We start from the raw sequence: 72089 nt of genomic DNA, 5'->3' as shown, positions 1-72089 counted from the left end.
GGGAGAACTTGCATACAAGCTAGAATTGCCAGAAGGATTGTCAGGAGTTCATGATGTGTTTCATGTTTCCCAATTGAAGAAGTACCACACCGAGATGGCCGATATTACTCTAAGAGACACAGTGCCACTAGAAGCAATTCGGTTAGATAGTGATTTGACCTAAGAAGAGAAGCCAATCAAGATTATCAAGTTTTTCAATCGAGTTACTCGCAGCAAGATTATCAAGTTTTGCAAAGTTCAATAGAGCCACCATACCGAGGAGGAAGCCACCTGGGAGCGAGAGGAAGATCTTTGCAAGGACCACCCACACCTTTTTGCTAACCAACCCAAATCTCGAGGGCGAGATTCATCTTAAGGGGGGTAGGTTTGTAACATCCCAATTTTCAATTTGGATGTTATACATAGATCATCATATGCATATCATATTTATTCTTGCATTTCGTTGTGATCCTAGAAATCTTAAGCAACTAAAGGACCCAAGGAGAGAGTTAGAGGTTTCACAAAAAATCATATTTGAATTTTTTTCATTGAAAGAGAATCAATTTGATTTTATTATTTTCTCCCCAATTATTTCCAATATTAAAAATAAATGAGAGAAGATATATGACTTCTTCAACCTAAGTGAAATATTGGAGAAAGAATTCTAAAATCAAATTATTATTTTATTGGTATTTTATTTGAATTACAAAAATATTGCATTTTTGAAAATTGCATCTTAGTCTAGAAAAATGTTCATCTTGTCCTAAATATTAGGTTTGGACGGTGAAAATTGTTTCTGGAATTTTTAGAATTTTTTTATATTTATTTAGGATTTTTTTCCTTCGCGGCGAATTTTTTTTTAAAAGAGGTTCGGACCGACTGGGCCGAAGCCCAGCCGGCCCAGCAAGCCGGCCCGTCGCGCCACCACCTCCGCCGCCGTAGCCGTGCGAGCGCCGGACTCCCGCCGGAGTCCGGGTCGGCCTCGACTTCCATGCCGCCCCCTCGCGCAAGCCGCACCTTTCCCCCGAGGCCCTTTATATACTGCGCCGCCCCGCCGCCTCTCCCCACCTCGCCCCCAGCTCGCGCCATTGTCCCGTGCCGCTTGCGCCCGCGCCGCTCGCCGCAGTCAACGCCGCCGCCGCCGTTGACCGCCGCCGATGAACGGGTAAGAACCAGTCGATTCTCGGTTTATTTTGGTTCGGTAGATTAGATTAGTTTTTTTAGGTTTACCTAATCAACGAACGTTCGTTCGTTCGTTTTAATGAACGGTTTTCATCGAATTAATTCTGCTAGCGAACGTTCGTGCCGTAGTTTTTTATTTTTAGTAGATTTTCGGCCAGGGACCTATTCGTGAATAGTTTATCGCAATTTAGCCCCTAATCTTAGAACTAGCATAAGTTTTTACTCGTTTATCCAAATTAGATGAAACCAGCGCCTAAATCTTCGTATCATTCTGTTCTTTCCAATTAACCATCTTGAACATGATTTTGGTACTGTAAAATTTGAGTTTAGTTCAGATTAGTAAACGATCTTGTTTCGTTCGTATTTTGAGTTTCGTTTCTCCATTTGAGTTGTTTCTTTTTGCAAATCGTAGCTAATCACATGTACCTACTGTTAAGATCTAATTCGCATGATAATAATGTTGTTAGGTTCGAATTTTGTTAGTTTAAGCCGTTTGTTTGTTTCATGTTTGATTTGGATCTTTTCTCGGTTTTCTCGTTGTTTCGTTTGAGTGATTGCTTATGTATGCTACTGTTTGTCTATGATAGATTACCTAGAGTGTGAAGCTTGTTACTACGAATCTCTAGAGTTTGCAGATCATCAACAAGGCAAGTTACACTTTGATCATACTCTTCTATACCCAGTTTTTGCTATGCATTAGTATTATCCCTCAAACAATTGCATGAGTAGGATTGGGAACATGTGGTTTGGTTATAGTACTTGAGGTAGGAACCTAATACCTTGTGATCACCCCGGGAATATACGTTATGCTTATTTATTGCTTAGCCATGCTCATAGATAGGGATTGGATTGTGATTCACACATGGAAGTTTGAGAGATTTTAATCATGGACAACATTAAGGTGGCAACTTTAATATACATTTGGGTGGATTGGTTGAGGCACCTGGGGAACCCAGTGTTGCCTGTTTAAGGAAATCCCGGAGTACCCATGTGATTTTTCCTTCGGTATGCCACCCAGGCTCTAAGGGGTCATAAGATTATTCATGCTATAAACTTCCGTGTGCAGCCACAAGCCATTATGGGCTCTGGTATAGTTGAGTAAGTTGCGTGAGCTCTTGAAGAGGTGGATTAGCAAATGTAGGGGAAAGTAGGTGTACAGGTCGGCCCGGAGTAGAGAGTAAGTGCTTCAGAAAGACTATGTCTCGATCATCCGATCATGGATGCGGTCGAGTCTTGTGGGGAAAAGTGCGCAAACCTCTACAGAGTGTATAAACTAATCATGGTTAGCCGTGTCCCCGGTTATGGACATCTTGAGTATCTGGTACTTGAATTATTGATTTGATCTCATCACTTTACTTAATGAATTTATTAGGTTTAATGATGATACTTTTAATTGGGATTTGAGTTGGGGTTACCTTCTCTAATATTGGCCAACTTGGGAGTAGTTAAATAAATTTATTCCTTTGTTGTAGGGAAAAACTAGCTTTATGCAAAATCATAAACTTAGAGCCTCCACCAACCAAATATTGCATGTAGATATAGTTCTTGCATTTTCATTGCTTTACAATGTAACTCTGCGAGCATATTCAATGTGCTGACCTACACGGCTGCAACGTCTCATGTTGCAGACTACTCAGATGATGAATATGGTGCAATATGTCATTGTTTTGCACTCAGCCATGCCATTGGAGTTGATGGACTCATTTACCTTTGAAGCTTCCGCAGTTATTTAGTTTAGATGGCCTTCAGCCATGATATTTTGTGTAATCATACTCTTTATGAGGACTCGATGTAATAACTGTGTGATTGAACTCTGTTATAATTCCTCGAGTATTGTGCATGTCAGCATTACCGATCCAAGGATGACACTGATGCACAGATACTTCGGTCCATTCGGATCGTGGTCGCTACAAGGTCCCAGGCAGGAAGCGTTGCCTCTTCGATCGTGTTGCTTTTGTGCTAGCCTTCTTAAGGCATTATTGTTTAACCTTATGTCTGTACTCAGATATTGTTGCTTCCGCTGACTCTGGTGTATTGAGCTGTGTATTCGATCCCTCAAGGCTCTTGGCTTGTAATATAAAGCTTGTATTATTTTTATTCGTGTCTAGAGTTGTGTTGTGATATCTTCCAGTGAGTCCCTGATCTTGATCGTACACATTTGTGTGTATGATTAGTGTACAATTGAATCGGGGGCGTCACATGTAGGTCTATGGTAAACTACTGATACGTCTCCAACGTATCTATAATTTTTTATTGTTCCATGCTATTATATTACCCCTTTTTGATGTTTATGGGCTTTATTTTACAAATTTATATCATTTTTGGGACTAACCTACTAACCGGAGGCCCAGCCCGTATTGTTGTTTTTGTGTGCCTATTTCAGTATTTCGAAGAAAAGGAATATCAAACAGAGTCCAAACGGAATGAAACCTTCGGGAGCGTGATTTTTGGAACGAACGTGATCCAGAGGACTTGGAGTGCAAGTCAAGAAGCAGCCGAGGCTCCCACGAGATAGGAGGCCCCCCCCTTTAGGGCGCGCCCCCCCTGTCTCGTGGGCCCCTCGGGCAGCCACCGACGTACTTCTTCCTCCTATATAAGCCTACGTACCCTGAAAACATCCAGGGGGCAGATGAAACACAATTTCCACCACAGTAACCTTCTGTATCTGCGAGATCCCATCTTGGAGCCTTCGTCGGCACTCTGCTGGAGGGGGAATCGACCACGGAGGGCTTCTACATCAACACCCTTGCCCCTCCGATGAGTTGTGAGTAGTTTACCACAGACCTACGGGTCCATAGTTATTAGCTAGATGGCTTCTTCTCTCTTTTTGGATCTCGATACAATGTTCTCCCCCTCTCTTGTGGAGATCTACTCGATGTAAACTCTTTTTGCGGTGTGTTTGTCGAGATTCGATGAATTGTGGGTTTATGATCAAGTTTATCTATGAATAATATTTGAATCTTCTCTGAATTCTTTTATGTATTATTGAGTTATCTTTGCAAGTCTCTTTGAATTATCATGGTTTGGCCTACTAGATTGATCTTTCTTGCCATGGGAGAAGTGCTTAGCTTTGGGTTCAATCTTGCGGTGTCCTTACCCAGTGACAGAAAGGGTTGCAAGGCATATATTGTATTGTTGCCATCGAGGATAACAAGATGGGGTTTATATCATATTGCTTGAGTTTATCCCTCTACATCATGTCATCTTGCTTAATGCGTTACTCTGTTCTTATGAACTTAATACTCTAGATGCAGGCAGGAGTCGGTCAATGTGTGGAGTAATAGTAGTAGATGCAGGCAGGAGTCGGTCTACTTGTTACGGACGTGATGCCTATATACATGATCATGCCTAGATAATCTCATAATTATTCACTTTTCTATCAATTGCTCGACAGTAATTTGTTCACCCACCGTAATACTTATGCTATCTTGAGAGAAGCCACTAGTGAAACCTATGGCCCTCGGGTCTATCTCTTATCATATTTGCTTCCAATTTACTTTTATTTGCATCTTTACTTTTTGCATCTATATTATAAGATACCAAAAATATATTTATCTTATCTTACTATCTTTATTAGATCTCACTTTCGCAAGTGTCCATGAAGGGATTGACAACCCCTTTATTGCGTTGGTTGCGAGTTCTTTGTTTGTTTGTGTAGGTGCGTGGGACTTTTGAGGAGCCTCCTACTGGATTGATACCTTGGTTCTCAAAAACTGAGGGAAATAGTTACGCTACTATTGCTGCATCACCCTCTCCTCTTCGAGGAAAACCAACGCAAGCTCAAGACGTAGCAACTACTCCCACATCATAGGAAGGGTAGCAAGGTTGATGTAGAGCCCTTCCATGATCAATTCCCCCTCCGACAGAGTGTCAGAAAATACCACCATATGGGATCTCGCGAGAACAGAAGCTTGCGGCGGCGAAAAATGTGTTTTGGGTGGCTCTCTGTTGGGTTCTTGATTTTCGAGAATTTATAGAGGTGAAATTAGGCCAAACGGAGCAAAAGGGGGCCCATGGGGCACCAGGGCGTGCCTACCCCCTGGGCGCGTCCTGGTGGCTTATGGGCTACTCCTTCATCTTCTGTCCCTCTCCCAAAGCTTCTAGGGTCTCTTATGTCCAGAAAAAAATTGTCAAAAAGTCTCATGGCATTCGGACTTCCTTTGGTATTGATATCTTGGAAAATAAAAAACAAGCAAGTAACAGCAACTGGCACTTGGCATTAAGTTAATAGATTAGTCCCAAAAAATGATATATAATGACATATAAATGCATATAAAACATCCAAGGTTGATACTGTAATAGCATGGAACAATAAAACATTATAGATGCGTTGGAGACATATCACCGCATTGTGTTTGTATGTTGATTGTAGATCCATTAATAATATTAAAATTCATTATCATTGTCCTATTCCTAGGCTAGATGATATGCTTTATGAATTAAGTGGCTCTCATATTCTCCAAAGTTTATTTGCGTAGTGGATACCACCAAATTCGTATGAAACTGGGAGATGAATGGGAAACTGCATTTAAAACTAAGTTTGGCTTATATGAGTGGTTAGTCATGCTTTTTGGGTTAACTAATGCACCTAGTACTTTCATGTGATTAATGAATGAAGTTTTATGTGCTTTCATTGGACGATTTGTGGCAGTCTATTTTGATGCCATACTGATTTATAGCAGATCTTTGGAGGACCATTTGGAACATTTACGTGATGTTTTTATTGCTCTACGTGATTCACGTTTGTTTGGTAACCTTGGGAAGTGCACCTTTTGTACCTACCGAGTATCTTTCCTTTGCTATGTTGTTACTCCACAGGGAATTGAAGTTGATAAAGCCAAGAGTGAAGCTATTGAGAGTTGGCCACAACCCAGAATGGTCACACAAGTGAGGAGTTGATGCGAATCATCCCTCGCCCATCCCCATGGACGTACCTACATCTCCCTCAACCCCACTTGGACCCATGACAAGAGCTCGAGCAAAGGCTATCAAAGATAAGGTGAACTCGCTCCTCTCCGAACTCCCTCTCTCTACTCACGAGACATGGCTACTACCTCATGCGGAGACTCTGTGTGTGATCAGGTACTTGGAGGAGAGCCACGGGACAGCTACACTCAATGGCCAAGATGGCGAGGACACCAAGCATGAAGATCAAGAGGAAGAACTGCTTTGGAAGCTACAGGCCCCGGACGACCGGCCAGGCATGGACGTCCGACCCCTGGAAGATGCTACAGCCAAGAGAAGAGAGGCAGGCCAGAGCTTCAGGCTTCGAACGACCGGCCCAGCCCGAATGACCGACCACTCCCAGGCTCCAGACGACTGAGCCCTTCCGGATGACCGTGCGCCTGCCAACAGAACCAAATCTACGGATTTCTGAGGAAGACCGGACGTCCGTGCCAGCGTTCACAGAATGGAATCTACGGACATCCGAAGACCCATGGACGTCCGGGACCCCGCGAGCCTCCGGACGACCGGCGCCTCATGGACGTCCGGACCCTTGCTGCGTGCAGCTGTGGGCTGAGGCCCATGTACCCCTTCACTTCGCCCCTCATTTGCACTATAACTATAAATAGACCTTTTCCACCTCCTAGATAGGGTTATCATTGGTTTAGCTCATTTGAGATAGAGCATTGCTCATCCATACGGATCTAATCCTTGTGAGGGCCCGCACCTCTTCGAAGAAGATCCACCTGGATTCAAGACCTCTATCAGGAGAAGACAATCAAGACCTCCTCACGGAGAAGAACGGCTACCTTTGTATCGTCCCTTGTTGACTTTGGATCTCGTGTTACTTTGTGCCTCGATGATCTAGCACTTGTGTGATCATATTCGTGTTGGTTGAGTGTTTCTCTTGTGTTCCAGCGTGATTTCCCTCGTTTCCTTCCGCGCGTTCTTCATGTTCCTCGTAGGGATCCTCTCCAAACGTGAAAGATCGGCCCCATAGGGTTCCGCCCTACATCATCTTGGTATCATGAGCCACGTTAATCACGTCTTTGGAGCACCTACCACGTGTTTTTAGCTTGATTTTGTTGTTTTCGTCCCAAATCCGAAAATCCCCACCAAAAATAGCCCCAATTTTTTTTGTGATTTGTTGGTGAATTGAAATTTTGTTGGATTTGGTCCATGGATTTGTTTTGCCACATGTGGATCTAGCTTTCCCCACCCTTTTCCATCCACAAATCCACTCGAATTCGACATCACCATTTCCATCCATCCCGAAATCGTGCAGTTCATTCCCATGCCCGATTTTTGCCCAGGACCCGAACGACCGGACCCAGCCGGATGTCCGACGACCGAACGACCGTGACCACCCAGACGTCCGAGAAAACTTGACGAAACTGAATTTTCTCAGTTCGGCCACCACCATTTACCCATTTCCCACCACATCTTCCCAACCATCATACCACCACAGCTTCCCACATACACCACCATCATCCACCGATGCCTCCTCTGATGATTTTGACACGTTTTGGTCTTTCAGATTTTGAGTTGTGGTTCCCGTGTCCTATTGTGTTTCGGCTATATAGGTACGGTTTGACATCATCATCACCACCGCTCATCTTCGCAAAGGACTCATCTTCGCCAAGGACGGTAACCTCGACGACATCTTTGTCATACCTTGCAATTGCATTGATAACCACATGGCCTTACTTTTGTGTTGCTTACCCATCGAGACTAGCCATTGAGTATTGCCGGCAACGTGACTTGTGCACATTAGTGTTCATACTCCATAGCATACATACCATACCATCATGGTGCATATTTTGGCATCATCTTTTGTGTCACAAAGTTGTCATCGCATACACAATTGCTATCTTGGTTCGTGAAGTTTTGCATGAGAAAAGAGCTCAAAAGTGAAAGAGCCAACCAAGCTTTTAAGCAAACAGGGAAAGATAAGTGAAGAGCTTATAAGCAAGAACCATAGCATCACACTACATTAAGATTGTCATATCCGATCATCTTGGATCTTATCACCAAAATACCATACATATAGCATACTTGGGATAGAGGTCGTTGCATTTTTGCCTAGTAGGTTGTGCACAAGTTACGTATCCGCCTATTGTGCAATCGTGCTAGCGTCTCTCATGTATTGTGCAACAAGAGAATTTTCGTGGATTCCACATTTTGGCTCACTTTTGGTTTGCACAATCCCACTTATCTATTTGCGTGTGTGTTTCCGTGTACCTATACTTGCTTGGTATACTTGTTGCATTTGCAAATTTGTGAATATTTTCCAACATTATTGAAGCTCACTTACAATTGCATCAAATTTTGTGCCACCATCCTAACCAAGATCCACCATAAGCTTTTACTAGTGTAGGTGTGATAACCGACAAGAATTGGTACCAATAGTGCTATTTCATTGTCCGCATTTGAGTGAACTTGATTCATCGTCAACATCGGTCAAGGTACATTTGGTATAAGTTCTTCTCCTTCTCCCACTCACATTTTTGCTTGGAATGATGGATAGGCCAAGTACTTCTACCAACCCACTCTTCATCGAGCAAGACAACGACATGTCATCATTCGTCACCAAGAGCCACCTCTTTGGTGCACAACGAGCGTTGCATCAAGAGCAACAAGCAATGACCGACCGCATCAACAACCTCGCCACCGACTTGCGACTCTCCAAGCAACGTACAAAGGACTACTTCGACAACAAGCTCGACGCTCACAAGCAAGAGAATGATGCAAGAATGGACAAGATCCGTGCCTTGTTGGTGAACCGTCCTCCTTCTACTTCTTCATACTCAAGAGGGAGCCGCTCAAATCGACACTCCGACGACACCTTCTCCGGCTCAAGTACACTGACATCGAACACTCTTCGACGAGCCGTGCGTCAAGACCGTTATGCATCTCGCAATCCTCTAAACGACAAGCATTCACAAGAGCAAGTCGACGAGCAAGTACTTCGTCCTCAACCACACCAAGTTGCTTTGGCACAAGCTCAAGAACGCCAACGTCAACATCGCCAAGAGGAAGAACGAGCGTGTCTACATCAAGAGGAACAAGACGCCGAGGCTCAACGTCTTCAACAACAACAACAACATGAAGCACAAGCTCTTGAGGCGCAACGTGCCCTTCAAGAATCAAGTCGAGCCATTGCCAACCACAATTGAGATCGGCGCAATCAAGAGGAAGCACTTCGAGAAGAAATCCAAGAGCAGAACTACCAACCGCGAGTGCAACGTCAAGTTCCTCAAGATCCTCCACAATCCCGACAAGTTCCTCCTCAACCTCAAGTTCAACAAGAGCAATATGATCATGGACTTCCTCCACGCCAAGAGCAAGTTGATCATGAACTTCACCCACGCCAAGAGCAACATGAGGTTGATTATCATCCATGTCAAGGGCGTCATCATCACCATCAACCACAACACAATGAAGAGCAACGCTACGGCAAGCTAAAATTCACCATGCCCAAGTTCAATGGAAGCAATGATCCCTAAGAGTACCTATCATGGGCATTGAAGGTCGACAAAATCTTTCGTTTGCACAACTATGAGGAAGAGAAGAAGATCGCTATGGCATCACTTGAGTTTCAAGACTATGTGCTCATATGGTGGGAACAAGTCCTTGAGCGCCAAGAAGCAAGAGGTGAACCACCAATCACCACTTGGGCTCAAATGAAGGATGTCATGCGAGCATGTTTTGTGCCCACCTACTACAACCGCTATCTCTTCAAGAAGCTCCAACTCCTCAAGCAAGGAACAAAGAGTGTTGAATAATACTACAACGAAATGGAGATAGCCATGATTCGAGCCAATGTCATGGAAGATGATGAACAAACAATGGCATGCTTCTTGAATGGCCTCAATCATCCCATCAAGAAGATTGCCGACTTCCAACCCTACTCCAACCTCATTGAGCTCGTGCATCAAGCTACCAAGGCGGAATGTCAAGTGCAAGATGACTTCAAGTACGCCAAGTACTCATCCAAGACCTACGGCTTCTCCAACAACCAAGCTTCAACGACTACTCCAACTTCTACCTCAACCAAGCCATCTACAAGTAAGGACGACAAGTCAAGTTACAAGAAAGCTTCGACAAGCTCAAGTCGTCCTCCTCCTACTACAAGAAACTTCAAGCCGCGTGCTTCATCATCTACTCCGACCGATGAGACCGTCAAGACATGCTCCTTCAAGTGTTTCACTTGCGGCGGACGAGGCCACAAGTCCTACCAATGCACAAACAAGCGCACCATGATCCTCAACGATGATGGAACCTATGACTCCATGAGTGACAAGGAGATGGAAGCCCTTGATCAAGTGGCCATGCACCGGCGCGTGAACGAGGACGAAGATGACCAAGTCTTTTGTGATGAGGATTCGAGCCCCGCTCTCGTTGTTTCCAAAGTCTTGACTCTTCAACATCAACAAGAAGAAGACCAACGATGCCACATTTTCCACACAAAGGCCGGCATCAATGGAAGGTCCGTCAAGGTCATCATCGATGGAGGTAGTTGCCACAACTTGGCAAGTGAAGAACTATGCTCCAAGTTACAGCTGGTCAAGATGAAGCACCCGTACGCCTACAAAGTCCAATGGCTAAGTGACTCCGACACTATACGAGTTGAGCATACGGTCCAAGTCCCCTTCAAAATTGGCGCATATGAGGACACTTTGGAGTGTGATGTCGTCCCGATGTCCGTTTGCCACCTCCTTCTTGGTCGACCATGGCAATTCGACCGTGGCGTCATCCACAACGGGCGTACCAATCACTATAGCTTCAAGATGAAAGGGAAGGAGTATGTGCTATGACCTATGTCTCCTAGTCAAGTGATAGCCGACAAGCAAGCCACCCATCATGGAGAGAAGAGTGAGAGAGTGATCCACCCAAAAGAGAGTGAGAGCCACAAGCCAAAACCGAGCGCCTCCAGGATGAGCGACAAGAAAAACTTAGTCCTTTTTGCCACTAAAAGTGAGATGAGAGAAGTGTGTGAGAACCCATCGAGTGCTATGCACTTTGTCCTAGTGTGCAAGGATGGGGAACCAAAAACTAACACCTCTCACGATCTACCTTTAGTGTTTCAATCTCTTTTGCAGGAATTCCAAGATGTTTTCCCCGATGAGCTACCTCCGGGTCTACCTCCTCTATGAGGCATTGAGCATCGAATCGACCTCATCCCGGGAGCGCCCCTACTAAACAAAGCTCCATACCGCGTCAACCCCGAAGAAACTAAGGAGATCCAACGGCAAGTACAACAACTAATCGACAACGGTCATGTACATGAAAGCTTAAGCCCTTGGGCCGTTCCCGTTATACTTGTGCCCAAGCAAGATGGTAGTTTTCGCATGTGCTTTGATTGTAGACCCATAAATGCTATTACCGTGCGTTATAGGCATCCCATTCCTCGCTTAGATGATATGCTTGATGAACTTAGCGGTGCCACCATTTTCTCAAAAATTGATCTTAAAATTGGCTATTATCAAATCCGCATACAAGAAGGTGATGAATGGAAAACCGCTTTCAAAACCAAATTTGGCTTGTACGAGTGGTTGGTTATGCCTATGGGTTTATCGGAAGCTCCCGGAACTTTCATGCGTCTTATGCATTTTGTGCTTCGACCTTATATTGGAGTGTTTGTTGTGGTTTACTTTGATGACATTCTTGTTTTTAGCAAATCCATGAAAGAGCATCTCAAGCATGTTAGGGTTATTTTGCAAACTCTTCGCAAGGAACGTCTTTATGGCAACATGAAAAAGTGCACGTTTGGTGTTGACAAGCCCGTTTTCTTGGGTTTCGTTGTCTCTTCCAAGGGTGTCCATGTTGATGAATCTAAAATTGAAGCAATTAAAACTTGGCCCCAACCCACAAATTTGCAACAAGTGCGTAGCTTTCTTGGCCTTGTGTGATTTTATCGTTGCTTTGTGAAAGATTTTAGCACTATTGCCGCTCCTTTGCATGCCTTGAGTAAGAAGAATGCTCCTTTTGTTTGGGGATCTTTGCAATCTACTGCTTTTGATGAGCTCAAGTCTTTGCTTACTCATGCTCTGATTCTTGCTTTGCCCAACTTTGACAAAACTTTTGAGGTTCATTGCGATGCAAGTGGTGCCGGAATTGGCGGAGTTTTGATGCAAGAAAAATGAGCCATTGCATATTTTAGTGAAAAACTCTCCGGTGCTCAACTTAACTATCCCATCTATGACAAAGAATTGTATGCTTTAGTGTGTGTGCTACATGTTTGGGAACATTATCTTAGACCTCATGAGTTTGTCATCCATACCGATCATGAAACGCTTAAGTACTTAAAAGGTCAAACTAAGTTGAACAAGCGTCATGCCAAATGGAGTGAATTTATTGAATCTTTCCCCTATGTGATCAAGTACATTAAGGGTAAGGAAAATGTAGTTGCGGATGCACTTTCACACATATGCACACTTGTAACTAAACTTGAGTTGAATGTTATTGGTTTCGAGCACATCAAAGACTTGTATGCTAGTGACCCATCTTTTGCTACTCCTTATGCTAAGTGTTTGACGCATACATCTTGGGAATGATATTACATCAAGGATGCTTATCTTATGAGAGATAACAAACTTTGCATTCCCGAGTCTTATCTTCATTTGCTCCTTTTGCAAGAGGCTCATGCAGGTGGACTCATGGGACACTTTGGACGCGACAAGACATTCACCACGCTCTCCAAGAACTACTTTTGGCCCAAGATGTTCCGCGACGTCTCACGCTTCACCAACCAATGCTCTACATGTCGCAAATCTAAGTCTAAAGCTCAATCACATGGTCTTTACATGCCTCTTCCTATTCTGTATCAACCTTGGGAAGACATTAGCATGGATTTTGTACTTGGTTTGCCTAGAACTCAAAATGGCAAGGATTCTGTGTTTGTTGTTGTGGACCGATTTTCTAAGATGGCACATTTCATTCCTTGCACAAGATAGACGATGCTTCACACGTTGAAAATCTCTTTTGTAGGGAAATCTTGCGACTCCATGGAGTACCAAAGACAATCGTCTCCGACCGCAACGTCAAGTTCTTGAGTTACTTTTGGAAGATGCTATGTGCCAAGCTCGGAATCAAGCTCTTGTTCTCGTCGGCATACCATCCTCAAACCGACGGCCAAACGGAGATGACGAACCATACGCTCTCCACTCTACTTCGCGTGTTGACCAAGAAGAACATCAAGGAGTGGGAGGCGTGTCTACCCATCGCCGAGTACGCCTACAAGCGTGCAAGACATTCGACTACCGGCAAGTCCCCCTTCGAGGTCGTCTACGGCTTCAACCCGTTGTCCCCATTGGACATTCTACCTATTCCTCTACAAGAGCACACCAACCTCGACGCGAGTGCACAAACAAGCTACATCAAGAAGATGCATGAGGATACAAGGCACACCATCGAGCACCAAGTACAACGACTAGCGTCCAAGCTCAACGTCAACAAGCAACCCATGATCTTCAACATTGGCGATCTCGTGTGGCTACACCTTCGCAAGGACCGCTTCCCCAACGAACGCAAGTCCAAACTTCTACCTCGAGCCGATGGACCCTTCAAGGTGCTAGCGCGCTACAACAACAACGCCTACAAGATCAACCTCCCATGAGACAAGTCCAACGTGAGCAACATCTTCAATGTCAAGGACCTCTCGCCATACCATGGTGATGAAACTTTCGATCCGAGGTCGGATCTTTCCCAAGGGAGGGGAGATGATGCGGAGCATCCCTCGCTCATCCCCATGGACGTACCTACATCTCCCTCAACCCCACTTGGACCCATGACAAGAGCTCGAGCAAAGGCTATCGAAGATAAGGTGTACTCGCTCCTCTCCGAACTCCCTCTCTCTACTCAGGAGACATGGCTACTACCTCATGCGGAGCCTTTGTGTGTGATCAGGTACTTGGAGGAGAGCCACGGGACAGTATACAGTCGATGGCCAAGATGGCGAGGACACCAAGCATGAAGATCAAGAGGAAGAACTGGTTTGGAAGCTACAGGCCCAGGATGACCGGCCAGGCACGGACGTCCGACCCCTGGAAGATGCTATGGCCAAGAGAAGAGAGGCAGGCCAGAGCTTCAGGCTTCGGAAGAACGGCCCAGCCCGAATGACCAGCCACTCCCAGGCTCCGGATGACTGAGCCCTTCCGGATGACCATGCGCCTACAACAGAACCAAATCTATGGATTTTTGAGGAAGACCGGACGTCCGTGTTAGTTTTCACAGAATGGAATCTACGGACATCCGAAGACCCATGGACGTCCGGGACCCCGCGAGCCTCCGGACGACCGGCGCCTCACGGACGTCCGGACCCTGGTTGCGTCCAGCTGTGGGCTGAGGCCCATGTACCCCTTCACTTCGCCCCTCATTTGCACAATGACTATAAATAGACCTCTTCCACCTCCTAGATATGGTTAGCATTAGTTTAGCTCATTTGATATAGAGCATTGCTCATCCGTACGGATCTACTCCTCGTGAGGGACCGCACCTCTTCGGAGAAGATCCACCCGGCTTCAAGACCTCCATCCGGAGAAGACAATCAAGACCTCCTCACGGAGAAGAACGGTTACCTTTGTATCGTCCCTTGTTGACTTTGGATCTCGTGTTACTTTGTGCCTCGATGATCTAGCACTTGTGTGATCATATTCATGTTGGTTGAGTGTTTCTCTTGTGTTCCACCATGATTTCCCTCGTTTCCTTCCACGCATTGTTCGTGTTCCTCGTAGGGATCCTCTCCAAACGTGAAAGATCGGCCCCATAGGGTTCCGCCCTACATCAGGAGTTTTCTTGGCCTCATTGGTTTCCATGGGCGTTTTGTGAGAGATTTCAGCACTATTGCTGCACCTCTCAATGAGTTTGCAAAGATGGATGTGCCTTTTGTTTGGGGTACCGCATAGAAAGAAGCCTTCACGATATTGAATGATAAGTTAACACATGCTCCTTCACTCCAACTTCCTGATTTTAATAAGACTTTTGAGCTTGAATGTGATGCTAGTGGAATTCGATTAGGATGTGTGTTATTACAAGATGGTAAGCATATTGCATACTTTTCTAAAAAATTGAGTGGGCGTAGTCTAAATTATTCTACTTTTGGTAAGGAATTATATGCTCTTGTTCAGACTTTGGAAACATGGCAACATTATTTATGGCCCAAAGAATTTGTTATACATTCTGATCATGAATCTTTGAAACATACTAAAAGTCAAGCAAAACTGAATTGTAGACATGCTAAATGGGTTGAATTCATTGAGCTTTTCCTTATGTCATTAAACACAAGAACGGTAAAGAAAGTGTTCTTGTTGATGCATTGTCTCGTCGCTATACTATGCTTTGACAAGTTCACTTTAAAATATTTGGTTTGGATATCATCAAAGATCAATATGTGCATGATGCTGAATTTGAAGATGTAATGCAGAATTGTAAAGAAGGAAGAACTTGAACAAGTTCCTCATTGATGATGGATCTGTGTTCCATGCTAACAAGTTATGCATTCCAACTAGCTCCGTTCGTCTTTTGTTGTTGCAGGAGGCGCATGTAGGAGGATTAATGAGACACTTTGGCGTAAAGAAGACGAAGGACGTACTTGCTACACATTTCTTTTGGCTAAAGATGAGACAAGATGTTGAACGTTTTGTTGCTCGCTGCACTACATGTGAAAAAGCTAAGTCACAACTCAGTCCTCATGGTTTATATATGCATTTGTCTGTCCCTAGTGTTCCGTGGGAGGACATATCTATGGACTTTGTTTTAGGTTTACCTCGAACAAAGAAGGGGAGGGATAGCATATTCGTTGTTGTGGATAGATTTTCTAAAATGACACACTTTATACCATGTAATAAAAGTGATGATGCTACTAATGTTGCTGATTTATTATTTTGTGAAATTATTTGCTTGCATGGTGTGCCAAATACTATTATTTCGGATCATGGTACTAAATTTCTTACCCTCTTTTGGAAATGCTTATGGGCTAAGCTAGGGACACCATTGCTTTTTAGTACAACATGTCACCCCCAAACAGATGGACAAATAGAAGTAGTAAATAGAACATTGTCTACTATGCTTGTTCTGGAGAACAACATGAAAATGTGGGAAGAATGTTTGCCTCATATTGAATTTTCTTATAGTCATTCGCTGCTTTCTACTACTAAGATGTGCCCTTTTTAAATTGTGTATGGTTTCCTACCTCGTGCACTTGTTGATTTGTTGCCTCTTCCATCTTCGGAGATGGTTAATTTTGATGGCAAACAACATGTTGAATTGATCTTAAAAATGCACTACTTAACAAAGAAAAACATTGAGCGTATGAATGCTAAATACAAACTTGCTAGAGATAAGGGTAGAAAACAAATTGTCTTTGCACCCGGAGATCTTGTTTGGTTACATTTATGCAAAGATATGTTTCCTGATTTGCGCAAGTCAAAGCATATGCCACGTGCTGGTGGTCCTTTTAAGGTGTTAGAGAAAATAAATGATAATGCATACAAACTTGAGCTGCTTGCAGATTTTGGGGTTAGTTCCACTTTTAACATTGCAGATTTGAAGCCTTATATGGGTAAGGAATATGAGCTTCCGTCGAGGATGACTCCAATTCAAAAAGGGGAGGATGATGAGAACATCACTAATACAGTTACACCCACAAACTCTGTTGCAACATATACAAGACTAATTACTAGAGCTCGCGCACACCAATTAAATTACCAGGTACTTTCGTTTCTTGGTAATGTTTCTAATGTTCATGCGAATATGATGCGGCCTAAATTGGATATATTTGTTTTGCTTACAAATGAAAGAGCCAACATGGACAAGAAGGATGAGCGTAGGAGCGTGAGCAAGCATGGAGATGATGGTGTGCGCAAGGGGAACAAGAACGAAGTCTCTGGTGGAGTTTTCAACACTTTGGAGCCACCATGATGACATATAAAGGACATGGACAAAATATACAAGATGAACTTTCATAAATTTCGTCCATAGCATAATTTAGGTGCTGCGCCACCTTATTTTTGGGCCAGGCCCATGTAATTTTGAAAGACTTAATAGGTTGTTTCTGGAGTCCGTATTAATACGAAAAACGACTTAGGGCAGAATTTAGTCCCACCTTGCCAAGGGTGGATTAAATTCCCCCTGTCTCCTTACAAATATAGCCCTTAAGGCACCATTTAGACTTGGGTTTTGTTTAGATTAAAGTTCACCATTGTGCAACGCACGTACTTCGTTTGTGTCCAACGATCAGGCCAAGACGTTTCAGAACCGCAGTTTGATCAATCAAACTTTTCTCTTATATTCGCAATATCCAGATTGCAATCTCAAATTATTACTTGTTCTTCACTTGCCTGCAGGAAATAGACCCTCGTGGTCAGGTTGATCGTGCTCTGGCGGTCAATAATCTCTCGGAGCTGGTTTAGCGATTTCTAAGGCGCGACGTCTTCGCACGTCCGTAGTTAGATCATCAAAGTCGACTTCCACCAAAACAATATCTACCATCCCATCGAAAGACGGGGCACCTTTGCCTCAAACGGGATGAGATTGCTTCGGAACAGAGGCTTGCGGTGGTGGCATGAAAGTTCTAGGTTTCTTTTGGGGGTTTCTTGATCTATAGGATTTTTCAGCATTGAAATCACGCCAATCGGAGTTATGAGGGCCCCATAAACTCGGACGATGAGGCCCCACCCTAGGGTGCGGGGGTGAGCTTATGGCCGCTTCATGGGTCTTCTAGTCCTTCCTCGAAACTTTGGGGGTCTCTTATGTTCCAAAAAAATCACCGTTAATTTTTATTGTGTTTGAACTTCATTTGGTATGAATTTTCTAAAAAGCCAAAAATATACAAAAAAACAACACCTGGCATTGGGCACTAGGTTAATAGGTTAGTTCATGAATGTCATATAAAAGTACACCAAAACCATATAAAATTATTGTAAACATGGCATGAATACTTCATAAATTATAGATAAATTGGAGACGCGTCAAGTACTCTACCGGAGGGGGAATCAATCATGGAGGCCATGTTCATCAATCTTGCTGCCTCCATGATGATGTGTGAGTAGTTCCCTATAGGACCTACGTGTCCATAGCAGTGGCTAGATCTCTCTCTCTCTCTCTCTCTCTCTCTCTCTCTCTCATCTTCAATACAATGTTTTTCTTCGGAGATCCATTCATGTAATTCTTATGTGGTGCGTTTGTTGGGTTCTGATGAATTGTGGGTTTATGGTCGAAAGTACCTTTCTACACATGAGATCATATGCTCCTGGTGTGAACAGTAAAATAAATAAAATAGAAAAAGTTAAAAAATTCCGAATCTTTTTGTGGCATACTTTAAGAAATGTTTGTTGTGCATGCAAAATTTCATCATGAAATCACGTTGGTGGAAGTTGTGGCAAAAAAATCAGAGCTCCAAAATGCATTTTTTACCACGCCTTTCACCAATGTCATTTTGTGATGAAATTTTGCATGCACAACAAACATTTCTTAAAGTATGCTAGAAAAAAATCCAAAATCTTTTGAAATATTTTCTATTTTATTTATTTTACTATTCACACCAGGAGCATATGAGCTCAGGTGTAGAAACTCCACGTCCATTTATAATCAGCTTATTCATTGAAAGTAATTGAGTCTTTTCTGAACTTTATTATGTGTGATTTCTACAGCTATATAATGCTTTTCTATCTATGAGTTTTCTTTGGCCAAGTTGATGAATAGATCTTTAGCGGAAGTGTTGCATAGTAGTACGCTCAATCTTGCGGTGTCCTCGCCCAGAGACAGAAGGGGTAGCGAGACATGTATTTGTATTGTTGCTACTAAGGACAAAACGACGGCGTTCAATCACATTGATTGGTCTTACTTTGTCTACATTAGGTCATCATTCTCCAAACATTACTCTGTTTGTTATGAACTTAATCCCTTAAGATGCATGCTGGATAGAGGTCGAGGGGTGGAGTAATAGTAGTGGACGCAGAATCGTTTCGGTCTACTTGTCACGAACGTAATGCCTATGTATTGATCCTGCCACGACTAACATCATAATTACGCGCTTTTAAATTGGCCAACAGTAATTTGTCTACCCATCGTTGTTATGTTCATGAGAGAGATGCCTCTAGTGAAACCTATGGCCCCGGGTTCATTCACATCATATTACTAAAACTCTAAATAGTTTCTGCTACTATACTATATCACACGTCCTCTTCGGGGAAAGCACAACGCCTATCACAAGTAGCATGGAGCCAGTGGTGGCAGTGGTGTGGCTTGGGTGCTCCGGTTCACCGGATTTTATGCTGGTGGTGGCTAGGTCAGAGGCGGCAATGTGGGGTTCGTTGCAGGGAGCCTGCCGACAATAGGCGTCGTGAGGTTGGGCAAAATGGTGAGGGCGACGAGGGCTACTTACAGGACAAGGGCATTGGCTTGGGCATGGCCGGAGTGTGGCAAACATGGTGGTGTGCGTGTCGTGGTCGTGTGTGCGCACGACGTAGGGAGGTTGGGGATGACCCTGACGGGTGGGGCCCGCCTGGCAGAGAGAGAGGGCTCGGGCACGCGCTGTAGGGCTGGCTGGCTTGTTGGGCCGGCTGTTCTTGACCATTTTATTTATATTTCTTTCTTGTTTTGTTTTCCTTTTATGTTTTCTGTATGAATCCTCTTATGATTTGAATTTGATTTTTCTTTCGACTTCAAACTTGCTCTAAATTCATCTTAGAATATTTGTATTTTGTTGAACATTTTATTTGGGCCGTTTGGCCAAATATTTTTTGTAGTTTATTTCCATGCTTTGTTTAAATATATCCCTTTAGTATATTTTGATTTTTCCAATGAGGTTTCTTCTTAATTTTTACGTGGTTTGTAATTTGCAAGTTTGTTCTGAATATTTGTTTTGTCAAATACTTCTGGGATTCTGTTTCCCCTTAAGGGTTTTCATTCTTCCTTTTCAATTTTTAATTCTAAGGTTTCAACTACTAATGCAAGGCATTTGACCCTCCTAAGTGAACACACAAGTTCATCAAGCAACAACGCTAGGCAATCTAGCTAAAAAAACAAACAAGCATAGGGTTTTCTAAAAAATCTGAAAATTTAAACATTTCAAATTTGGGACTGACACAACACTTTTTTTAACCATGACACAACTCTATTACCAATACAGATGTTAAGAAGAGGTAAATGGACCACATGAAGGAGGCTATAAGAATCCAAATGACCCGAGTCATCCGGTCAGCTATATCCAACGTCTCACGCTGCTCCAATGATGTATCCATCATGTCATAAATATTTTCAAAACATGTTAACTGCATTAATCATAATTAAAAAATGTATTAAACATAACTAATGTTTGAATCAACCTGAATTACGATTAACCTTGAAACAATTGGTGTCAAACTAGACAGAATACTAGAATGCCCGTGCGCTGCTACGGGCTGCAATGCATATGAATGAACAAAACAAAAGATTAAGGTTGCCCCTCATACATTCGGGCATGTTCGGACATCAAACGGGAGTCAGTGGGCTCCCCAAAATCCAACCGTCTGGACATTCCGAGTTTCCCCAAATCCAACCTATGTTTGGGGGCGAAATATGGTTGTCCGGACTATTCATTATGCTATCTTCAACACTCGGTCCTAACACAAAAAACCCTCCCCACGACACACCCTTTCCTTTTCTTGGCCGACCCTCCCTTCCCGCTTAATTTCTTGTTGTAGCGAGACATTTCTTGCCAGAGCCCTCTCTTTGAAAACCATATTACGTCCACCTCACCTTCGTCATGGTGCCCCGCTCTCAATCACAACATACTTCCGCATGGACCACCATGGAGGAGTCCCCTGTTGACCGCCCTGCTCTCCATCCTGATCCCCCCAACCGTGTTCGTACTGATCCCCTCCACCCCCCTAGAAGCACCTCCATCGTTGATGTCTCTCTTTCCCTCATTTGGTGCCTCTCGTCAACAAGCCCGACCCATAATGTAGGTCCCATGATGGCGAGCTAGTACTTGTTTCCCAACGTTTCCCTATATATGACATCAACTTTTTTAACCCAAATGACAAGTGCCACACACGTGTGGCATGAAGTAATGTAGACTAGATAGTTTAGGAGAATATGATCGCATGCATTAGAGGCCCAGAGGGCGCACATATATACAGTTACATTGCCAGCCTATACTTGTCCTCCAAGATCTAATCCTAGTTTAAAAGGAAAGAATAGATATGGAGGTGCAGATAGGAAGGTTAGGATTGCATCACGTATGTACGCTAATACATGATACCTTATTCTTACACCCCCCGCAGTTGAAGCCTCGTCGGAGTAGATGCCAAGACTAGACCGAAAAGCTTCGAATGAAGAAGTAGGAAGCCCCTTGGTCATGATGTCGGCAAGTTGATGAGTTGTAGGGACATGAACAACACGGAACTGTCCCAAAGCCACCTTCTCGCATACAAAATGTATGTCCAGCTCAATATGCTTTGTCCGACGATGATGAACGGGGTTAGCAGAGAGGTATACCGCGGAGATATTATCACAGAACACCACAGAGGCCTTGTCAACGACACAATGGAGCTCGACAAGAAGTTGACGAAGCCAACAACATTCAGCCACGGCATTGGCCACCGCACGGTATTCGGCTTCAGCACTCGAGCGAGAAACAGTAGGTTGGCGTTTGGAGGACCAAGACACCAAAGTGTCCCCGAGATAAATGCAATATCCAGAAGTAGACCTGCGAGTGTCTAGACAGCCAGCCCAGTCAGCATCAGAATAAGCAGCAATGGTGATGGAGGGGTTGCCGGCGATCCGAAGCTCATGTGAAGTAGTACCGCGGAGATAGCGTAGTAAGCGCTTGATCAATCCCCAATGAGCATCACGTGGAGCATGCATATGCAAACAAATTTGCTGGACAGCATAGGCTATGTCCGGCCGTGTCAAGGTGAGGTATTGAAGAACACCTGCAATACTTCGGTAGAAGGTGGAATCCGATACAAGCTCACCAGAGGCAGCCGAGACTTTGGGCTTGGTGTCAACAGGCGTGGAGGCTGGCTTGCAGTTAGACATGGCAGCACGATCAAGAAGCTCCTCAGCATATCTCTCCTGAGAGAGAAAGAAACCAGAGGCCGTGCGACGAACTGCAACACCGAGAAAAAAATGAAGAGGCCCGAGATCCTTCATCTTGAATTCAGTGTTGAGAGAGGTGATGATCATCCGAAGAAATGATGTCGAGGAAGCTGTCAGCACAATGTCATCAACATAAAGAAGCAAATAAGCCATGTCTGAACCACGACGAAGCACAAAGAGTGAGGTATCCGAAAAAGCCGAAGTAAATCCAAGGCGCCGAAGAAAATCACCAATGTGTGTGTACCAAGCGCGTGGAGCCTGTTTAAGCCCATAGAGAGACTTGGACAACAGACATACATGCTCGGGATATGTTGCATCGATGAAACCCGTCAGTTGAGCACATTAAACACGCTCTTGAAGGACTCCATGAAGGAACGCATTGGATACGTCCAACTGATGCACGGGCCAATGTCGAGAAGCAGCAAGATGCAAGACTGTGCGGACTGTGGCTGGTTTGACCATGGGACTGAAAGTCTCACCAAAGTCAATGCCGGCACGTTGAGTGAATCCACGAACAACCCAACGAGCTTTGTATCGATCCAAGGAACCATCGGGTTTGAGTTTATGCCAAAATACCCATTTACCGGTGACGATATTGGCACCTTGAGGTCGAGGCACAAGAGTCCATGTGTGATTGGCCTGAAGGGCATCATACTCCTCTTGCATGGCAGAATGCCATGCAGGGTCACGAAGAGCCGCACGGGCAGACGAGGGAAGCGGTGAAGGCACAACCGCAGCCGCATGAGCATCCTCGAAACGCCGGCTGGGCTGCAGAACGCCATGCCGCGCACGTGTTGCCATCGTGTGGATGGACACGTCAGAAGGGCGAAGCCATGGAGCCGCCCGTGGCGGTGCAACCGGAGCCGGAGGTGGCGAAGACGCGGCGAGCTCAACGGCAGGGCCGGAGGACACTGCGGGAGATGACGACGGGCTCGAACTGGCTGCTGAAGAGTCACGGGAGGCAGCAGCTGGAGTGCCAGAAGGAGCAGCCATGGCAGCCGAAGTGGGTGACCCAGGAGCAGTGCTCATAGAAGCAGCTGTCGTGGCACCAGAATTCGTTGCCATGGCAGCTGAACTGGGCGCCGTGGCAGCTGAACTGGGCGATCCGGTAGAAGAAGCAGCAGCCGTGGCAACCGGTGAAGATGATGCAGGGGTAGCCACGGCTGGACTTCCAGCAGCCCAAGGGGCGGCCGCTGGGCCATGCTGACAAGCGGCCGGCGACGTGGGAACCACCAGAGGATCGGGCTGCAAGGGCACAACCAGCGGTGAGGGAGTCTCCAACAGCATGTTCCTGAAAGGAAAAACGCGCTCGTCGAATACAATGTGGCGTGATGTTAGTACACGGCGACTGACCGGACCATAGCAGCGGTATCCATGGTGATCGGGAGGGTAACCAAAGAAGACACAAGCAAGGGAGCGGGGAGAAAGTTTATGAGGAGCAGTGGAGGTGATGTTGGGGTAGCAGAGGCATCCGAAAACACGAAGGTGAGAGTAGTCAGGTGGTGAACCAAAAAGAAGTTGATGAGGTGGAAGATTATTGCGTGGGCGACAAGGGCGAAAATTCAGAAGATAAGTCGCGGTATTTAGTGCTTCAGCCCAAAACCTAGGAGGCATGTGAGCATGAAATAATAGTGTGCGTACACTATCATTCAATGTGTGAAGTATGCGTTCGGCGCGACCATTCTGTTGCGAGGTGTAAGGGCATGTGAGCCGAAGATGCATGCCGTGCTGTGCAAAGAAGGTGCGTGAAGCATTATTTTCAAATTCACGACCATTGTTAGTTTGAAAAGCTAAGATGTAGCGTTGAAATTGGGTGGCGACAAAAGCATGAAAACGAGAAATAGTGGGAAAAACATCTGATTTGCGACGCAATGGAAAAGTCCAAACATAGTGAGAGTAGTCATCGAGCATCACAAGATAATACTGAAATCCCAAAACACTTACGATAGGAGATGTCCAAACATCACAATGAACAAGAGCAAAAGGAAAACTTGATTGACTATCGGATTGTTTGAAAGGTAAACGAACGTGCTTCCCCAATCTACAAGCATGACACGTTGTAGGGGGTGATTTATTACAAGTAAAATCAAACGAAGAAAGTGTTCTGGAAAGAGCATCATGTCCGAGGTGACCAAGACGTTGGTGCCAAAGATCGGTGGTGCCGGCGAGAAGAGCTTGATGGCTGGCGACATGCGGATAGAGATCGTCGTCGCTGTTACATCGGAGAATCACCGCGCGGGTACGACGATCCTTGACAGAAAAATCAAGCTCATCAAATTCAACATTAACAGGATTTGTACGAGTTAAAAGACGAACTGAAATAAGATTTTTAATCAGATTAGGAGTGACTACTACATCACGTAAAGAGAGAGGAAAAGAGGAGGTAGGGAGAGAGGCACTGCCGATGTGAGTAATGGGAAGGGAGTCTCCGTTTCCGAATATGACAGAGGAAAGATTGGAAGAAGGACAGAAAGAAGAGAGGATACCGGGATCGCTGGTCATGTGGGCAGTCGCGCCTGTGTCAAAGAACCAGTTGGAGTCGCAGCCGCCGGCGCCGCCCTGCTGCAAGGAGAGGTTGTTGAGGGCGGCGTGGAGCTGCGTTTGATCCCATGCAGGGGGTTGATGCTGCTGAGGCGCTGGAGCATAGCCATTGTAGACCGCTGGAGCACCAAGGCACGGCTGTCCTATATGGGCAGCGTACGCCTGGGGCGTGGAGACGCCAGGGCGTGGGCCAAGAAGACCGGCGCCCGGAGCACGCCAGTTCGGTGGCCACGCCTGAAACATGCCGGACAGCGGATAGCTGCCGACGGGCCAAAACGGCGCGGCCGAGTTCCGCGTTGCAGGAGCGCCAGGGGCGCCGGTAGGAGCGCCATGGCCTTGTTGTTGCTGCTGTTTCTTGCGGCCCTTGCCACGGCCGCGACTACCCGAGGCAGCAGCAGGCGGAGCAGGCGCGGTTGGGCGAGGCGCCGGGGCAGCCGACGGTGCAGGCGTGGGGGAGCCGGAGAAGCGGTTGGCGACGAGGGCGGTCGCCTGGATATGCTGTGCATGGCGCGCGAGGCGCCGTTCCTCCTGCAAAAGAGCGCCACGAGCACGGGCGAAAGTCAGTCCAGCAGGGTTGATGGTGAGGGCGGCGATGCAGTGGCCGAACTCGCCGTTCAGCCCGTTGATGAACGTGGTGAGCATGTCCTGGTCGGTGACCGGAGTGCCCACGTCGCGAAGTGTGTCGGAGAGACATTTGAGACGGCTGGCGAAGGCAGTCACGGAGAGATCTCCTTGGATGAGGTTGAGGAAGTCTCGCTTGGCGAAGCAGGAGCGTTGAAGACGGTTGTCGCGGAAGAGGTCGGTGATGACGGTCCAAGCGTTGGCGGCGGTGTCGGAGGGCTGGATGATGATCTCGAGGATATCTTTGGAGACAGTGGTGTATAGCCAGGAGACGATACATTGATCGATCTGGGTCCACTCGACGTCACCCAGCGCCATAAGAGCGTCAACGGAGCCATCAATGTGATCGAGAAGAGCGAGCTTGCGGAAAGTGAGGTTGAAGAAGGTTTTCCAGATGCAAAAGTTGGACTCGTCGAAGTCGAGGATGACGGTGACGTGGTTGCGTATGTTGATGAGCTGGATGGCGGTGGCACTAGGAGCAGCAGGATTGACAGAGCTAGCGGCAAAGGGGTTGGAGGGTTGGGACCCGGATGCGAGGGAGGAGTTGGGAGTAGAGGCGAAGTCGCCGAAATCCATGGCTATGGCAGCAGCGACGGGCAGGGCTGGTGGCTAGGGGTGCAGCGGAAGCAAGTCACAGGAAGGAAAGAAAAGCTGATACCATGTAGACTAGATAGTTTAGGAGAATATGATCGCATGCATTAGAGGCCCAGAGGGCACACATATATACAGTTACATTGCCAGCCTATACTTGTCCTCCAAGATCTAATCCTAGTTTAAAAGGAAAGAATAGATATGGAGGTGCAGATAGGAAGGTTAGGATTACATCACGTATGTACGCTAATACATGCTACCTTATTCTTACAAGTAACACCGCTCTGACATTTTTATAACTAAAATTGATATCCAAAAAAACCCTAAAAAATTAAAACTTGGCATCCAAACGGAAAATTGCCATCCGAAGTAAAATTATGCCTTTGAAGACCCGGATCTGCTAGGGCAGCCACATGTGTGGCAAACAAGGGAAGGAAAAGAAGTGGACAAACAAAATATTTATTGCCAAAAAACCGGTTGTAGATATTCATAATTAGGAGGAGATGGAGGAATGTCTCGATTATGTTATGAATTTTGCAAGGAAAACATAGGAAGAGGAGAGATCTTTTCGTGTGTGTATGATCATGTTGGAAGTTGAGCTTTTTCTGGGAGATGGGGAGGGATCCGTTGACCAGATGGGCGGACCCTTTTTCTTTTGGTAGGGAGTGTAAGAAATCCAGGAGAGAGAAAACCGATAGGTAAATTTGCGAAAGAGATAAATAAACTCCATGTGAGCTAAATTATAGTGTGTACGTGGTCAAAACAAACAAGAATGAGACCACTGGAGATGCCATCTCTGACTTTATACGCCATCGGCAGGCAATCTTCTTAAGCATGAGACATGCGATCTATCAATAATTGACGGCTTACAAAGAAATAATATGCCCTAACACATACGCCTGTGCATTGCAATGATAAAAAAGAATTAACATTATAACTCGTTTCATAAAACCACTGTAAAAACATAAGTTATAAAATAACCATAACAATTTATACAGATGAAGATATATATTCAATAAATATGTAAAAGCCCAAGTTGAGATTTCCATTGTACCATGAAATAATTCCCTATAAAAACAATTATCTATTGTACTAATTTCAGAGCTAAAGTTGAGTGTACAAACATATTGGCAAAAAACAATGAAATAGCAAGTTATTTCATCAGCTGATAGATGTAGGGAGCACAAGTGCAAAACCATCTATAACGCATGTTTGTCAGAAAATAGCAATGACTTTAATACAAATGATGCAGACCTTATGGGGAATTTTGTTACAATATTGTCTCGGTTTGGGGACACCATGCTATACGGAGTTCACGAATGCACTTTTCATAGGTATTTGAGGACATAAAGATACCAGAATACCACCAATAATATTGAACTCTTGCTCCAGTTTCAGACTGCTCAAGATCTCATCTGTCCATAGGTTTCAGTCTGCTCAAGACCCCTTCCATGTTAAACATGTATAATGGCTCCTGAACAACCCACACCTCAAGAAAAAGAAATAATGACGCCTAACCCCTTCATTTCCGTCACACATGACTTGCCGCTGGCAGCGCCCATGAGCTCTGTTGTGGGTGGGAGAGCGATTGCCGCTGCCACAACATGGTGGGAGGGAGACCACATTTCCACCCCAAGCGAGTGTAGCATCACCGCTCGTGGCTTCACCACGCCATCGAGGTCCTGGCAAGGGATGCACCAAGCGAGCGCTCCATCTCTTGGGTGTGGTACGGTGGCCATGGATGAATGGTGACCGCCAATGCCATTCCCACACCACCACAACAGGATGCGCCAAGCTAGCGCCGCGTCACCGTATAGCAGCGGCACACCGTCATCTCGTGCCACCGCCGAAGGTGTCAAGTGAGCGCCATGTGTTTCATCGAGGTACGACGGCCATGGATGAAGGTCGACGAACATGTAGGCATGACCAGGACAACTCCGCCATGGGACTGTCGATTGAGCATGATATACTGGATCATACACACACGTCAACAAAAGGAGTAGATTTGAGTTTCAGATTTAGCACACCAGATGTTGTCCATTTGAGTAGGACATACAAGCTTCAGATTTAGGAGCAAATGTTGAGCTGAGATTTTAAACTAATTTGAATAGTTGTCAATTTGAGAGCAGTCCATCCATGTCAATTTGCGAGCAAATCACTTTGTAATTTTGGTAACAAAATTTCAGACAAGATCGTGGATGTTCTGAGCATGTACATGAGATGAAAATTGTTGTAATTAGTGCAAATGGAAATATAAATCAATTGGAGAACATATCATCGGTCTTGTCAACCTATGGGCATGTCATTGAACTAAAAATCATTGCATGATGGTGCAGGTGGCAAAACAGAATAACTAAACTAAACTGAACCATGGCCCAGTACTGAACACTTGAACTGATATGAACAATATATAATATGCTCCTAGTTGATTACTTCTTTATAACTCTGAAACGAAACAAAAGAGCATTACCATAACGTAGTTAAAAGATAATCCATAACATTGAAAGTTCAAAGATACGGCAGAGGGCAAGGGGAGGAGAGGTTGGTGTATTACAAAAGATGAGAAAGATAACCAAGGATATATCTCTCTATAGATATACACAAATAGGGGAGGAGGGGTTGGTGTATGATCTGAAATAACATAAAGTACTCATATAGCTGACTAGTATGACGGCCAACTTGTTGCTGCTACTTAGAGTTATTAGAGACCTTCATTGGGTACTTTAGAATACAATGGAACATAATCCATGCTGAAACTCGAGTCTGTCCTACCGAATATAGAAGAACAAATAGAATCCTAACTGCTGCTCCGGCTGTCACATGCAAGCAGTAAAAACAATTCATATAATAAAAACAGTCTTGCTAAATATCAATTGACCAAGACTTGGTTAAGTGTTAATCGATGCTACATTCGTTAGATCTTACATGGAGAACTATGTAAACTTTTTCTTCAGCTTAATCTTTTTTCTTTCTTACATACTATGCCACTTGACTAAGACTTGGTTAGCCATACCCTAAAGAAAATGTGGTGGCCAACCATTACTGAACAAGAACAAACCTTTGTTATTCAAGAGCACTTATTCCTGAGCAAAACAAAGGCAATGTCATATCCCTTACAATCTTGGAGACATACCTGAAAGCCATACTTCAGAAGATCCTGGAGAGCAACGAACATGGCTGGAATTATAATAACCTCTTGTTCTCAACCTTGTATCTCACCTTGAATGCAGAGCCAAAGAGCCCTTCCAAGTCTACTCCAACACCTCATATTGATTCATTACATCTCACCTTAATATGATACAACCCAAAATATTTGCTTCCCTACAAAGAAAAGGATGGTTCTATATGGGATTGTAAGAAATTTGTTTGGTACAAATATGTCTCATCCACATCCCCAAATTCTCAAATCATAATGCGCTTTTATGAATTGGATAGTGTGACTATTAGGAGAATAATAATAACGATGTAGACAGTAAACTATGGAGAAAAATAATCATGTCTAAACATCATTTGTTCCACCAGATTCACAAACGCCAAGATATTTCATACACAATTCAGAAAAACAATTCTAGGTCAGTCATATACTAACCTTTGACCAGCAGAACAAAACATATAATCCGGAGGAACTAATTACAAGATGAAATGCACCTTCCGTCAATGAACAAAGGTGCAGATTAATTGGTTGAAAAAGTCTTAAAAAAACTTTAAATCATACGACACTGTTGGTTGATTAATCACAATATTAAGATTAAGAAAATAATCACTCTTTACAAGAGCGCAGAAGATTACCATGTGATTTTACTAAGATAATTGCATTGAAAGAATTTCGACCCTACTGTTGAGTATAATGTTTATTAGGAAAGACGAGATAGACTAGAATTTGTTCTGGCTTGTCTTGTACTCCAAGTAGATGATTGTACTCCTATATATATGCCCACGAGGCTCAAGCAATACATCAAACTATTCCACCAAACCCCTCTCTCCCTTCTAACATGGTATCAGAGCAAGTCGATCCTAAACCCTAGCCACCGCCGCTTCCGCACCTGCGCGCCGCCCCTGGGGCGGTCGGCTTTCATGACCGCCGCCGGGGGCCGCGCCGCCCGTACCTAGGGTTCGTCCGTCGGCCATGTTGGCCGGCTGCCCTAGAGAGTCCTTTTTCCCGATCCTTTGATCCGGGTTTTCTCTCTCCCGTCGGTCGCTTTGACCGGCGTCTACTTTTTGTTTTTCCGGTCTATGTGATCCGATTTGCGTCGCCCGCCGCCGCTGTCGACCCTGTGCGCCTCTACTCCAACACCAGCGCGATTGGCCGGCTTCTTCACCGACCCGGCGGCCTCGCGCGTCGTTCGCGCGTCTGCCCGTCGGTCACCACGACTCAACGGCCTCGCGCGTCGTCCGCGCATCGGCCCGCCAGTCGCCCCGACCCGGCGGCCTCGCGTCATGCTGCGGCCCTTCACCGCCGCCGTTCGCGCGACGGTCCGCCCGTCGACCTACGTCGGCCGTCACCGCCCTGCTCCGACCGGGACTCCTGCATCACCCCGACCCATCGGCCTCGCGCCATGTTGTGGCCAATCATAGCCGCCCTACCGCCCGCCGCCGCCGGCTTCATCTCGGACTCCGCCGCCACCGCGCCGCCACCGCGCCTCCACCGAGCGGCGTCCCCGACCTCGCGCGCGATCGGATTGATCACCCGCCCGCCGCCGCGATCCGCCTCATCTACGCCGCACGACCGACCTGGCCCGTCGGTTACGCGCGCCTCCGCAGGACCCGTGAAGATCGTCCCCGAGTTCAGCGCGCCTCTCCACCAATCGAGCATCGGGTTGCCGCTGCGTCGCCCCATCGGGCCGCAGCGCCGCCGCCACGTGGTTCTCCTCGCGGCTGCACCAACCCGCGTCACCGCTGGGTCGCCCCTTCAGGCCGTAGTGCCGCGGCCCGCGGTCCACCGCCGCCCCGAGGCCGTCCGTTCCAGGCCGTCCCCGTGGCTGCACCGACCCTCGCGCCGCCGCTGCGTCGCCCCATCGGGCCGTAGCGAGCGTGGCACGCGGTCCACGCCACCGTCCCGAGGCCGTCCCCGCAGTTGCACCGACACGCGAACCGCCGTTGCGTCGCCCCTTCGGGCCGCAGCGTCGCCCCATCGGGCCGTAGCGAGCGTGGCACGCGGTCCACCCCGTTGTGCCGAGGCCGTCCCCGCGGTTGCACCGACACGCGAACCGCCGTTGCGTCGCCCCTTCGGGCCGCAGCGTCGTGGCCCGCGGTCCCCGTCGCCGCCCCGAGGTCTTCCCGCCGTCGTCCCGACCTGCCTGCCGCCGCTGCGTCACCCCTTCGGGCCGTAGTGCCGCGGCCCGCGGTCCACTCCACCGTCATCGCGCGTCGACCTCCCGTGGTATGCGCCGCGCCGTCTCCCTTGGCGCGGGAACGCCACCGCCCGCGCCGGTCTTCGTCACGCTGTCGGGGTTCTTCGCCTACTTCGAGCACCGCCGCCGCACTCCTAACATAGCCGCCGCCGCCGCTCTTCTTTTGCCGCCGCCGCCGCTACCTCCATAGCCGCCGCCGCCCGTCCACCCCCTTCGTCTTCGTCCAGCACCAGCTCGTCGCCAGCGTCGCCATCATCTACCCCGACCGCTTCATCTACTCTGACAACCACGGGCGACATTGGCCCCGCGCCGACTGGCGCCGCAACCGTCGTCGAGTCCTTCTCTGCTGGCCTCTCCGACCTCTTCGACATGGCGTACAGCTCGTGCAGGTCCCTCGTCTACGCATGCCCGGTGCTGGCAACACAGATGCGTGCCTTCATCCACGACGTGTCCCCGGGATTGGCAAGCCTAGTCGGCGCTTCGTCAACTTCGTCTTCATCCGTCTACGCATGCTCGGTGCTGGCACCACCGGTGCGTGCCTTCATCTACGATGTGTCCCCGGGCTTGGCAAACCCGTCGCGACGCGTCGTCAACAACATCTTCTTCCCGGCGCACCACTACTTAGACACCAATGCGCCCATGCTAACTCGGCGCCCTCTTGCGCCCGCGGCTCCATGGCGACCTCCTCGACACCGGCTACCCCAACTCGACATCGACCACGGCATTCTTCGCACGGCTACCTCGACCACGGCTCCACCACCCACGCTCTCGGCTACATCGACAAATGGCACAAAGGGCTACCGCCTGCTTGAGCAACCTCGTCGGTTCTCACTCCAGCCATGGACTCCGCGATGCGTCGACCATTCCGACTATGGGGGGGTGTCCGTCGGCTTGCCTTCGGGTTCTTCTCCAGTCTCACCGTCTGCGTCGCTACCATTGTGACTGCGGGGGGATGTTGAGTATAATGTTTATTAGGAAAGACGAGATAGACTAGGATTTGTTCTGGCTTGTCTTGTACTCCAAGTAGATGATTGTACTCCTATATATATGCCCACGAGGCTCAAGCAATACATCAAAGTATTCCACCAAACCCCTCTCTCCCTTCTAACACCTACATGACTAGAACAACATGACAATCCAAACATGTTGTGGAAACAACCGGCCACCTTGGCGAACATAAGAGATAAAGCCAATGTTGCATGCCACCTGCTGCCTTCCTGGTGATGGCCCCCCGTTGCCTCTCCCCGGTTCACTTCCTCTCCTGCACGCCTGCTCTCGACCGCCCTGATCGACCGCTCTGTGATCCCATGCTCATAATGCTTGAGATTGCTTCTCTTCCCCTTCAACGCTTTCCCTATGTGTCCTCAACCTCTGCCTTATCTCTGAGCTTCTTGGGCATGTTCTCCCTAACCTTCTTCTTTGTCTCTCCTATAACATTAGAAGTTGTTTTTCAAATCAAAGCTTACATCATGAATGATGCTAGGTGAACAAATTTTTGAATGGGCAAAGTGAAAAAATATTCAAGATCTTGTTGGATTTAGAACTAGTAATATCGAAGTAAGCTCAAATGATGATAAGACATGAGGTCAACATATTCAGGACAGTATAACCGCACCTAAAGCGAGCCCTCACAGCGATTTGGATTTTCGGCCGTCCAATTTCACGTTCAGGACATTTCTGTCCATCAGATCGACCTCTATGTTGGAAATATGCCCTAGAGGCAATAATAAAAGTATTATTATATTTCAATGTTCATGATAATTGTCTTTTATTCATGCTATAACTGTATTATCCGGAAATCGTAATACACGTGTGAATACATAGACCACAATATGTCCCTAGTGAGCCTCTAGTTGACTAGCTCGTTGTGATCAACAGATAGTCATGGTTTCCTGGCTATGGACATTGGATGTCGTTGATAACGGGATCACATCATTAGGAGAATGATGTGATGGACAAGACCCAATCCTAAGCATAGCACAAAGATCGTGTAGTTCGTTTGCTAGAGCTTTGCCAATGTCAAGTATCTCTTCCTTCGACCATGAGATCGTGTAACTCCTGGATACCGTAGGAGTGCTTTGGGTGTATCAAACGTCACAACGTAACTGGGTGACTATAAAGGTGCACTACAGGTATCTCCGAAAGTGTCTATTGGGTTGACACGGATCGAGACTGGGATTTGTCACTCCGTATGACGGAGAGGTATCTCTGGGCCCACTCGGTAATGCATCATCATAATGAGCTCAAGGTGACCAAGGTGTTGGCCACGGGATCATGCATTACGGTACGAGTAAAGTGACTTGCCGGTAACGAGACTGAACAAGGTATTGGGATACCGACGATCGAGTCTCGGGCGAGTAACGTACCGATTGACAAAGGGAATTGTATACAGGGTTTGATCGAATCCTCGACATCGTGGTTCAACCGATGAAATCATCGAGGAGCATGTGGGAGCCAACATGGGTATCCAGACCCCGCTGTTGGTTATTGCCCGAGAGTCGTCTCGGTCATGTCTGCGTGTCTCCCGAACCCGTAGGGTCTACACACTTAAGGTTCGGTGACGCTAGGGTTGTTAGGAAGACTAGTATGTGACTACCGAATGTTTTTCGGAGTCCCGGATGAGATCCCGGACGTCACGAGGAGTTCCGGAATGGTCCGGAGGTGAAGTTTTATATATGGGAAGTTGTTATACGGACACCGGAAAGTTTCGGGGGCTTATCGATATTGTACCGGGGCCACCGGAGGGGTTCCGGGGGTCCACCGGGAGGGGCCACCCCTCCCGGGGGGCCACATGGGGCCGCATGGGATAGCAGCCAGCCCCTGGTGGGCTGGGCGCGCCCCCCACCTTGGGCCCATGCGCCTAGGGTTGGGGGGGAAACCCTAAAGGGGGCGCCCCCCTTGCTTGGGGGGCAAGTCCCCCACCCTGGCCGCCGCCCCCCCTCTAGATCCCATCTAGAGGGGTCGCCCCCCTTGCCCCTTCCCCTATAAATAGAGGGGTGAGGGGAGGGCTGCTGGACACACACCTCCAAGGCGCAGCCCCTCCCCTCCCCAACACCTCTCCTCCTCCGTACGTGCTTGGCGAAGCCCTGTCGGAGTACTGCTGCACCAACTACACCACGTCGTCGTGCTGCCGTTGGAGCAATCTTCCTCAACCTCTCCTTCCCCCTTGCTCGATCAAGAAGGAGGAGACGTCCCCCGTCCCGTACGTGTGTTGAACGCGGAGGTGCTGTCCGTTCAGCACTTGGTCATCGGTGATCCGAATCACGTTCGAGTACGACTCCATCATCACCATCCCCTTGCAAGCTTCCGCACGTGATCTACAAGTGGTATGTAGATGCAAACTCACCCCTTGACTCGTTGCTTAGATGAACTCATAGATGGATCTTGGTGAAACCGTATGAAAATTTTTAATTTTCTGCAATGTTCCCCAACAGTGGCATCATGAGCTAGGTCTATGAGTAGTTCTCTTTGCACGAGTAGAACACAATTTTGTTGTGGGCGTGGATCTTGTCAACTTGGTTGCCTCTACTAGTCTTTTCTTGCTTCGGCGGTATTGTGGGATGAAGCGGCCCGGACCAACCTTACACGTACGCTTACGTGAGACCGGTTCCACCGACTAACATGCACTAGTTGCATAAGGTGGCTGGCGGGTGTCTGTCTCTCCCACTTTAGTTGGAGCGGATTCGATGAAAAGGGCCCTTATGAAGGGTAAATAGAAGTTGACAAAATCACGTTGTGGTTATTCGTAGGTAAGAAAACGTTCTTGCTAGAACCCAATTGCAGCCACGTAAAAGATGCAACAACAATTAGAGGACGTCTAACTTGTTTTTGCAGCGATTGATCATGTGATGTGATATGGCCAGAAGTTGTGATGAATGATGAATTGTGATGTATGAGATCATGTTCTTGTAATAGGATTCACGACTTGCATGTCGATGAGTATGACAACCGGCAGGAGCCATAGGAGTTGTCTTTATTTTTTGTATGACCTGCGTGTCATTGAAGAACGCCATGTAACTTACTTTACTTTATTGCTAAACGCGTTAGCCATAGAAGTAGAAGTAGTCGTTGGCGTGACAACTTCATGAAGACACGATGATGGAGATCATGGTGTCAAGCCGGTGACAAGATGATCATGGAGCCCCGAAGATGGAGATCAATGGAGCTATATGATATTGGCCATATCATGTCACAACTATATAATTGCATGTGATGTTTATTATGTTTATGCATCTTGTTTACTTAGGACGACGGTAGTAAATAAGATGATCCCTTACAAAATTTCAAGAAGTGTTCTCCCCTAACTGTGCACCGTTGCTACAGTTCGTCGCTTCTAAGCACCACGTGATGATCGGGTGTGATGGATTCTTACGTTCACATACAACGGGTGTAAGACAGTTTTACACAGCGAAAACACTTAGGGTTAACTTGACGAGCCTAGCATGTGCAGACATGGCCTCGGAACACGGAGACCGAAAGGTCGAACACGAGTCGTATGGAAGATACGATCAACATGAAGATGTTCACCGACGATGACTAGTCCGTCTCACGTGATGATCGGACACGGGCTAGTCGACTCGGATCGTGTAACACTTAGATGACTAGAGGGATGTCTAATCTGAGTGGGAGTTCATAATTTGATTAGAACTTAATTATCATGAACTTAGTCTAAAACCTTTGCAAATATGTCTTGTAGATCAAATGGCCAACGCTCATGTCAACATGAACTTCAACGCGTTCCTAGAGAAAACCAAGCTGAAAGATGATGGCAGCAACTATACGGACTGGGTCCGGAACCTGAGGATCATCCTCATAGCTGCCAGGAAACAATATGTCCTAGAAGGACCGCTAGGTGACGCTCCCGTCCCAGAGAACCAAGACATTATGAATGCTTGGCAAACTCGTGCTGATGATTACTCCCTCGTTCAGTGCGGCATGCTTTACAGCTTAGAACCGGGGCTCCAAAAGCGTTTTGAGCATCACGGAGCATATGAGATGTTCGAAGAGCTGAAACTAGTTTTCCAAGCTCACGCCCGGGTCGAGAGATATGACATCTCCGACAAGTTCTATAGTTGTAAGATGGAGGAAAACAGTTCTGTCAGTGAGCACATACTCAAGATGTCTGGGTTGCACAACCGTATGACCCAGCTGAATATTAACCTCCCTGATGAGGCGGTCATTGACAGAATCCTCCAGTCGCTCCCACCAAGCTACAAGAGCTTTGTGATGAACTACAACATGCAGGGGATGGAAAAGACCATTCTTGAAGTGTTTTCTATGCTGAAGTCAGCAGAGGCTGAAATCAAGAAAGAACATCAAGTGTTGATGGTCAATAAGACCACTAAGTTCAAGAAGGGCAAGGGTAAGAAGAACTTCAAGAAGGACGGCAAGGAGGTTGCCGCGCCCGGTAAGCCAGTTGCCGGGAAGAAGTCAAAGAATGGACCCAAGCCTGAGACTGAGTGCTTTTATTGCAAGGGGAAGGGTCACTGGAAGCGGAACTGCCCCAAGTACTTAGCAGATAAGAAGGCCGGTAACACCAAAGGTATATTTGATATACATGTAATTGATGTGTACCTTACCAGTACTCGTAGTAACTCCTGGGTATTTGATACCGGTGCCGTTGCTCATATTTGTAACTCACAGCAGGAGCTGCGGAATAAACGGAGACTGGCGAAGGACGAGGTGACGATGCGCGTCGGGAATGGTTCCAGAGTCGATGTGATCGCCGTCGGCACGCTGCCTCTACATTTACCTACGGGATTAGTTTTGAACCTTAATAATTGTTATTTAGTGCCAAGTTTGAGCATGAACATTGTATCTGGATCTCGTTTAATACGAGATGGCTACTCATTTAAGTCTGAGAATAATGGTTGTTCGATTTATATGAGAGATATGTTTTATGGTCATGCTCCGATGGTCAATGGTTTATTCTTAATGAATCTCGAGCGTAATATTACACATGTTCATAGTGTAGATGCCAAAAGATGTAAAGTTGATAACGATAGTCCCACATACTTGTGGCACTGCCGCCTTGGTCACATTGGTGTCAAGTGCATGAAGAAGCTCCATGCTGATGGACTTTTAGAGTCTCTTGATTATGAATCGTTTGACACATGCGAACCATGCCTCATGGGCAAAATGACCAAGACTCCGTTCTCCGGAACAATGGAGCGAGCAACCAACTTGTTGGAAATCATACATACCGATGTGTGCGGTCCAATGAGCGTTGAGGCTCGCGGAGGATATCGTTATGTTCTCACTCTCACTGATGACTTGAGTAGATATGGGTATGTCTACTTAATGAAACACAAGTCTGAGACCTTTGAAAAGTTCAAGGAATTTCAGAATGAGGTGGAGAATCAACGTGACCGAAAGATAAAGTTCCTACGATCAGATCGTGGAGGAGAATATTTAAGTCACGAATTTGGCACACACTTAAGGAAATGTGGAATCGTTTCACAACTCACGCCGCCTGGAACACCTCAGCGAAACGGTGTGTCCGAACGTCGTAATCGCACTCTATTGGATATGGTGCGGTCTATGATGTCTCTTACCGATTTACCGCTATCATTTTGGGGATACGCTCTAGAGACAGCTACATTCACTTTAAATAGGGCACCGTCTAAATCCGTTGAGACGACACCGTATGAATTATGGTTTGGGAAGAAACCTAAGCTGTCGTTTCTAAAAGTTAGGGGATGCGATGCTTATGTCAAGAAACTTCAACCTGAAAAGCTCGAACCCAAGTCGGAAAAATGCGTCTTCATAGGATACCCTAAGGAAACTGTCGGGTATACCTTCTACTTAAGATCCGAGGGCAAGATCTTTGTTGCCAAGAACGGATGCTTTCTGGAAAAAGAGTTTCTCTCGAAAGAAGTAAGTGGGAGGAAAGTAGAACTCGATGAAGTACTACCTCTCGAACGGGAAAGTGGTGCAGCTCAGGAAAATGTTCCTGTGATGCCCACACCAACCGAAGAGGAAAACAATGATGATGATCAAGGTACTTCGGATCAAGTTGCTACTGAACTTCGTAGGTCCACAAGGACACGTTCCGCACCGGAATGGTACGGCAACCCTGTCCTGGAAATCATGTTGTTAGACAACGGTGAACCTTCGAACTATGAAGAAGCGATGGCGGGCCCAGATTCCAACAAATGGCTTGAAGCCATGAAATCCGAGATAGAATCCATGTATGAAAACAAAGTATGGACTTTGACAGACTTGCCCGATGATCGGCGAGCGATAGAAAACAAATGGATCTTTAAGAAGAAGACGGACACGGATGGCAATGTTACCATCTATAAAGCTTGACTTGTCGCTAAGGGTTATCGACAAGTTCAAGGGATTGACTACGATGAGACATTCTCTCCCGTAGCGAAGCTGAAGTCCGTCCGAATCATGTTAGCAATTGCCGCATACTATGATTATGAGATATGGCAGATGGACGTCAAAACGGCATTCCTTAACGGGCATCTTAAGGAAGAACTGTATATGATGCAGCCGGAAGGTTTTGTCGATCCTAAGAACGCTAACAAAGTATGCAAGCTCCAGCGATCCATTTATGGGCTGGTGCAAGCATCTCGGAGTTGGAATATTCGCTTTGATGAGATGATCAAAGCGTTTGGGTTTATGCAGACTTATGGAGAAGCCTGCGTTTACAAGAAAGTGAGTGGGAGCTCTATAGCATTTCTCATATTATATGTAGATGACATACTCTTGATGGGAAATAATATAGAATTTCTGGACAGCATTAAGGCCTACTTGAATAAGTGTTTTTCAATGAAGGACCTTGGAGAAGCTGCTTATATATTAGGCATCAAGATCTATAGAGATAGATCGAGACGCCTCATAGGTCTTTCACAAAGCACATACCTTGATAAGATTTTGAAAAGGTTCAAAATGGATGAGTCCAAGAAAGGGTTCTTGCCTATGTTACAAGGTGTGATATTGAGCTCGACTCAGTCACCGACCACGGCAAAAGATAAAGAAGAGATGAGTGTCATCCCCTATGCTTCAGCCATAGGATCTATTATGTATGCCATGCTGTGTACCAGACCTGATGTAAACCTTGCCGTAAGTTTGGTAGCAAGATACCAGAGTAATCCCGGCAAGGAACACTGGACAGCGGTCAAGAATATCCTGAAGTACCTGAAAAGGACAAAGGACATGTTTCTCGTTTATGGAGGAGACGAAGAGCTCGTCGTAAAGGGTTACGTCGACGCTAGCTTCGACTCAGATCCGGATGACTCTAAGTCACAAACCGGATACGTGTATATGTTGAATGGTGGAGCAATAAGCTGGTGCAGCTGCAAGCAGAGCATCGTGGCGGGATCTACGTGTGAAGCGGAGTACATGGCAGCCTCAGAGGCAGCGCATGAAGCGATTTGGGTGAAGGAGTTCATCACCGACCTAGGAGTCATACCCAATGTGTCGGGGCCAATCAAACTCTTCTGTGACAACACTGGAGCTATTGCCCTTGCCAAGGAGCCCAGGTTTCACAAGAAGACCAGGCACATCAAGCGTCGTTTCAACTCCATCCGTGAAAATGTTCAAGATGAAGACATAGAAATTTGCAAAGTACATACAGATCTGAATGTCGCAGATCCGTTGACTAAACCTCTCTCGCGAGCAAAACATGATCAACACCAGAACTCTATGGGTGTTCGATTCATCACAATGTAACTAGATTGGTGACTCTAGTGCAAGTGGGAGACTGTTGGAAATATGCCTTAGAGGCAATAATAAAAGTATTATTATATTTCAATGTTCATGATAATTGTCTTTTATTCATGCTATAACTATATTATCCGGAAATCGTAATACACGTGTGAATACATAGACCACAATATGTCCCTAGTGAGCCTCTAGTTGACTAGCTCGTTGTGATCAACAGATAGTCATGGTTTCCTGGCTATGGACATTGGATGTCGTTGATAACGGGATCACATCATTAGGAGAATGATGTGATGGACAAGACCCAATCCTAAGCATAGCACAAAGATCGTGTAGTTCGTTTGCTAGAGCTTTGCCAATGTCAAGTATCTCTTCCTTCGACCATGAGATCGTGTAACTCCTGGATACCGTAGGAGTGCTTTGGGTGTATCAAACGTCACAACGTAACTGGGTGACTATAAAGGTGCACTACAGGTATCTCCGAAAGTATCTATTGGGTTGACACGGATCGAGACTGGGATTTGTCACTCCGTATGACGGAGAGGTATCTCTGGGCCCACTCGGTAATGCATCATCATAATGAGCTCAAGGTGACCAAGGTGTTGGCCACGGGATCATGCATTACGGTACGAGTAAAGTGACTTGCCGGTAACGAGACTGAACAAGGTATTGGGATACCGACGATCGAGTCTCGGGCGAGTAACGTATCGATTGACAAAGGGAATTGTATACAGGGTTTGATCGAATCCTCGACATCGTGGTTCAATCGATGAAATCATCGAGGAGCATGTGGGAGCCAACATGGGTATCCAGACCCCGCTGTTGGTTATTGCCCGAGAGTCGTCTCGGTCATGTCTGCGTGTCTCCCGAACCCGTAGGGTCTACACACTTAAGGTTCGGTGACGCTAGGGTTGTTAGGAAGACTAGTATGTGACTACCGAATGTTGTTCGGAGTCCCGGATGAGACCCCGGACGTCACGAGGAGTTCCGGAATGGTCCGGAGGTGAAGTTTTATATATGGGAAGTTGTTATACGGACACCGGAAAGTTTCGGGGGCTTATCGGTATTGTATCGGGGCCACCGGAGGGGTTCCGGGGGTCCACCGGGAGGGGCCACCCCTCCCGGGGGGCCACATGGGGCCGCATGGGATAGCAGCCAGCCCCTGGTGGGCTGGGCGCGCCCCCCACCTTGGGCCCATGCGCCTAGGGTTGGGGGGGAAACCCTAAAGGGGGCGCCCCCTTGCTTGGGGGGCAAGTCCCCCCACCCTGGCCGCCGCCCCCCCCCCTCTAGATCCCATCTAGAGGGGCCGCCCCCTCTTGCCCCTTCCCCTATAAATAGAGGGGTGAGGGAAGGACTGCTGGACACACACCTCCAAGGCGCAGCCCCTCCCCTCCCCAACACCTCTCCTCCTCCGTATGTGCTTGGCGAAGCCCTGTCGGAGTACTGCTGCACCAACTACACCACGCCGTCGTGCTGCCGTTGGAGCAATCTTCCTCAACCTCTCCTTCCCCTTGCTGGATCAAGAAGGAGGAGACGTCCCCCGTCCCGTACGTGTGTTGAACGCGGAGGTGCTGTCCGTTCAGCACTTGGTCATCGGTGATCCGAATCACGTTCGAGTACGACTCCATCATCACCATCCCCTTGCAAGCTTCCGCACGTGATCTACAAGTGGTATGTAGATGCAAACTCACCCCTTGACTCGTTGCTTAGATGAACTCATAGATGGATCTTGGTGAAACCGTAGGAAAAATTTTAATTTTCTGCAACGTTCCCCAACACTCTAATCGCGAACAGGGCCAGAGGGCTGCTTTTCTGGAAGCCGAAACCGTGGCCTGTCGTTCATTGGGCCATGTACCTCCCAAGCCCAATCTTTCCGCCTTGCTCGCCCCTCTCTTTTTCGTTTTTCAGCCCACTATCGCCCTCTCACAGAGCGACCTAGGCGAAACAGCCGTCCCGCAGAGCGCCGCCACTAAAGGAGCCTGAAGCAGCACCGCCGTTGAAGGAGCCTGAAGCAACGCCGCCCCTTCCCTCCTCTCGCTCGCTTGAGGAGCGCGGCCGCCGCGACCCCTCGGCCGATCTACGCGGGCGGCGACCCTCGGCACCATGGTGAATCCATTCCTCCATCTGTTTCCCCAGTTCCTTTTTCTGACGCGACGTGTCCCAACGACGGCAGATCTTGGAGAAACAGGTCCTGTCGTTCGCGAAGGCGGTCGAGGACATCACCGCACTCGAGCGTCTTGGCCCGGACGACATCGAGGCGTTCCGCGAGCGCCGAATGCTGCAGATGCGCCGCGTGGCCGAGCGCCAGCCCAAGTGGTGTGCCCTGGGCACGGCGAGTATGCCGAGGTCCTCGAGAAAGAGTTCTTCTCCGTCGGCATGGCCGGCGAGCTCCTCGTGACTTCTACCGTGGCAACTGGCTGTGCAAGGTACACCAACACCATCCCTCAGTTTGCATCGTGCGAACCCTACACATGGCCGCTGCGGCCGGCGGCTGGCGGTGAAAGATCTGGTGGATGCAAAAGACGTTTATGGTCCCATCTCCATGTTTGGTCGCACCACGGTACTCCAGAATGGCTACTGGCAAGTTTTTGTGGAACGCCTCCCTGCTTCCACTCCCATCCTCCCCTAAACAGTACGTCTACACTCATGTGCCTCCTACCTGCACTGGTTGATGGATCTCGAACCACTAATTTGAACCTTACTTCTTTTGAATGGATGAGTATTTGTGAATTCCCTGGTACCAATCTTTTGAAAAGGTGGAGCTCATTATGTGCTATTTTTGTCATGTATGATCTGGACAGGTAAAGGTTATCAGCTAGGTGGTTTTGCATATCCAAAATTTTCACATGAGCTAGGTGGTTAAGGAAGTTGTTTGAGGATTTATTTGGAAGACTGCTTCATTCTATCATTTCTTTGTGCTTATCAGTTTGATATCCTTACTTATTCGAGTTTGATTCCAACTATGCTGATGTAGTTAATTATATACATATTAGTGTAATTCATGTACTTGCTCTTGCCTGATTCCCCTCTGTATAAATGTGTCTATCTATTAATGAATATCTCTCTGATATCAACGAATGACATACATTCAAACAGTTAGCTAGATCTTGCCACTTTACTATCAAAGGCAACTAACTGAAAATTTGTAACTTCACGTTGCAAGATAAGGGCCTCTGTTGACAGCATTTCCCTCCCAAAACTGAAGTCCTATTCAAATCGGTGCCAAGGTTAATCTCGAGTCAAGGGAAGCCCCTGAATTGATTAAATAGGTATGTCCTCCTGCTTTCTTGTCTTTGCAATACACATTGTTATTTCTTTGATAGATATTCAATATGTGTCAGCCATGGTGGAAAAAAATCTATTTAAAATAAATAAGTACCTATAGCTTGAATCACGTGATTCCTGGATATTTAGGTTGGTTTTTTCTATTTGTAAACTGAGTAGCAACTACCAACATGCTAATTTAGGACTTCGGGTTGGATGTTCGCTCTCTAAGAACTGTTCACCTACCAGCTGTAGCTATATGAATTATTTTACTATTGCAATTTTTCGTTATGCCATACCGAGTGTTTCTTTTCTTCTATTGCAGAATACTGAAAAAAATAAGAAGTTACCCTTTTAGAATTTCAACCATTATATCACTGCATCATGATGTTTTGCAAAACACGGTCTATGGGACCGTGGGATTTATATTCAGGTGATCTCTTTCAACTCAACATGATCAATGTTGAACGCTGCTATTTAATATGAGCTGGCCATGACCTCGTATCATGCACTGACGGACATTTTATTTTTTAATTCACCTTTAACATTAGTACCTGTGTGGTTGTATTTTTTCTATTCTGATTAAATAGTTTTCTGCTTTGTGAGCAAATGATCTTTGTCTTGCCGCAATTGTGATAGTGTACAATTTATCAACTTCTTACTATTGCTTAATGTAATTTTGGCTCTCATATATTTTTTATCATGTCCAACAAGCAATTTAATCTTCTTGCAGCCATCCATCTTTGTGTCCTTCAAATTCTCAACGATACATGGACCTTGACTAGCCGCCGGCACTCATCGCCACCTTTTTACGTGTGTGGCAGCCTTTCTTCGGTTGCTGGCACCCAACTGTATTCCTCTTCCCCGCCTTTAGATCTTTAGCTGCTCTGTTTAGTTAACAACTTAATGTATGTTTCGACAGGATTGGGTTGATTTCTATGTCATGCGGTTCACTAAGTTAAGAAATATTATCCATGTTTCAAATTGAAGTGACAACTGTATGTACATGTGAGCGGAATTGCTCTGCATTTTTGGCACATACTTTTCTTAAGATGATTCTTCGCTAGCAGTTCAATGTTACCAAAGTGGCACTGACATGTCACAAAATAAAATTGTATTTTGGTAGTTTAGTTGGTAACATGAATCAAGGGCCTCCATTCAGAAAATTATGAATTGTCGGCCAGTTGTCGTACAGATGATTTTTTTAGTCTTTTTACCACTATTGCTCCGATTTAATTTTATATCTGCACGCGATGCTCTGAAAATACTTGCAAGGGCAACAAGTCAATAATAGTAATGTTGATGCAGTTTTATGTTTCACGTGCCATGAATTTCCTACAACATCTAGATAATACAATCAGACCAGTTGCAGTTGCACCTATACAAGTTGTGTGTTGTGTTTTTTCCTTCACAAAGAGATTTTTATAGCTTGATATGCATTCAAAATCATCGAGAAAGAAAGTGTACACTAGCCCGACTGCTATCGCACTAATTTGTTCAAAGACTTAAGTTTCTCCTCTTTGATTGCTAACATGGGTTAGGTTATGCAAACTTACTATTTAGTCTGAAAGTTTCTATTATTGTATCGACAAAATTGACGGGCGCGGCAACGCGCGCCATCGACGATCTAGTTAAGGACAGTATAACTGCACCTAAAGCGAGCCCTCACAGCGATTTGTGTTTCTGGCCATCCGTTTTCACGATCTGAACGTCGTTAGATCTGATGTGTACTGGCATCTCTCCCGCATCTGTAAAAAACTGGCCCAACTGTCCTAGGCTGCTACTCCAGAGGCTGAAATCAAGCACTGTGGTAAACTGGGCCATTTCTTGCAGCCCAGTTACGAGCACGGCCAATCCCGATCTGTCTTTCTGCTCGTTCCACACAGAAGAGGAACGAATCGGTCGGCGGCTCGACGCCTCGTCTCCTAAGTCCTGCCATCTTCCCCTCCCTCGCCTCAGTCGCCGCCAACCACCTCGTCTCCCTCACGCCGCCTAGCAGCCGGCTTCCGCCCCTATCCTCTCCCCCAAATCCGTCGACCTCGTCGCCCACCATCTCCTCCTCACCTCATCAGAAGAGAAGAGGGAGATCGATCAGAGATGACCGGTGGCGCGGCCTTCCCGATTGTGGAGCGAATCCTACGTGCGTGCAACCATCTCCCGTCGCCACCCTCCCTTTCAAGGTCCATCTCGCTGCGCCTCCAACTGCCCATCTCCGAGACCCTCCCTGACCATCTAACCAACCGAGGGTGCAGGCCAGGTCGCTAACCTCACGGAAAAAAGTGCACAGTGGCAGAGGGGAGGTCGACGGAATCGGTTGAAGGTCATGGCTGGATCCAGCCGCTCCGATTCAGGCCCCGGTCACTAGCAGAAGGAGGTCAACGGGATCGATCGAAGGTCATGGCTCGATCCAATGGCGCGCGATGCGGGGATCGCCCGGTTGAAGGTCGCGATCAGTTTGCGAGGGAAATCCAGCCAAGCAACGACTGCGGCGGCGGCGGCGGCAACTGCTCTCTCGCGCTGCGCTACGGCTGGCAGCCTCATGTTCCACATCAAGCAAGTAAAGGAGACTCCTCTCCCCTTTTATCCAATTTGGAAATCTGAATACTCCTGTCAAATTCATGCTTCCCCTGTTCTTTGCTCCAGGATCTCTTCGTGGGAAGCCTCCTCTCCTTCCTGCATAGTCAAATATGGGACCGGTTCCAGAGTCGAGTCTGGTGGCCACAAACATCCAGCGATTGCGCGGGCGAGCGGTTGCTCATGTACAGCACAGCTTATTTTCGAATAGACCAGAAAAAAGGGCTAGCCTATAATTCGGCCCTAGCAATTTCATTTAAAATTTGTTCCAAAAGTATGTTGTGAAGTGGAACACTTGATTCTTGGGATATTTCTTCTCTGAGGATTTAAGGTACCAGATGTATACCTCACTCCGCTTCTGCTATTATTTCTGTCATTTGTTCGGAAGTTCGGTCAGCAGGTGCAATAGAATTCACATGCAATGGTTATATCTTGATCTTACTTTTTCGCATACTTCTCTGTTTACATGGATGGATGAAAAATCTATATGAAAGCAATAGTCTTTGGCTTGTCTGAATTTGAAAAGCCATGTCATTTTTAAGAGTTAGTCAGAGCGCCATCAGGATTGGCGTGAAGGGCCGACTCATTACCAGGAACTCGGCCTCCCTCATGGGTCTAAACGATTTCTTTCTTCTTTTGAGGTTCGGTTTTAATCTGGATTTTCTTGGCGGCGTTTCTTGGTTGTTGCAGGACGATGAGAGACTAAGGTGGAGATGGTGAACGATGGGATGCAAGAGCTCTTCTTGGAATTTCAGGGGTCTACTGTAAGTATGTTCCCTATTCCTGATCTAGATATAGTGTAAGCAACTCTGACGGAAATTATGAATCCCTTCTATTGAGGCACTTTGTTTTTGGTTCTGTAGGGATTTCTCCATACTGCATTTGTTGTATCGTAAGCACAGCAAGCCCCCTCTAAGAATCTTCATCATTATTACACAAAAATAGGCAAGGAGCTAACACAAGGGGAGTCATGATGTTCCAAATAGTATGTTTCTGATCTCTCTTTGACGTTCAACCAGGGTAGCACAAACAAGAGAAGACTATAAACAATGCAAGGTTTTGCACTCTTGATCTATGTTATCTCTTATAGATCGAATTCACTGTAGGTCACTACAAGGTTTCTGGGACTATTGTACCTAAACATTTATTTCTTAATACTTTGAAAAACTCAAATCTAAATATGTTGACACCACCACTATGTCTTTGTTTGTTTATAATCTGTGTATTTCTAATCGTCCTACCCTCTCATCTTTTACCTGGTACCCTTCTCATTTTCAGTGGAAATTACAAGTATTATCAGTATTCATTTTCTCCCTCATCACTTGTACTATCATATGGAAGTTGCTTAACATGTCAGTATCTTTTTGCATAAAGGACTGCATATACTGGATACTTGAGAGGTGTTTTGATCAGACCTATATTGTCATAACTGACCATCAGTGAGTCTACATAATGTTTTTAAAGGTTTTCCAGTCTTCATGCTTTGTGAGTTTACAACACCACTCTAGATCAACTTGATTGGTCCTTTAATTACATAGCATTATTGTAGATCAACCGGGTTGTCTCCTCAGTTACATATTGTGTTGAAAAATAAAGTGGAGACACGAACAAGTTATAAGAAAGAACAATGCTAAGCATTGCAAACAAGTGTACACAAATTACATCATATACCTAACAACTAAGATCCAAAATAGACGGGCGCAGCAACGCGCGCCATCAACGATCTAGTTCACAGTAATAGCTGTGAAAGTAGAAGAATGATACCATAACACATTAGTCAAATGCTATAAGAAGACATGAAAATTGTACTTTACTGAAGATTGTCCCTCTTTCCTGCCTAAAGGTAGGTCCTGGGCTCCTGATTAAAAGATGCAATTAGAAAATGAGTATATATTTTCTTTGCAGATTCAATATCATCACTTACTTACGAAGCCTTTTATCCCAAACAAGTTGGGGTAGGCTAGATATGAAACCCTTTCACGAGGACTTCCCAGGAGGTCACCCATCCTAGTACTACTCTCGCCCAAATGGGTTACATACCCAAAAGACTGGCTAGTTTTTACGTTGGCTCGCCAAGCCTATCACAACCCTTAGATATGAAACCCTTTCACGAGGACTTCCTAGGAGGTCACCCATCCTAGTACTATTCTCGCTCAAATGGGTTTCATACCTATGGGACTGGCTAGTTTTTACGTTGGCTCGCCAAGCCTATCACAACCCTCCTCCTTTACCCGGGCTTGGGACCGGCTATGCCTAGAAGACATAGGCGGAGTTGCAGATTCAATATCATCATCGATGGTATATTAAATTAGACTATATCGAACACACAAATAAAGCATCCATGCAATCTATTTTATAATATTGATTGTGTTTCTGGTGAACCAACGATCTCAATTTCTAGACACCCTGGTGTTTTGCATTTTGCAAAATCGGAAGAAGAGAGCGAAACAGAGCACCTTTGTCATCGTCGACATTGACGTTCACACGAAGCTTCTGATGGTGAACCAACGATCTAAATTTGTAGACACCCTAGTGTTTTGCATTTTGCGAAATCAAAAGAAGGGATCGAAGCAGAGAACATTTGTCTTCATCGGCATTGACATTCACGCGAAGCTTCTTGACAAGGTAAACGCACACGTGCATCATAAGAAACATGTACACTGCTGCATGAAGGAAATTCAGAATGCAAAAAAAAATTAGTGCATGGATATTACTCTAACAATGCGCATGAAGAAAAACAAATCTAAGTCAGTCGTGTACAAACCTTTGACCAGCAGAACAAAACCTAATCTGGAGGAACTAATCAGAAGATCAAAAGCACGTTCCGTCCATGAAAGGTGGAGACTAATTGCTCAAAAAAGGCTTAAAAATTCTTTGAATTGTATTGCACTGCTTCGTGGATTTATCTTGTAGTAATGTTGCACAGTTTCAGAGGTGATAACATATACGATGATTAGATATATGCAATTTTTCAATGTTGCCCACAATAGATATAACTCTAGTATTGCAACCGCTGTGGGCTTCTACTAAACCAGAGATTAGTTTTAACAAATTTCAGGTTAAGCAAAGCTTTGGATACACCGTACGCTATCCATGTACATACCTATCAAGTAGAATTCTCAATATCAAATCAAGCACACCTGGGTTCCAGGATGAGATCTTCCTGCCGGGTCTTTCTCAACATCAAATCTGATCGCTAGGCGATGTCCACGCTGCAAAATATCACATCCTATCTGCAACCCATGAAATAGACCACCGAGGTGGGAGTAGCAATAATGGTGTGTTACAAGCTTACAGCAATGCGTCGCTCCTTGACGCAGCCCTTCCTGCCGTCCAGTGCGCTCGTAGTGCCTAAAAAAATGCCGTCCAAATTAGGATCGAGCGCAAAATAACACACTCAAATCAGGATCCAAAGGACCTGGACAGGGCGTCGTTGGAGGGGCATGCATCCCACGGGGGCGAGCTCCATGACGGGCCATGGCAGCACCTGCGGAGAGGACCTGCACGCAATTTAGAGGAGAAAGAAAGGTAGGGAAAAAGAGAAGAGAAGGGAGAGAGGCGGCCACGGCGGTGGCATCCTGCTGGCTGCTCTAGGCGAGGTCGGAGAGGAATACATGGCGGCGGCGGAGAAGATGGGGCTGGGAACCCTAGCCAGGTTGGAGGAAGAGAGAAAACACGCGGCGTCAATAGAAAGAGGAGTTTGATCCAGAGAGCGGCGACACATTAATTTTTTTAAAATCGGTCATTTGTTCCTAATTAATATGATTGAGCGATTTAAGGTAGGCTTAGGTTTGGTCTTCAGAGATTGATTGTGATTGATTTTTTCACATAAAGACATTACCAAATAATTTGCGCCAACATGAAAAGTTCTGATATGTTTAAATTTTTTTTATGTGATAGGTGACCCGAAACTAAACCGGTGGGATGGGGTGGGGTGGGGGAGGGGACGAAAAAAACCAGCGAAAAATAAACTGTTGAAAGTGGTGGGACGAAAATAAACCGTGGATACTATTCAACCAACTCAAACATTAAGAGTAGAGATTACGGTCTACTCACTCCGTTCCTAAATATTTGTCTTTCTAAAGATTTCAACAAATGACTACATACAAAGCAAAATGAGTGAATCTATACTCTAAACTATGTCTATATACATCCGTATGTAGTAGTCCATTTGAAATCTTAAAAAAACAAATATTTAAGAATGGAGCGAGTAGTTAAAACAAAAACTTCTTTATTTTTCTTTGCTTTGCCTGTTGGTGTTTTGCCTTCGGCAAATCAGGACTGTTGATGTGTCTTTCATCTTATCAAACGGCTGTTTCGAGGTCCTGGCTGTGGTAGTGCAGCCGAACGGGCGGCGCAGGAGGCCACGAAACTACGAATGCCTTCCGGGGTAGCGAACCCGCCGCATGTCTCTCCGCCTCCTCCTCCCACCTCGCGGCAGCCTGCTCCTCCTTTTCCCTCTCCGCCGCCGCCAGACGCCAAGGCCTCCGCCCTTTCGAACGACTGCCACCGACGTCCCACATAGAGCCTCTAGTTTCTTCAGTATCCCTATCCGCGCCTTCACCGGTGTCTCGGGCATGGCGGCGGGGACGCACCAGCGGACCGTGGAGGTTAGGGAGAGCGTGGAGCTGACGGAGGAGGAGGAGCGCATCTTCGCTAGGCTGCTGGACGTCGTCCGCCACTTCGGACTCGGCACCCAGCTCCGCGTCGCCGGGGGATGGGTCCGGGACAAGGTGAGCTTAATTGAAAAGCTTGATGAGTTTAATATGTAGGGTTTATGGCGTGGTTTCTTGTCGCTCGCTCGCACGATACGTTGGGAAATCTTTAATATTCATGTCGCATTGTTTTCCTGCGTATGAGAATTTGTTTGTGAAGAGATTGTTGGATGATGTAGATTAGGGCATCTCTACGGCTCTACCCCATCCCCATATCTTAATTCCCCACCCGTTAATTTCCCTTTTTAGGGAATTAAACATTTGGTCAATTAACCCATCCCAAAACTTAATCCCCTTCCCCCCTACACACATTTTTTTGTCAATTTATCCAAACGTTTGTGCAAACAATCCAAATAAATGCACCGCATTTCTATACAAACATAAAAAAATTCAAACAGACCACATCATAATTCTACTACGAGCATAAATAAACTTAATCTGATCCAACAAACAACTAAAACATTACCATAATTTGTGCCAAAAGGAATAGTTCATTCCAAAAAACCACCAAACACATGGTGGATCAAAAGTAATCATAGCTCATAAGGGGCTCATGCACTTGCGCCAGCCCGCCGGCACCACCATTGTTGCCGCCTCCACCATTGCTGCCACCACCACCAAATGACTTAGCCAAGATGTCCCCACGAGTTAACTCCCAGTATTATCTCGTCCTGTCGCCCATCTTGCTTGGATCCATGAACATTATAGCAAGCTCCTCGACCACCCTCTTGTTCTTGTCTTCCTCGGCCTCCAATGCTAGCCTTGCTCCTCACTCTTCATCTTCTTCTTTTTTCCCTCGACCTCCTAGTCGCTCGACTAGTCTATGAGTCGCAAAGTGGCTGTCGACTCGGTTTCTCGTGTAGACTACAAATATGAGTCGAGCCAGTCATCGACTAGTCGACGACTAGTCTGGACTAGTCGACATGTTCGAGTCGAACGACTCAAAAAACTGGGGGAGTATAAATACGATGGCTCGTCCCGCGCGAGACGAGACCTAATCCTCTCTTTCCTCTCCTCCTCTTTCTTCTTGGCTTGCTGCTGGTGTTGCTCTGCCTCGTTGCTAGAGGACTGCTCGTGCTGCTCTGCTTGCTGTTGGTGCTGCTCTGCTTGCTGCTGCTTGCTGGTGCTGCTCTGCTTGTTGTTGGTGCTGCTCTGCTTGCTGCTGCTTGGTGGTGCTGCCCTGCTTGCTGCTGGTTGCTGGTGCTGCTAGACTGAGTGTGTTTCAATTTCCAGGTCCTGAGGTCTGAGCTACAATGTCTACAACACCGGAGATTGTATTGTATACTGTACTTGTATACTTATATGCTCTCGTTTGTTCTCAAGTTTGCTACAGCCTGTTTCTCCACTAGTCTCTACATCTATGATCTTTAGCCTGTCCTCTCGACTCAGACTTGAGTGCAAGCCTTTGCTTCCTCAGTTCAAGCCTTTTCCCCTCCGATCGAGCCCTTCTCTCCTCAGCCACCGCCTTGGCCTTCCCACCTCCCCTCCTCCATCATCTTTATCTCGTAGAAACAACTTATCTTCTCCTCTTCCTTTCAGCCGCCAATGCCCTCTTCACTCTACCATCGCCATGAGCTCTTGTATGCTCCAACAACTCCATTCTTCTTTGTGTTTTGCTTTTTTTTTGTCCATGCCGAACGACCAGTGGGGGTGGATGGCTTCCCTTGCCGCCGGCGTTTCAGAGCTTGCGGCTTGGAATTGGCTGCTGGCGGTGGGTCTTCGGCACCGGCGAGGGTGCGACTGGGATGGGGACCGGGGATGACCGATGTCGGTGTTGGGCAGGAAGGAGGTGGTCGAGTGGGAAGACTGCGGCTGCTCCCTATTTTTCTTGAGACTTGCCCATCCAAGAGCAAATATGAGCTAGTGGGAGGAAAATTTGGGGGGTGGGGTGAAGCTAAATATGGGCAATTAAACTAGGATAACTGACTGTTTTCTCATAAAGAGTAAAGAAGTGCAGAAGTGACATGTTCATTTTGGATTGTTATATTGGGCTGTGCTATTTGAATGTTGCATTTTGTATTAAACAATTGCATGATGCTTGCTATGAGCTGACTAGAAATCTCTGGAGATTCTGGAGGACTAGGATCATACCATGAACTTCCATCTTTTTGCAAGAAAGAAAGAATTAACACTGCTTATATTTTATGGAATGATGGTTTGGTAGTGTTGGGACTTAACTGTTGCTTTGGCATATTCTTGGCAGCTATTGGGGAAAGGCTCTGCTGACATTGACATTGCACTTGATAATATGACGGGCCAAAATTTCTGTGAGAGAGTAAATGAGTACTCAAAATTCATGGGTGAAGAGCAGAAAGGAATCGGCGTTATCCAGTGGTATGAATTTTTTATTACTATAATTCTGACACTCCCAATATTATTTCAGGAGCTTTTTGTTTGCTGATATCCATTTTTACTAAGTAGGTTGATTTTGTATTCCCGTGTTGTATTCTGATTGCCCTTCGTGTGCTTGGGTGACTCTGGCCACTCATGAGAATTCTTTTTCGAACCGGGTTACTCCCCTAGCCCTCGAGAGAATTAGTTGTGGCAGGGCTGCATGTGCGCTCACCTGTGTGTGTGCTTATGGCATGGGCTGGTGTGTGTGTGTGTTTGGGGGAGAAGGGGGGGGGGTGGTGGTGGTGGTGGTGGTGGTGGTATATTTTTGACCTTTATGCTTTTATACAATATAATTTTCTTTGAGGTCAATTGCGTATGCATGGGAACAAAGGAAATCGTCACAGTTTAATGCAAACAGAGTACTCTGTATATGTTCCTTGCATTTTATCATGTAGCTGCGGCCATTTATACCTTCTTTTTTGGCAGCAACCCTGATCAATCCAAGCACTTGGAAACTGCAAGAATGCTTATATATGGCATATGGATTGATTTTGTCAACTTGAGGTCTGAAAAGTATGCTGAAAACAGTCGTATTCCTACTGTGGTATGCACATGCATTTAGCATTACCATTTGTACTCATTTTGTTGAGCTTATGCACAAACATTATCTCTTTGCATGTCTTGATCTTTTTCAAAGTCTTTTACTTTGCCGTGTGTATTTTTGACGTGGCAAACTACTAAAATATATGTTGATTCACTTGTAATTTGATACACTTATGTTTGGTGGCTCAGTATTTGCAACTTCTTTGTTTCTTATTCATCTCTTTACTTTTGATAATCTGTCGCAAGGCACAAGCAATTTACAGCTATGCCATGCTTTGTAATGTGCAGGAGATTGGAACAGCCAAAGAAGATGCACTCCGCAGGGACCTAACAATCAATAGGTAATGCCATGTGATTTCTTTTCAAAATGAATTTGGTATTATGTAATGTCATACTTTCATTGCTACAATGTTGATTTCAAGGTTTAACTTAGTTCCCTATTTAGTCTTTCTAAAATCCAAACTTCAACAGCTTATTCTTCAATATCAACACTAAATCAGTGGAAGATTTAACTGGAAGAGGTTTGTTTCTTTGCTATTACTAGTTTCTAAACCCATGTCATTATTTTGTAAATTCTCGCTGTTATGTACTCATGGTGACCATTTATAAACTCGTGGTGATCCCATTCTACGTGAAGGTCTTGAAGATCTGAAGAAGGGCCTCATTGATACTCCTTTACCTGCCAAGTCAACTTTCCTGGATGACCCCCTCAGGGTTCTTAGAGCAATTCGGTTTGGTACGTCCTGTGATCAATCTCAAATAGTTCGGGTGATCTTTTTATAATTCTATTATGAGTACTAATACTTTCTATAATTTTATGATTTTAGAGGTGTTCATGATAAGTTTGACTTGCTAATAGCATCTTAACTTCAAGCCATTTCTACTTAGGTAATCTTAGCTGAAAACATTATAAAGTGTTTCTCTCTCTGATAAGTTGAAATCTTACCCACTTACTTGCTAGTGCAAATGCCTGCTATGGCGTATAATTAAAGGGTGTGTCAGTGACTTGGATTAGTATTATTTTCTTTGCATATGCTAATATTCATCTCTGGCAGCTGCTAGATTCAGCTTTACATTAGCTGAAGATTTGAAAGAAGCCGCTTCTGATGAAAAGGTGAAGTCTGAACTTGGTAGCAAGATTAGCAGAGAACGAATTGGTCATGAGGTCTGATTTCTACACTAACTGTCAACCGATGTTTCCTTGCTTCTTCCTGCTTTTTTCTACAAGTAACGGAATTTCGCCATTGTGTATTGAGTGACACCAAGCAAATCCCAGGTCACTAATATTGTAGTTTGCATATTGTGCAGGTAGACCTCATGATGTCAGACAAACACCCTGTCAATGCACTGCGCTATATCCGTGATTTGGGATTGTTTTATGTTGTTTTTGCTTTTCCTGAGAAACTAGAGCCTCCAGCTCTTGACAAACATGATTGGTATGTATCTGTTCTAGTATGCTAGTATGTATGTTTGGACTACATGCAATATGGAAGTACCCAACTATATGTCACAGAGTTACACTTCAGATTTTTTGACTTGGTAGACTTTTACAAATTAGTATGCACTTGTCTATTTATTTCCAATAGCTCATATTTTTTGTTGGTTCAGGCTTTGTGTTTCACATCTTGAAGCAGCATGGAATCTTGCACATTCTATTGGCCGTTCCGTGTTCAGTGGTGGTTCTGATTCCAAGTCACAGGTCTGCGGAGTTCTCATCATATATCTTGTTAAATAACACCCCCAAAAATCATGTTTCTTGCATGCCATGTTATTTTTAGCTGTTTCCTGTGTTGACATTGAAATGCATATGACCGAAAGTAAAACTTAAGTAACCTCGAAATAATTTATAACAAACCAACATTATTCTGATTCTTCTCTGTAACAGTATTGGATTCTTAAGGCATTTATAGAATGTTTTTGAACCTGATGGAACCATGATGGCTGGGAGTACAAAATATTGCTCTAAATCATTCAAGTATCTCTCTATAGATTCGTTGCAGTCTTATAGTTGATTTTGTATAGCACTGTAATTCAAAAAATCTATGATAAAAGTTTCTCACTAGTATAGTACTGTATCTAGAATTACTACGGCAGGCAACTTTACTACAAGTTATGTGCAATGGCTACCAAGAAACACATACTTGACTTTTATGGATGTTATTTTGATTTTCCTAACTCTTAAGATCTACTATGATTTTTAGGATGAACAGCAAAGGCTTTGCCTGTATAGCGCGCTATTTACTCCAGTTCGAAATATGTTCTACATGGACAAAAAATCAAAGAAGGTAACATCCAACTCAGGCATCCTCTAGATTTGTCTAAATCCAAACATTTAACTATTTAGAAGGGCAAAACTCTGTATACGCTTGATGTTCTTTGGGTGACTAAGTCATCGACTTTTCTGCAATGGTGTAAGTGAACAAACTCATAACTAGACTGATCGGAGAGGGCAGGCTTGGGCCACCATGACCATATTCTGTTTTTCCTACACTAAACATAGGAATAAGATCATCTAACTCATGCATTGTCTTTTTTTCCTAATCCAAACAGTATGTACATAAGCAGATGAAATATTCTATTATAGTCTACCCTGCGGACACTCTTCAATGCTCTGCAAGTGTCTACCTGGGTACGCTTGCTTGTTTCATAGAGATAGATATTTTTCCGGATAGGTTAAGCTTCATCTGAAGCCGAACATGAGGTGCTAATCTTTGCCTGATAGTCTAGCTTAACTTTTGGTTAGACGGTGGGTTCTTTGCAAGGTATAAAATGGTTTATGTTATTTACAAAGAAACTCTTGGAGGTGGGTAAATTTGTTAACAAACTAAACAGCTTGATAATCATCACATTCATTTGCCCTCTACTGTTTTATGGAAGTACTATAACAGGCCTGTTGTGTCATCTGCAGGTTCCAGTTGTTAGCTATATTATTCGGGACTCTCTAAAGCTGAAAGCTAGTGATGCTGACACGGTATACTTTATTGAGCAGGCCTAATCTCGAAAGCATTTGTTTATGCTTGCATGTGTTGTGTAATTTAATTAAAAAATTAACTTTCATTATCTGTTCTGTGTTGAAAGATTGTGAACATACATGTTGCGAGTGAAAAGTTTGCTGAATTAATTCTTCTCCTGGAGTCAAATGAGAATCTGGAAACTGTGAAAGAGAAGCTGGATGATGAATATCTAGAGATACCAACAGACTTGGTGAAACATGTTTTTGCAGGTTAGTGCTGTCCATCCTTATTTTTAAATTTGGAATGTCCTTCATATTGGTCGGTTCCTTAAAATTTGAAGTTTCTGATGGTCTTATTATGGGCATTCTAGGCACATGATATCTTTTAATTTAACTTGTTAGGGTATTGGATCAATTTGTTTGCAGTATTCTTATTTCCTTGTGTTACTGGATAAAATTTCTGACAGTTTGAGCATTTCAGGACTTATACTTCGTGAAATAAAAGGTTTTTGGCGTGTGGCACTGTTTATCTCAATTCTTGTCTATCCAGAAGTTGGCAATGCCAGTGATTCCCTCGGTAAGCAGGATGAACTAGATAAAAGGAAAGAGAGATACATCAGTGTGGAGCGATCAATAACTAACCTTGGTAAAGAACTTACCTAATGATCTTTTTAGTTTCCTGTCATGATAGTTGATGTGTTCCTCTCATAACTACCCCCTGATTTATACCTTGTTCCACTTGACCAGATCTTGATGGCGTATGGAAAATGAAGCCGTTGCTTGATGGAAAGGCCATTATGGGGGTCATGCAGGTCAAGTCCGGAGGCCCCTTGATTGGAAAATGGGTATGTAGGACCCCCCTGTAAACCAACTGATCATACTATTCCAGTTCCTGTGTATTCTTACTTAACACAAAGATGTACACTTTCTCCCAGCAACAACGGCTAGTGAAGTGGCAGCTTGCGCATCCTCAGGGAAGTATGGAGGAGTGCATGGAGTGGATGAAGCAGTCGGAACAGCAGTCAAAACGCCAGAAAATAGAATGCAGCACTTGAGCATCATTGATTGGCATTTTGATTTTGAGCTTAGGCAGTCCTTAGAACTCAGTGATAGGTCACAAACTTCACATGGTCTCTGTCCGTGGTAGAATTGCCTTTTCATGATTGCCAGGTACTCCCTCCGTTCGGAATTACTTGTCTCGGAAATGGATGTATGTAAAACTAAAATACGTCTAGATACATCCATTTTCACGACAAGTCGACAAGTAATTCCAAACGGAGGAAGTACATCTTTGATTGCTTTGCCACCATGGCTACTTTTGCGTTTCTGGTTTCCTTCCATTGGAGATGGGTGGGACGTTACTCTCTGATATCTAGTAAATTAGATTTTCTCCACCCGAGTCCATTTGAACCTTGCACTTTTTGATAAAGAGCGCTTTTATTAACTCAAAATGTAGCATCAAACGGATACAAAGCATGATGAGTAACACCAGGCCTCTGCATAACAAAGATGTACACACCCAAACACCTTAAGTTTGATAAAAGATGAAAATAAACAAGAAGACGACATATAAGCAACAGTAGAGTCATATAGGACCAACACTCTGCCCATGTACAAGGTGGTGGGTCAATTCGGAGATTATGCTGCCACCTATGTTGGGTAAAAACCTCCTTGGTCACCTGTTTCAACAGCGTACACAGTCTTGAACAGTGGTTGGTATTTTGTTTGTTGTAGCATAGACTACATACAAAGCAGGTACATACATCCTGCAAAGCAGAAGAGTTACTAAAAAATCAAATTATTTGTATATAGCCAAAGCGACCACAATTAGGCATATGCTTTCCCACCCTCAATAACATTTTGACCCTATTTGAAATACCGTCCAACCAATGACCAAATATTAGCAACACTTGTGGGTAGATATAAATTGGGCGCTATTTGGATGATTGACCATATAGAATGCGGGAAAAAGAGGTGTTTGATTGTCTCATCGTGAGTACAAAAGCTACACTTCTTACTTCCTTGCCAATTGCGATGGGGCAGGTTGTCTTTGGTTAGCACAACTCTTCTCCGAAGATACCACATGAAGATTTTAACTTTTAGTGGAATCTTTGACTTACAAATTTTCTCGTTATTATCACTGGGACCTCTAAATGCGTGAGCGCATGGTACATAGAGTCGACTATAAAGGACCCAGATATAGTGAGGTTCCAGCGAAACACATCCCGTCCTTGTGTCAGGTTAATCGAATTCAATCTAAACAATAGATTTTGCCATGACATAGATTTGAACCTTGTACCGAAGATATGTTTTCTCCAACCAAAAAGTTTTGATTTTTTTCCTTTGAAAAAGGCAATGCCAGAACATCATGATGTAATGGGTATCTTGTATACTTAAGTAGTTGACGATGTAACAAGTGTCATATATACGACGCGGATTTGGTGAACATGGGTGCGCGCACCCTTTATGATATTAAATTTGAAAAAATGCTAGAAAAAAATCAAAAAAAATCTGAATTTAATTTTGTAATATGCATAGTCAACCGGTATACTTGCATATGAAGTTTCACGAAGAAATCATATCCGTGGTAATCTGGGTAAAAATGAAAAAAAAACGAAGCTAATTGAAACTATATTAAAAATCACTGTTTAATGGATAGTATGGTCGCATTTATATTTTCTTCACTAAGAATACCATGGGTATCAATACATCATGAAACTTCACACGTGAGTAGAATGAACGACTAAGTTTCATACCGCAAAATTTCATAAATTTTTATTTTTTTCAATACTTTATGAATTTATTATTCATGTGGGTGCACGTGCACCCATGTCCACCTTCATATTTCCAGTACTTTATGAATTTACTATTCATGTGGATATACCTAAGTAGTTGATGATGTGACAAGTGTCATATATATGGATATACCTAAATAGTCACATCAAGCTAATTCTAATTCTCCCAATATGTCAACCTATTATACCATATTGCATAAAAAGATGCCCACATTTGACATGCAGCATGCGTTTGGTACATGCTGGTTGTATACCACAATTATATACTCCCCCGTTCCTTAAATATAAGTTTTTTTTTAAATATTTCAATATGAACTTCAAACGGATTGAAATGTCTAAAAAGACTTATATTTAGGACCGGAGGGAGTACAATATGTTGTAGTATCATTTTAGTTTTAACTTGTCTTTTTGTTCATCTAAATATTAATGTATCTAGACGTATTTCAGTGATAGATACATCTGTTTGAGTATCAACTAATTGCGAATGAAAGTAGAGGTAGTACAACATAATCTTATTAAAACTAGCACATATGCCCGTGCGTTGCAACGGGAGAGAGAAAATAGTGTGTTCTGTTGCGAAGTTAGCCAATTGTCATGAACCATATTAGCCGGGTTGGAGATAACTTCGATGATGAAAGAAATGATTGAGTTATTGTCTCTTTCAAACCCAGTGGGAAAAATAAGGAGAAAATTATGCAACATATAATGGTTATTGTCTCTTTCAACTCAATATGAGAAAACTCATAGAATCAAGAGGACAATAAATATGCCGTATATACTTTCCCAAAAACCTAGGTGGGGAAAACAGAAAGTATGACATATGATCTCATGTTGATATTACCTCATTAAAAATCTTTATGAGAACTTGTATAGTAAACTCATGAAGGGAAAAAGAGTATAATATGATGCATTGAACAGGAACAATTTAGGAAGATACCCCCCCCCCCCCCCCGATTCTTGCAAATTCCAAAACCGTCATATACCAATTCCATGAACATGTGTCTGGAATGTAAAAGTTGGTAGAGACTTGGTGAACAAATCAGTTGCATGATTTGACTTGCAAGATATGCAATATGAAGATATTGCTTATTAGTAACCTGTTTGCATCCGGGCAACACAAGCAACATTATCTTTGAGATAATGGTTTGTGGATGTAGCCATGATGTCTGTTTTGAAGACTCTTCATGAGAGGGCTACCACACCTAGTAGGAATACTACGCTAGTCTACGATCTGACATAGTGGGGATCTGATCGATGTATCCAATGATATCGGTGTTCACATTTTTGTGAAACTGAAAAACCAGGACAAGATGTTTGATGCCTTGGAGATATCAAAAGATATTCTTGAGTACCAACCAACTATGTTAGGTGGATCCAATGGCATTATGAAACGTTGAGTCCCAATATCTCATTTCCATCATCTCTTGGTCTAAATAGATCTTTCTCTACGTCTAGATAATGAACTACCATGAGATTTATGCATGGATAAGATTTGTCCATGATGAATTTCTCCAATATATTACGGATATAGACAACATAGTATACCATAATGTATGAATGAAGGTGCTCAATTTGCAGTAAAGAGCGGTATTTTGGTTTACCCAAATCCTTCATTTTAAACTCCATCATTTAGATGATTACATGTGTCGTCATTACAGACACACAAACATGGATAATCATCATTGTAGGAGTAATCCTTGTCTATAAGGAACTCACTAAGTCGGTTGTACCATATATACCGACAACAATAAGTCGTATGGTGACTTACTGATTTTTACACAATGTATGTTGCATTTTGCATTTCGATTCAGAAGTGAGATTCCGTCGGGAATCAATCATATATGTCTGAATCTAGTGATCCACATGTATATGTAATCACTACATCTATCAACTGCACAAATAGATGATTTTGTACTGCCAATGATATAAGTTATCGGAAAGAGATTTCACCTCTGAAGAATAGTTGGGTATCTGTATGAACCCTTGTACTACAATACTTGCTCTATGTTTCACCACCTCATTGTTCTCAATTCTGTTTCCAGAAGAAAACTGGTATAGGTATTGCTTATGAATACCTTCCCATTATTGAGCAATATTATTTCTACCTAGATTATACCCTTTGCTTGAGCTCAGTCCAAGTGTTGTTCACACTTTGCCATGGCCATGGTCTTTGGACCTGAATCATGTGAAAGGTTTTGCAATCTAGCTGAGAAATGTATGTCGACAATTGTAGTCTTCCGGTTATATGTTTCTCCAGAATCTATATATCAATATAGATTTGATGGAAATATCGTTACCTGTCGTGGTGCTAAGACTGACAGTAGAATGGGGGGTAGGTATGGAGAGGCAAGATCCTAGCTATGGAGTAGTTGTATACGCAAGGGATTTACGAGTTCAGGCCCTTCTCGGAGGAAGTAACAGCCCTACGTCTCGGAGCCCGGAGGCGGTCGACTGGATTATAAGCGTATGAGTTACAGGGGTGCGAACCCTTCTGCCAGTGGAGGGGGGTGGCTTATATAGTGTCTGCCAGGACCCAGCCAGCCCACGTAGCGGAGGGTTTAAAGTACATTAAGGCCTGGCGTTACAGGTAACGCCTTACATAAAGTGTCATCATGACCATAAAGACTACTTAATTACAGACAGTTTGGATACAGAGTGGCCTTTGGACTCCTGGCGGTCGAGTGAATCTTCATGGTCGGGTGTCTTCGAGTTCGTCGAGTGGAATCCTTCTAGGTCGACAGGAAGGGAGTTTCTTCTAAAGATGTCCTTGGGGAGGGTATCTTGGACAGGTCCATGCCCCTACCCTAGGTACATGACTTCATCATTAGCCCCCGAATGGATTGAGGTTTGAGTGAGGAAGGAGTTGACAGTACTTCCGACCTGATTTTTGTGCTGCGAGTGTATCTCACCATGGATCAATGACTTCTTAGTGATGGTGTCAACTTCTCTTTCAGTCGCCTTGATCTATTCTTTATAATTGTCGAGTGAACTTTATGAACTTGGGGATTTCCGGGCGACGGATCGCAGGAGATCTCCCGTCTGACAAGTTGCTCTGCTGTTAGCGGATATAGTGGGATCCGAATTTTGGGAAGCGCGCGAAGCGGAGAGGACCGCGGTACTCGGATGGGATAAGGCGAAGACGCCTCGATTTCCGCGCCGCCTTTTTCGCCACTTATCGCGCGCGCGACTATTTCGGGATTTGATAGGATCGCCCGGGCCTACCTGTCAGCCACTCGGAAGTGTCCTTATATAAGGCGCCGGACGGGGTTTTTTTGAACAGTGCGTCTCCATTCCCCTCTCCCCCTTCCTCAACCTCGCCCGCTGTGCCCGCTTTTATCTCCACCCATCTGCTCCTCGCGTGCCTCGCCGGCGACGATGGTGAAGGAGAAGATGGCGGCCTTGGAGCGAGCGAAGAAGGCGATGACGACACCGAAAGCAAAGGGGAGAGCGACCAGTCGGGGTGGATCTTCGTCGCGGTCCCGCCTGCCGCAAGGCTGGGTCCAAGGAGACTGGATCCGCTCGACCATCACCCAGAGGGATCTCGACGATCTGGCCAATGAGGGACTGATCTCCCATGGGGCAGCAAGACTTACGGGGACCGAGTGGCAACCGCAGCCACTGGAGGGTGAGTGTGTCCTCTTAGCCACTCATGTAGATCGCGGATTCTCTCTGCCACCGAATCTTTTTTTTCGAGGGTTTCTGAACTTCTTTGGGGCACAACTCCATCACTTCACTCCCAATTCCATTGCTTATCTCGCCGCTTTCGTGTCTCTGTGCGAAAACTTCCTGGGTTGTCGGCCGCACTGGGGTCTCTTTAAGCACATATTCACTTGTTGCTCTCAGACGGTGAAAAAGGCGAGTCCGAATGACGAGAGGACCAAAGTAATCCAGATGTGTGGGGGTCTTGGGGTCCAAATGAGGAGTAAGAGTGCTTTTCCAGCCATGACCCTTCCCGAGTCGGTTAGAGGGTGGCAGTCGACCTGGTTCTACTGCCAAGACGAGTCGACGCCGGGGCAGTCGACTGGTCTCCCTCCATTCTCCATGGACCGAGTGAACAAGCCATCTTCCCTGAAGGTACTTCCGGAAGAAAAGGCTCAGGTTAAAATGTTGATGGAGCGTGTAGTTCAACTCATTCGCGACGGTGTCACTGGCATGGATCTTTTGGAGGTTTTTCTTCGACGGCGCATTCAGCCACTCCAGTACCGAGGCCACCCGATGTGGTTGTACTCTGGTACCGAGGACACCACTCGGGTCCACCCAGAGGAGGTCGACGACGCCACGCTGGAGAGGTGGATGACTGCCATCACGGGGAACAAGGACAACCCTCGTGGGGCTAGGAGGATCCCACCGCTCGACCAGTCTTATGAACCAGACACGGTATGACCACTTATCCCCGGTTGTGATCCTGTTTCATTCATTTTGTTTCACTGCAAATCGGTCGATTGACCTTTGTCTTGTTTTGTTGTCTTCCAGGCTACCACTGAGTTGTATTCGATGCCCAACGGGGCGCAGGCACCGACTGAGGAGGAGGAAGGAAGTGGAGGTGAAAGTCAAGAGGAGTGGGAATCGGATGGCGATGAGGGTGATGAAGATGCTGGCTCAGACGAGGAAGAGGAGGAGGAAGAGGAGGAGGAAGTCGCGCCTCCTCGTTCCGAAAGGAGATCCAAACTTGTCCATGATCCTGCAGTCGAGCGTGGCAAAGGAGTCGCGCCTGTTGTTCAGTCGACCAAACGTCCTCGGACGACCTCTCCGGTGCCGACTGAAAAAGCGCCGAAGCAATCTCGAGTGGCACCGTCAAAGCCGACGAAGGCCTTGCCGAAGATGAAGATGGTGATTCCCACTATCTCTGGGTAATGACGTAACTTGCGTCTCTTTGCTTCTCATGGATTTACTCTTGGTCGATTCGTTAGCTGATTGACTGATTTCTGAAACTGTAGTGCTGCTACTTCTGATACCTCGACCAGACCTAAAGACCATGAAATGGAAGACGCTGTCACTTCCAAACCTGGTACGACCTTTGTAGTTCCGTCTTCAGTCGGTTGGATCTTTGTCTTTAACTTTGACTCTTTTCTGCAGCTCCACCTAACATCGTTATTGACCTTCCTGACAACGATGACGAGGAACCACTGAGGCAGAGGAGGAATAGGAAAGCGTCTGCTGGCAAGGCCGCTCGGGACGTGTCAGCACCCGAGATGTTGGTTGTAGAGGGGGACAACGTCACCCGGCCTACCGTATCCTTTGCGGTGCCGCTGACGAGTGCCCGCCCTTCGTCGTCGAGTGCTGATCAGCCTTCACTTTTCTCGACCCACCACGTCCAGAAGACCAAGCAAGCGTTGCTAAAGAAGCAATACGCCAGGCAGGGATCATGATGGAGCAAGTGAAGGCGATCCGAGATGCCAGTCAAGCGGCTTATGATGCCAGTTCAGCTCTTCAGAGCAATGTTCAGGTTAGTCGATCACCGCCTGTTCTGTTAGGATATGATACCTGAAAACCTTTCTTTCTGGAAATCTTAGTGTCTGCCGTACACCCACTGGGTGTGTCGATTGAAATTCTGGATACGTGGGGGCACGCTGAGTGCACCCACTGGGTGTAGTCCCCAAGGCTATGGTGGACTGCCGGCAGTCAACCATAGTCTTTATGTCTTAAGCTTTTTCTTTACTCGATCAGGTCGAATGGAATCATAGACCGGTGGGGGCACGCTGAGTGCACCCACTGGGTGTAGTCCCCGAGACTGTGGTCGACTGCTGGCAGTCGACTGCAGTCTGAAGTACACCTCTCTCTTTGTTTTTTTGTGGCTATCTACTGGTGATTAGCCTTTCTGTCTTTTTTGGTCGACTGATCGACTCCAGCTGATAGAACTAGTGGGGGCACGCTGAGTGCACCCACTGGGTGTAGTCCCCGAGACTACGGTCGAATGTTTATATTCGGCTGTAGTCTTAGAAATGCTACGATTTTTCTTAGTCACTCGGAAGTGACCTATCTTTGACGTCTGTCGATTGGTTCTTCGCAGAAATCTTGCGAGCTTGCAGCTCGTTATACTGAGTTGGAGAACAAGCATATCTAGCTCGAACTTGATCTGAAGCTTGTCCAGGAGAACTTCACGAAGGCAAAGGAGGAGGCAAAAGGTATGTTTGGTGAGAACCTTGACGACTGCCTTTGTTTCTTGTTTATTCCCGAGTCTGATCTCACTGTGATTTTGCAGATAAACTGAGGGATTCTCTGAAGAAGAAGGATCTTGACCTCGCTGAGGCGCAGAAAGCAGCTTCAGAGAAAACCAAGCTCGCAGAGGAAAAGCTGGCCTCAATCACCAAGCTTGAAGAGGTGAATACCAATCTGAAAGCCTCTCTTGATGCGGCCAACAAGGAGGTCAGTCGATTGAAGAATGACAAGATTGATTTGATTGACAAGGCCAGCGAGTTGGCGGGAAAGAAGAATGATCTGGAGGCTTATCTGGGAGGGCTCGCCAAGAAGCTATTCCTCATGCTTGAAGGTAATCCTTTGTATCAGACAGGCCTTTTGCCTATGATCTTGCCATCAAACTGCTGTCTTAACTTTGGTGCTGTGTCTGCAGAGTTCTGCCAGAACTTTGAGGAGGAGACTGGTCGACTGGAGATGAGCCTAGATCCCATCAACTCTCCTGTGAAGGACGAAGCCGCCATGAATGTGCTCCGACTTGAGTCTCGCGTTGCTGCTGTTGTCGACTATCTTGCAAGGCTGAAGGTTGCAACTTCCCGCATCGACACAATACTCTGGCCAGGAGAAACACTTCAGAATGACCTTGAGTCTCTGATGACTCGACTGAACGATGTTCCAAGTCGAGTGGAAGAAGTCTTCTGCCAGGTGTGGTGCGGATGTTGCTCTATCTCTGGCCCGTGTTCACTGCAAGGAAGAGCGAGAGGACAAGCTGACAGCTCTCAAGGTGGCCAATACCAAGAAGCATGATTTCCGATCCTTCATGGAGACCTTCATCGCCGCTGCCACTCGGATCGCAGATGGAATCGACCTGGACGAATTCGTTGTGCCTTCCAGCCCTCCGCAGGAGGGGTAAAAAACTTCTATGCCTGATGCTTTAAATTTGCCTCGGTATGCCGAGTGGTTTTTGTAACCGATAAACTTTAACGGGCTTAGCGCCTGAGCACTTCTGGTTCCGTAAGGCGTTATCTGAACTTGGATCCGACGTTGAATATGTTTGCCTCTGGTTTGAGGTGTCTTTTGCAGGCTAGGATGAAGCATGTATTGCAATCGACTTGTACCTCATCACTCTTAGGCGAGCACTGGGCTGCAGCTAAGCCCCCGAGTGGGAGGTTTGCTCTCCACTCGGTAGGATTTTCAAAAACTTAGGCGAGCACTGTGCTGCAGCTAAGCCCCCGAGTGGGAGGTCTGCTCTCCACTCGGTAGGGTTTTCAGATACTTAGGCGAGCACTGGGCTGCATCTAAGCCCCCGAGTGGGAGGTCTGCTCTCCACTCGGTAGGATTTTCAAAAACTTAGGCGAGCACTGGGCTGCAGCTAAGCCCCCGAGTGGGAGGTCTGCTCTCCACTCGGTAGGATTTTCAAAAACTTAGGCGAGCACTGGGCTGCAGCTAAGCCCCCGAGTGGGAGGTCTGCTCTCCACTCGGTAGGATTTTCAAAAACTTAGGCGAGCACTGGGCTGCAGCTAAGCCCCCGAGTGGGAGGTCTGCTCTCCACTCGGTAGGATTTTCAAAAACTTAGGCGAGCACTGGGCTGCAGCTAAGCCCCCGAGTGGGAGGTTTGCTCTCCACTCGGTAGGATTTTCAAAAACTTAGGCGAGCACTGGGCTGCAGCTAAGCCCCCGAGTGGGAGGTCTGCTCTCCACTCGGTAGGATATTTGCGGCGTACCTCTGAAGAGGAAGGCATCAATCGACCTGCACCTCATCTTCCTTGTGGAGCGCACATTATACTTGTGGCGTAGCTCAGAAGGAGAAAGTAGCAGTCGACCTGTATCTCGTCCTCCTTGCGGAGAGCACATTATACTTGTGGCGTAGCTCGGAAGAGGAGGGTAGCAGTCGACCTGCACCTCGTCTTCCTTGCGGAGCGCACATTATACTTGTACTTAGGCAAGCGCTATGCTGCAGCTAAGCCCCCGAGTGGGAGGCTGGCTCACCACTCGGTAGGATTTCGTTGAAACTTAGGCAAGTACCTAGACTGCAGCTAAGCCTCTGAGTGGGAGACTGGCTCATCACTTGGTAGGATTTTATTGAACTTAGGCGAGTACTTGGACTGCAGCTAAGCCTCCGAGTGGGAGGCTAGCTCACCACTCGGTAGGATTTTATTTAAACTTAGGCGAGTACTTGGACTGCAGCTAAGCCTCCAAGTGGGAGGCTGGCTCGCCACTTGGTAGGATTTTATTGAACTTAGGCGAAACGGATTCGCAGCTAAGCCTCCGAGTGTGAGGCTGGCTCACCACTCGGTAGGATTTTTACAAACTTAGGCGAAACGGATTCGCAGCTAAGCCACCCACTGGGGGGATTTTTTGAATAAACAAAAGTAACAACAATCACTGGGAAAATTATAACACTATTGTCTTTGAAAAATGAACTACAGAAGTACTTTTATTACATTTCCGAGTGCATACTTAAGTGTAAAAGGGGCGGAGCAGCTCCGCGTTCCAAGCTCGGGGCTCGCCGATCTGGTGCTCGACATTGTAAAGACGATAGCTCCATTGTGGAGAACCTTGGTGACGATGAAGGGGCCTTCCCAAGAAGGAGCAAGCTTGTGTGGCTTCTGCTGATCCACTCGGAGAACCAAATCTCCTTCCTGGAAGGCTCGACTCCTCACGTTTTTGGCGTGGAAGTGACGCCAGTCCTGCTGGTAAATGGTCGATCGGATCAAGGCCATCTCCCTTTCTTCTTCTAGAAGGTCGACTGCGTCTTGCCGGGCTTGTTCTGCTTCAGCTTCGGTGCAGAGCTCGACTCGAGGAGCGTTGTGAAGCAGGTCACTCGGCAAGACCGCTTCAACTCTGTAGACCAAAAAGAACGGAGTTCTCCCAGTCGACCGGTTAGGTGTGGTCTTTAATCCCCAAAGTACTGACTGAAGTTCGTCGACCCATGCACCAGCTGCATGCTTGAGGTCGCGCATCAATCGGGGTTTCAACCCTTTGAGGATCAAGCCATTTGCTCATTCTGCCCGTCCATTCGACTGAGGGTGAGCGATTGAAGCATAATCGACTCGTGTGCCCTGAGATGTGCAAAAGGCTCTGAATTCCTCGGAATCAAAGTTTGACCCATTGTCAGTGATAATGCTGTGTGAACTCCATATCTGAATATCAACTCTCTGATGAAACTGACAGCAGTTCCGGCATCAAGATTCTTGATGGGTTTAGCCTCAATCCACTTGGTGAACTTGTCGACTGCTACCAGCACATGTGTGAAACCGCTTCTGCCTGTTCTCAGAGGTCCAACCATATCCAATCCCCATACAGCAAAAGGCCAGACGAGAGGTATGGTCTTTAAGGCTGAGGCGGGCTTGTGTGACATATTGGAGTAAAATTGACACCCTTCACACTTGTCGACTATCTCCTTTGCCATTTCATTCGCTCTTGGCCAGTAAAATCCGGCTTGGTATGCTTTGGCCACAATGGTCCGAGAGGACACATGATGGCCACAGGTCCCCGAGTGGATATCGTCAAGGATTATCCGACCTTCTTCTGGCGTTATGCATTTCTGACCAACTCCAGTCGTGCTTTCTCTGTACAACTGTCCCCTTATCACGGTAAAGGCTTTAGATCGGCGGACGATCTGTCGAGCCTCTTCTTCATCCTCTGGGAGCTCTTTCCTTAAGATATACGCGATATACGGCACTGTCCAATCGGGAGTGATCACCAACACTTCCATGATCAGGTCGACCACTACTGGAACTTCAACTACAGTCGGATATGTGACACTTTTAGGCTGCGGAGCTTCTTCAGTAAAAGGATTTTCTTTAACTGATGGAGTATGGATATGCTCCAAGAACACATCACTGGGAATGGCTTCTCTCTTGGAACCTATCTTCGCCAAATCATCAGCCGCTTGATTCTTCAGTCGGGGTATATGATGGAGCTCTAACCCTTCGAATTTCTTTTCAAGCTTTCTCACTGCATTGCAGTATCCAGTCATGGCTGGGCTTCTAACGTCCCACTCCTTCATCACCTGATTGACCACCAAATCTGAGTCGCCATAAACCATAAGGCGACGGACGCCGAGTGAAATGGCCATGCGCAACCCATATAAAAGTGCCTCGTATTCTGCTTCATTATTGGAGGAATCAAAGTGGATCTGGAGCACATATCTGAGCTTATCTCCTCTGGGGGAAACCAATACTACCCCAGCACCGGAACCATTTAACATCTTAGAGCCATCAAAGAACATGGTCCAGTGCTCCGAGTGAACTTGAGTCGGCTGCTGTTGTTCAATCCACTCGGCAAGGAAATCTGCTATTGCTTGGGACTTAATGGCTTTCTTTGCCTCAAACTTGATATCAAGGGGAAGGAGTTCAATCGCCCATTTCGCCACTCGACCAGTTGCATCTCTGTTGTGCAGAATCTCTGACAGTGGGGCGTCGCTGACGACTGTAATGGAATGATCAGAGAAATAATGAGCAACCTTCTTCGTGGTCATGTAGATCCCATACACGAGCTTCTGATAATGAGGGTATCTTTGCTTCGATGGGGTCAAAACTTCGGAAAGATAATACACTGGGCGTTGAACTTTGAAGGCTTTCCCTTCTTCTTCCCGCTCGACCGTAAGTACTGTACTGACGACTTGTCCTGTGGCTGCAATGTAAAGCAACAGAGGCTCTTTGCTGATTGGAGCAGCAAGCACCGGCTGGGTGGAGAGCAGAGCTTTTAGCTCGGCAAATGCTGCATCAGCTTCTGGAGTCCACTCGAACTTGTCTGACTTCTTCATCAGTCGGTAAAGAGGCAATGCCTTTTCACCGAGGCGAGAGATGAATCGACTTAATGCGGCCAAGCATCCAGTAAGCTTCTGGACATCGTGCACACGCACAGGGCGTTTCATTCGGAGTATAGTGCCAACTTTTTCTGAGTTAGCGTCGATTCCTCGTTTGGAAACGAGAAAACCGAGTAACTTTCCACCAGGAACTCCGAATGTGCACTTTGATGGATTGAGCTTGATATCATATCTCCTGAGATTGGCAAATGTTTCAGCGAGGTCAGTCAGCAGGTCGGAACCCTTCCGTGACTTGACCACAATATCATCCATGTACGCTTCCATGTTCCGACTGATTTGAGTGAGTAAACACTTCTGAATCATCCTCATAAATGTGGCTCCAGCATTCTTGAGGCCGAATGGCATGGTGACATAGCAGATGCACCCGAATGGAGTGATGAAAGCTGTTTTCATCTCGTCGGGTCCATACAGACGGATCTGATGGTACCCGGAATAGGCGTCTAGAAAAGACAATCTCTCACATCCCGCAGTCGAGTCAACAATTTGGTCGATGCGAGGGAGAGGAAAATGATCTTTCGGGTAGGCCTGATTGATATGTTTGAAATCAATGCACATGCGAAGTGACTTGTCCTTCTTGGGGACCATGACAACATTGGCGAGCCACTCGGAGTGGTATATCTCTCGGATAAACTCTGCTGCCAGGAGCCGAGCCACCTCCTCGCCAATGGCCTTTCTCTTCTGGACGGCGGACCGTCGAAGATGTTCTTTGACAGGTTTTGCTTTTGGGTCGACTCGTAAACGATGCTCAGCCAGCTCCCTGGGAACACCCGGCATGTCAGCAGGCTTCCATGCAAAGATGTCCCAGTTCTCACGGAGGAACTGGATGAGCGCTTCTTCCTATTTAGAGTCGAGAGTTGTGGAAATATGAGTCGGAGCCGCGCTGGGGTCGGTCGGGTGAATGTGAACGGGCTCCATCTCACCAGACGACTGGAATGCTGACTCTGTGGCGGGCTTCTTGGCCCGCAATAAATCACTCGGATCTGCATTTTTCTTATATTCTTCCAGCTCCACCACTGTTATCTGGGAATCGACAATCTTTGAGCCTTTCTGAAAACACTCTTCCGCCTTTTTCCGATTGCCAGTGATGGTGATCACACCCTTGGGGCCAGGCATCTTCAGTTTGAGGTATACGTAACATGGTCGAGCCATGAACCGTGCATAAGCTGGCCTGCCCAAAATAGCGTGATAAGCTCTCTGGAAATCCATAACTTCAAATGTCAGCGTCTCCTTGCGGAAGTGCTTCGAGTCGCCGAAAACCACATCTAGAGCTATTTGGCCGAGTGACTCAGCCTTCTTTCCAGGAATGACTCCATGAAAGCTCATGTTACTGGAGCTGAGTCTGGACATCGGAATGCCCATTACCTTTAGCGTCTCCGCATACAATATATTAAGTCCACTGCCACCATCCATCAGCACCTTAGTCAGTCGAGTGCCTTCGACGACTGGGTCGACCACCAAAGCTTTCCTCCCAGGGGTGGCTATGTGTGTCGGATGATCGGACTGGTCGAATGTAATGGCAGTCTGAGACCATTTCAGATAGCTTGGTGTCGCCGGAGCGACCATATTTACCTCACGGTTGATAACTTTCAATCGACTTTTGCTCTCCACATCAGCAAAAATCATCAGGGTGGAATTGACATGAGGGTACCCTTCATCACTGTCCTCTTTGTCCACAGCCTTGTCCGAATCCTTCTCCTTATCCTTGGACTATTTTCCTTGAAACTGCTGGATTAAGAGCCGGCACTGGCGAGTGGTATGTTTTGGGTAGATGAAGTTACCCTCTTCGTCTTTCTTCGTGTGGATGTGACACGGCAGATCCATCACGTCATTTCCTTCCTTATCTTTTACCTTCTTGGGGTTCCAGGATCCTTTGGGCTTCCCTTTGAATTTGCCCTGAGTCACGGCCAAGGCCTCCCCA

The 72089-nt window shown here is 46.0% G+C and overlaps 1 protein-coding gene and 3 long non-coding RNA genes across 8 annotated transcripts; 3 read left to right on the top strand and 1 right to left on the bottom strand.

The window, feature by feature from the left end:
- The first annotated feature begins 41857 nt into the window (after positions 1–41857).
- LOC123111092 (uncharacterized) lies at positions 41858–44285 on the top strand. Of its 4 annotated transcripts, XR_006454087.1 has the most exons (5): positions 41858–42071; positions 42139–42597; positions 43129–43234; positions 43555–43662; positions 43963–44285. It is a non-coding gene; the product is annotated as an uncharacterized lncRNA (long non-coding RNA). The 4 variants fall into 4 exon arrangements; XR_006454086.1 differs by lacking the exon at positions 43555–43662; XR_006454085.1 differs by having other exon boundaries at positions 42139–43234.
- A 744-nt stretch (positions 44286–45029) lies between these two features.
- Positions 45030–48647, top strand: LOC123111094 (uncharacterized). Of its 2 annotated transcripts, none has more exons than XR_006454091.1 (3): positions 45030–45786; positions 45873–46571; positions 46667–48647. It is a non-coding gene; the product is annotated as an uncharacterized lncRNA (long non-coding RNA). The 2 variants fall into 2 exon arrangements; XR_006454090.1 differs by having other exon boundaries at positions 45031–45786; positions 45873–46567.
- On the bottom strand, positions 47416–49769 carry LOC123111093 (uncharacterized). The gene is made up of 2 exons (XR_006454089.1): positions 49222–49769; positions 47416–49154 (listed from the first exon to the last, which is right to left on the bottom strand). It is a non-coding gene; the product is annotated as an uncharacterized lncRNA (long non-coding RNA).
- A 375-nt stretch (positions 49770–50144) lies between these two features.
- Positions 50145–57825, top strand: LOC123111091 (tRNA nucleotidyltransferase cca2-like). Its single transcript, XM_044531775.1, has 15 exons — positions 50145–50536; positions 52722–52852; positions 53339–53456; positions 53744–53796; positions 53927–53976; positions 54093–54191; positions 54511–54620; positions 54764–54891; positions 55064–55154; positions 55657–55740; positions 56364–56426; positions 56534–56678; positions 56890–57054; positions 57156–57253; positions 57344–57825. The coding sequence occupies exons 1-15, from the start codon at positions 50210–50212 to the stop codon at positions 57461–57463; spliced, it is 1782 nt and encodes a 593-aa protein (XP_044387710.1). The 5' UTR covers positions 50145–50209; the 3' UTR covers positions 57464–57825.
- The last annotated feature ends 14264 nt before the right edge of the window (positions 57826–72089 follow it).

Source organism: Triticum aestivum, chromosome 5B (assembly GCF_018294505.1).
Source record: "Triticum aestivum cultivar Chinese Spring chromosome 5B, IWGSC CS RefSeq v2.1, whole genome shotgun sequence".
Lineage (NCBI taxonomy): Eukaryota > Viridiplantae > Streptophyta > Magnoliopsida > Poales > Poaceae > Triticum > Triticum aestivum.
The sequence above is the reverse complement of the archived record's forward strand: the minus strand, read 5'-3'. Positions and strand labels throughout refer to the sequence as shown.

Excerpts from the sequence above, each read along its gene's own strand:
- LOC123111091 (XM_044531775.1), top strand. The coding sequence starts at position 50,210 with ATGTCTCTCCGCCTCCTCCTCCCACCTCGCGGCAGCCTGCTCCTCCTT. Across the intron at positions 57,055-57,155 it reads GCGATCAATAACTAACCTTG|ATCTTGATGGCGTATGGAAA; the intron begins GTAAAGAACTTA and ends CCACTTGACCAG. Across the intron at positions 57,254-57,343 it reads GCCCCTTGATTGGAAAATGG|CAACAACGGCTAGTGAAGTG; the intron begins GTATGTAGGACC and ends ACTTTCTCCCAG.